This window comes from Sinocyclocheilus anshuiensis, unplaced genomic scaffold, assembly GCF_001515605.1.
Source record: "Sinocyclocheilus anshuiensis isolate Anshui unplaced genomic scaffold, SAMN03320099.WGS_v1.1 scaffold199, whole genome shotgun sequence".
NCBI classification, from domain to species: Eukaryota; Metazoa; Chordata; class Actinopteri; order Cypriniformes; family Cyprinidae; genus Sinocyclocheilus; species Sinocyclocheilus anshuiensis.
The window spans coordinates 550,558-622,646 of record NW_015552582.1 but is presented as its reverse complement, the minus strand read 5'-3'; the positions used below and the strand labels follow the sequence as shown (position 1 = coordinate 622,646).

The 72,089-nt window shown below is 36.6% G+C and overlaps 5 protein-coding genes and 1 pseudogene across 5 annotated transcripts; 3 read left to right on the top strand and 3 right to left on the bottom strand.

The window, feature by feature from the left end:
• The first annotated feature begins 4,444 nt into the window (after positions 1 to 4,444).
• On the top strand, positions 4,445 to 7,742 carry ociad1 (OCIA domain containing 1). Its single transcript, XM_016456277.1, has 8 exons — positions 4,445 to 4,704; positions 4,870 to 4,954; positions 5,156 to 5,209; positions 6,158 to 6,205; positions 6,317 to 6,449; positions 6,642 to 6,871; positions 7,029 to 7,184; positions 7,598 to 7,742. Exons 1-8 carry the CDS (start codon positions 4,645 to 4,647, stop codon positions 7,639 to 7,641), a joined length of 810 nt encoding a protein of 269 aa, XP_016311763.1. The 5' UTR covers positions 4,445 to 4,644; the 3' UTR covers positions 7,642 to 7,742.
• A 154-nt stretch (positions 7,743 to 7,896) lies between these two features.
• LOC107665404 (OCIA domain-containing protein 2-like) lies at positions 7,897 to 12,654 on the bottom strand. The gene is made up of 7 exons (XM_016456278.1): positions 12,475 to 12,654; positions 11,874 to 11,967; positions 10,712 to 10,765; positions 9,780 to 9,827; positions 9,523 to 9,667; positions 9,348 to 9,433; positions 7,897 to 8,837 (listed from the first exon to the last, which is right to left on the bottom strand). The coding sequence occupies exons 1-6, from the start codon at positions 12,562 to 12,564 to the stop codon at positions 9,349 to 9,351; spliced, it is 516 nt and encodes a 171-aa protein (XP_016311764.1). The 5' UTR covers positions 12,565 to 12,654; the 3' UTR covers positions 7,897 to 8,837; position 9,348.
• Positions 12,655 to 20,357: 7,703 nt separating this feature from the next.
• On the top strand, positions 20,358 to 29,966 carry LOC107665393 (DCN1-like protein 4; annotated as a pseudogene).
• Positions 29,967 to 39,282: 9,316 nt separating this feature from the next.
• On the bottom strand, positions 39,283 to 43,172 carry LOC107665290 (leucine-rich repeat-containing protein 66-like; the record flags this gene model as incomplete). The annotated part of the gene is made up of 4 exons (XM_016456120.1): positions 43,006 to 43,172; positions 42,082 to 42,510; positions 39,766 to 39,935; positions 39,283 to 39,495 (listed from the first exon to the last, which is right to left on the bottom strand). Coding segments are annotated over exons 1-4 (978 nt in total), but the record flags the coding sequence as incomplete, so codon positions are not given.
• Positions 43,173 to 43,511: 339 nt separating this feature from the next.
• Positions 43,512 to 48,254, bottom strand: LOC107665396 (beta-sarcoglycan-like). Its single transcript, XM_016456270.1, has 6 exons — positions 47,994 to 48,254; positions 46,551 to 46,760; positions 46,004 to 46,189; positions 45,712 to 45,903; positions 45,354 to 45,485; positions 43,512 to 45,037 (listed from the first exon to the last, which is right to left on the bottom strand). Exons 1-6 carry the CDS (start codon positions 48,006 to 48,008, stop codon positions 44,831 to 44,833), a joined length of 942 nt encoding a protein of 313 aa, XP_016311756.1. The 5' UTR covers positions 48,009 to 48,254; the 3' UTR covers positions 43,512 to 44,830.
• Positions 48,255 to 49,531: 1,277 nt separating this feature from the next.
• On the top strand, positions 49,532 to 53,618 carry LOC107665289 (mitochondria-eating protein-like). Its single transcript, XM_016456119.1, has 7 exons — positions 49,532 to 49,953; positions 51,215 to 51,320; positions 51,473 to 51,588; positions 51,778 to 51,896; positions 53,092 to 53,187; positions 53,292 to 53,420; positions 53,504 to 53,618. Exons 1-7 carry the CDS (start codon positions 49,867 to 49,869, stop codon positions 53,616 to 53,618), a joined length of 768 nt encoding a protein of 255 aa, XP_016311605.1. The 5' UTR covers positions 49,532 to 49,866.
• The last annotated feature ends 18,471 nt before the right edge of the window (positions 53,619 to 72,089 follow it).

The window sequence follows — 72,089 nt, the reverse complement described above, 5'->3', positions numbered from 1 at the left end:
ACACTTTTTATATTATAAAAAAGCCATTATAATGCTTGGAAGAGCCAGGACATTTTTAAATATAACTCCGACTGTATTTGTCTGAAAGAAGAAAGTCATATACACCTAGGATGCCATGAGGGTGAGTAAATCATGGGGTAATTTTCATTTTTGGGTGAACTATCCCTTTATAAATATATTAAACAAAAAGAGGGTGTTCAAGAGGGTGTAAAAACACTGCATCCTCAGGCACATTTAGATTAAAATTAGGACGGAGAAGAGAACCAATTCATTCCTTTTCTCTCCCTCCTAAATGACAAAATGATCCCACAGGATTACGACTATATTGCACTGTAAATCTCATTTATGCGGGACTAATTAACAAGGAGCATTAGTTCTAGCAAAGAAGCAATTACTGAGAACACATCTTAAACAAGGTAATTTACTAGGTTATCAATGCAAATAGCACAGTATACTGTCACTAAGATGCTTGCAAAAAAAAATGAAGAGTAAAGAGTTCCTGAAATATTCAAGCAGTTCAATGTGTGGTAAAGGGGACAATCATATGATGTTAAGGAAGGCAATATATCAGTTATATCAGATCTGTGCTTTTGGTCTTGTAGGGTTGCTCAATACTGATAAGAAAAACAACCACTCACTGCTCTAAATTTCTTTCTTAATTTCTGACTGTTTATTTATGTATATTACTCCTCTTATGGTCACCAAGGCTGCATTTGTTCGATCAAAAATATAGTAAAAACAGCAATATTGTGAAATATTATTGCAATCATATATAATCGTAAATAAATATTTTCTACTTTAATATATTTTAAAATGCTATTTATTCCTCTTGTGGCAAAGCTCAATTTTCAGCAGCCATTACTCCAGCGTTCGGTGTCACATGATCCTTCAGAAATCATTGTAACATGCTGATTTGCTGCTTGAGAAACATTTCTTATTATTATCAATGCTGAAAACAGTTGTTTAATATTTTTGTGGAAACTGTGATCCATTTTTTTTCAGGATTCTTTGATAAACTGAAAACATAAAAGAACAGCACTTATTTGAAATTGAAATTTTTTGTAACAATATAAAAATATTCACTGTTACTTTTGAACAATTTAATGCATCCTTCCTGAAATTTCTTTCAAATAAATCTTGCTGACCCAAACTTTTAAATGGTAACGTATTATTATAGTAATTATAATCACATAATTTGACAGCTACAAACATTATTTTAATTTGTTACCATTTATACTATTAGCTTTTTCCATTCTATAGCATTTTAGTAGTTGAGGTATCCAAACTGGCATCAAAAATCATGACATTTCACTACTACTGTTATTGACAATGTAATAAATGTAAAACAAGTTTTTTTTTAACGTCTATTTTCACTTGAAGCATGCAGAGATTTCAGATTAAAATATCATGCTTCTATATCTATACATCAAGATTTAGGAGCATTAATTGAAAGAAGAAGATCCAAGAATTTAACTCCAATGCAACAATCCCATGCATCTGTCTCTCACCAAACCCCACTACTGTTTACAAGAGACATAATGCTGTCATGAAACTCAGAGCAGCATGCTCACCGGTAAGCAGGAAGAGTTCACACTCTTCTCAGAGCTCAGATCAGGAGTGTGAACTCTACTCTGCTCACTGCTGAACAAGCTGCTCTGTCACCAAATGCTGAGAGGCTGGCTGGGACACTAGAGTTGTTAACATCATTTATGACTCATGCACATGTTTGCATAGGACAAGCAATAAACATCAATGAGCCTTTCAAGTGACAGATTTTATTAGACGAATAAGATAAAGGAGAAAGAGGTGGTCTGGATTGAAACAAAACCATGTTTTTAGATAAATACCTTCATCATGAAAAGCTCCAGAGTTTTAGTACAATTTCGCACTTTTCCACTAAAGAAATGAAAGAGAAAGCAAATTAAAAGATTGTTTTACGTAATCTGGTGGTTTCAATCAAGATAAGAGTTGTTAATGAACTTGGTGGGTTTTAAACTCAGCCTAGCAGCATCCTGTTACTAATAATATTATGACTGATATTTCCGCCAAACTACAGTTTTGTAGCAGTCTCTCCCTTCAGTCCAGCTTTCATACGTTACCCAAAAGCAATTTCTCCCCTTTTTCTGATTGGTTAAACGCAGTGTTGTCTCGTGTTAGCTCACAAAACTCCATAAAAAGTCCCATGTGCATTAAGATTTTAGTTTCATATGCTCTGCTTAACTCATGTCCCTCAGCAATGATGTACAAAAACGCTGTCTAGGTAGACAGCTCACTAGATTTTGTGATACAGCCACTGACTGCACTCATCTTCGCTTCAAATGCAGGTCAACATAACATAACTTGTCTATGTCTACCAACTGATAATATCCTGCGAAGGAAAGTACACCTGATAAGACAACCGATGAGCTTAAAAAGTGAGAGCTGGCTCTCTCGGTGTTACATTACAAGTCTGGTATTTGAGGTTAGTCAAACAGAATTCGGCCCTTCTTACCTTTTTTTAGAGCAGCTGCGCTTTTCCTCGTCAAATAACGTTAGCCTGCTCGCGCTAGCGCTGAAAACCTGATGGTTCTTCTCTCCAAAAGATGACAAGAACGACTCGAGCTTTACAAAAACTACATTTCACATCCGTTGACCTCTAACGTTCGATCTTATAGCTAATCTTCTCGGTCTTTTTTCGCAAAACACCTAAAAACTCGACGAATGACAACGTACCCACCTCCCTGCCCAACAGATTGGAGCAGCGCTGGCTAACGGCTTTGACAATCCGCTCTTCTGATAGGGGAGTCGCGGTGTCAAGAGTGCGGAGCTAAGCCCCGCCCTGCGCTCGCTGCGATAAATGCACTGTATTCACACTCCAAACAAATGGGCCATTCTATTGGCTGATTGAGCCATCAATCAACACACACTTTTACTGGATTGGCTGAAAGGACATGATTCCGTGCAGACTCAGAGCCTCTGATTCCGTGATAATTCCTTCGGTTTTATATCAGACCCCTTTAACTGTTCGTTGTATATGAGGTTTAGTTTTTCGTTGTGAGGTCGGTCGATAGATGAGGCAATTAAATGGCTATTGACAAAACACTAAAAGTTATTAATGCTCATATTGACACTATGATTTCTCTGAACTTCTCCAAATCATTTCTAGTCTAGTTGCTTTCTCAGTTCAGAGAACTGATTCACACAATTAGCATTTATTCTAGGTATAAGACAAGCTTAGAAATGTTATTAAGTGCTGTATGGGTTAATGCATAAAGTACCCTTTAAATACATTTACATGTACGTTTGCCTGAACGCTTTAAAATTGAGACTTTCTTCTGTTTTTTCCTCTCTTTTATTCATAAGAATAATAAGCATGTATGAACTGATGTTTTATTTTGTTATCATTTACTTTGTATGCGTTACAAATTAAACCTCATGAAATCGTACGTTTACGTTTTATGACTTGTTCTTCTTTTTTTGTGGCTATAAAATGTTTCATTTATTTAATGTGTACGGAAATTACAATTGGTATATTTTGTATTTTCCGTGTTGAATTTACAAAAACAAAAACTCCATCAAATGATCATTGAGCAAAAAAAATAAAAATACTTATAAGCAGTGATGCGCATAAAAAATGCGATATGTAAATATGTTAAGGTCGCTCATTTGCGTACCGACATTGTTGACAGCTGTTAATGTACAATCACTGTTTTAGATCGACTAACTGTCAAACTGAAAACATTAATCTAGGCTGCCGGTTTCAGAGCAAAATGCAAAACTGACATTTCAGAGCTGCGGCAGACGGAGACACTGAAGAGGGACTTCAGGAGCCTGATCGAGACGGTGCGCCGCACATCGCCCGCGACGACGATCATCGTGTCAGGACCGCTTCCCACGTATCGACGAGGACATGAAAGGTTCAGTAGGCTTTTTGCTTTAAATGAATGGTTATTGTCATGGTGTAAAGAACAGAAACTGCTCTTAGTTGCTTTGACACAATCTGTATTGTTAAAAGCGCTATATAAATAAAGGTGACTTGACTTGACTTGACTTGACGCGCTTCACTCGGCAGCGCATATGCCCAGTATACATATGCCGGCAACCCGCCAAAATAAAAGCTTGCTGATTTTAGGTTTGAAAATGATGAAAATTCATTAAAAAAAGGTTAATATTAGCATTGTATTTTTAAGTGTACTATAAAACAACAGTATTTTTTATTTAATACTCAATTTATTTTTTTTAATATAATAGTATAATCACACTGATTATTTTGTTTATTATTTTATTAAAATACAAAATAAATAAATGCAATACTACTATTATCCCTATTAATAATTATTTTATTTTTATAGTTATATTTAATGAGTCACACTATGTGCTGTGTGAGTACCAAACCAAATCTCCAGGTGCACTCATGAGAACCAGACTGAAAAACTTTTGTGCACCCCAGTTTAAAAGACACATTTCCACATATTGAGACTTTTCATTGGTGCTTCCGACTTAACTCCTGCACTTCCGGGTTAGTGTTGTTTGCTAATAAGAGTCGACTGGAGGTCGTGTAATGAAGTGTGTCCCTGGACTTGTTGACCAGTAATCCGCGTAATCCCATGGCTACTGCAAAAACATTATTGTTTGTGTAATCGCGCTGTGCTTCTTGAATTAGTCATGTCGCAAGCTTCGTCTGGATTCACTCCGGCTGCTCAAGTCCCACATGGACCTAGTAAGGTAGGCAGTAAATTCACCTGACAGTGTTTATAAACCACATACTGCTCTGTCTCATGCAGAAGTGCTTCAAAAGCAAAGTGTGTGCGGTTTTCTGTTTGCAGGATAAATAGTTCGCTGATAGGGAACTTTCAGAAACTTTCCTCACGTATAGTTTTGTCTTCTCAGGGTCCTTTTAATGCCTCGTATATTCCCAATGAAGAAGAGAGGCGTGTCTTCAGAGAGTGCAATTCAGAAAGCTTGTGGTACAGATGTGAGTAACGTTAGTGCTCTACATTTATAATGAAACCTGTCATGATTTATTGGCACTTGGCTGTCATTCTGCCCTACATCGTTTCTCCCCAAATGTACTTTGCAAGGTACAGTCTCAAGATGCTTTGTCTTTGCTTGATTCTGATGAGAAAGTACTTGTGAAAGAGACTTCTGAACATGTTTGCTCTCTTGTTTTTTGCAGCCTTGCCTTTTTCTGCCATTGCAATCGCAGCCACTCAGGTAATGGTATCAAGAGGTACGTTCACGTCCTGTATTTTAAGTTTTTACTCATGTTTCCCATTGTCATGGGAAAACCTAGAATTATCAGGGAATTTTAAGAACTGGAAACGTCATTAAAAAGAATAAAATCTTAAGTATTTAGTGAACACATCTTTTCTAGATATACGCAGAGCTCTGGAAAGGAAAATTACTTTAGAAATCAATACCCAGCAATTACAAATGACTATAAAAGTTATAGAGAAGTCATGGAAAAGGGGTAGTTCAACCAAAAATGAAAATTCGGTCACACTTTACTTTAAGGTCCAAATCTCACTATTAACAAACCATTAACTACAACTTTTGCATCAATAAACTCCCAATTTTCTGCTTTTTAGTAGTTAGTAAGGTAATTAGGGATGTAGAATATAGTCATGCAGAATATGTGCTTTATAAGTACTAATAAACAGCCAATATGTTAATAATAGGCATGCTAATAAGCAGGTAGTTAATAGTGAGAATTGGTCCCTATCCTAAAGTGTTACCGAAAATTCTCAATAATTTTTGTTGATCCAAACCCATATGACTTTCATTCATCTCTGAAAGATATTTTTAATGAAACCTGAGAGATTTCTGTCCCTCCATTGAAAGTCCATTCCACCAAAATTGTAATGCTTCAGAATGTTCATGAAGAGATTGTAAAAAGAAATCTACATGAATAGAGTGGTGTAATCTAAGTATTCTAAGGAGACGCAATCATTTTGTATGATGAACAGATATAATTTAGGCTTTTGTTCACATATAAACATTTATCAGTGCACATACATAGAGCACATCAAATATGGTAAACCGAAACTCAACTGTACATGCTCTGAGTTCTGAATATGAACAAGTTTTATGGGTTTGGATTCTGGAGGTTGAACATAAAGGGAGAATAAATTCATTTTTCAAACATGCTAAATCTTATGTTGTTATTGTTTATCCCTAGGAATCCTTACTCCATCGCCCCGATTTGGCTCTCTTCCCAAAGTTGCATGTAAGTATCAAGAACAACTGACAGCTCTAATTTTATAGAAGACAGCTAAAACCAAGGATATATGGTGAGGGCTATTCAAAGTACCTTGGAATGTTTGTGATTTTTATGCAGTTGCTGGCATGCTTGGATACATTAGTGGGAAAATGTCTTACATGAGGGTCTGTGAAGAAAAGTTTAGGAAACTGGAGAACTCCCCACTAGGAGAGGCACTACGACAGGGACGTCTGCATCACATGCCTTCAGGGTAAGAACAAGTGCAAACAGAATTTATTTTAAATATATTTGAATTTCTATATTTTGTTTTATAGTTATAAACATAAAATTGCTATTTGTATGTGTTTTTTGTTTTTATTTGTTTCTTTTCACATAAATATACATTAATATATTCACTTTGACAAGTATCTTACACATAGTGATTAAATAATTATTTTTTAAGGCTAAACCAGTCAGAGTTTGAGGATCCAAACCTATCAGAATCTCAACAGTCTGGTTCTGAGTCTGCGTCCCAACATTCGACAGAAGGCAGTTCTATGCCTGAGAGCTACAGCAGTTACACCAGTGACTATACCTACAGCAGACCCTCCCAATCATACGACCCCACTCCTTTTAGTTCTGGATTCAGTGATTCTGGTCCCGTTAACATCAGGGATGATATTTCTTCTCTAGGTACTGCCACCCTAGCACACAACAACATGTATAATTGTATAGACGTATATAAATAAATATAAATTTGATTACAGTTGGTGAAGAGAAAGGACATTTGTCATTGAATAAGGATTTGTCATCTGATTGGTAGATGTTTAACCAGTAGTTTGTCCCAAAGCTCCACTCTACCCAGATGAGGACGTGCCCAAAAAGAAGCCAGTGTTGTATGAGGAACTGCGTAGCAAGAATAGAGAGAACTACGAGGTCACTCTCACACAGAAAGCTGAAACACTGCTGAAACCACAAACAGTGGTGCCAGTAGCTAAAAAGGAAGGTGAGCTTTATTAACTGATTTCCCTCAAATTTTAATAGGTCTATATATGTAATGATTTGTGAGATTTGTAATGATTATAAAAGCCAATAAATTTAGATGTTGTTTATCTTGTTGAATATTTAACATATAAATTACAAAGTATCCATGAATCAGTTCAGAAACAGTACTGTGTTGGGTTGCCAACTGTTGTCCAATGTAACATCAAGGTCCTGAAGCAAGTCCAGTTTTGAACCACTGATGTAGATGATGGCAAATATACACTAGTTGATAGTTGACACTTCAACTGACATGAGTGTTGAAGCTTGACTTAATTTTGCATTTGTATGAATATTGGTCTAGTTAATAAGTATTCTATAATTTCAATGTCCTTTTATGTTTTAATCTGTAAACCAGTTTCTTCCTTCCCCCTCCAGTTAAAAAGAACAAGTATGGAGATTCTTTGGAAGAGTACGATTGACCTGAAGAATCCGCTGTTTCAGGAGCTCAAGATCTGAACGCAGTGACTTCTGTAGAGATGTCATGACTCATTCTGCCAGATTAGACCAAAAGCTGCGATTAAATGCTGAATGTACTTTAAGGAGTAAAACTCCTTTTTTGAATGCAAATGAGTGCAATTATTTTTATTTTTTTTTATTGCACATTTGTGGTTTGAAAATAAATGTTTCTTCTCTTCACTTCTTGCATTAAGTAGATGTAAGATAAATAATTTTAACAAACTATCAGTGTTTTTATTGATTAGGAAATTCTGGTCAGATGTGCTTGAGATTTGTTAATAAATAAATAAAATGATATAATAAACAATAGATGTGATACTGTTTCACATAAACCCAGAAAATGGGAATGTAATAAATAGCATCAAGGGTGAGTTTCCACTGACAATCTAGTGCATCACATTGTTAAAGCTGTGCACAAGTGACAATTATGACAGTGTTAAGACTAGATGTGTTTAGACTTGGACCCATGATTATAATAATGGCATCATTCACTGATGTTACAGTTATTACAGTCCTCTGAGCTGGAGATAAGAGATTAAGATATGCTTGCTCTTTAAATTCTTTTAATGAAAATTCACATTTAAATGTTCCAACATTTCATATAAAGCCTGTGATATCTGTAATTCGTTCACTGCATATTGATTCTTGTTTGTAAAGGTTTTTTTTTTTAAAGTGTCAGATTTGCATGACTTCGTTCTGCAGTACAATATTATGATTCTACTCTGATAAAAGGCAGCTGCTTACTGTAATAAAATTGAACAGAAACCTCCACTCCCTTCTCTACATTATAAACAAAAGAAAAGCTGAGCAAATATCATTGGAATGTAACATTATAAGAACTTAAAAAGAGCACCATACTAATTCTTATGAGGTTGATTCATTTGTACCAGATTTGACTACAGCAGCATACACTGCTTAGTTACATTGTTCCCTCTAATCAACCTCATGTATAAACTACTTGTAAAAAAAAGTTTGTCTAATTTGTCTCGTAGTGTCTTGGCGCCCCCTGCAGGTTAGTAAGGCTTAAGGTTTCAAATTTTAGCTGCTTTGTTTTGCATTATTTTCAAAAGAGCTAAATATTACTGTTGTAATTATTATTATTTTTTTCTTTTAAAAATTACATGGGGTAATGAGTGATGTCCTGCGGATTCCAACGACTCTGCAACAGAAAAATTAATAGATTTAACTTTAGCATTGATTACATTGTATTGTGTTCTCTTAAAGGGGTCATATGATGCGATTTCAAGTTTTCCTTTCTCTTTGGAGTGTTACAAGCTGTTCGTGAATAGATAAGATCCCTAAAATTGCAAAGACTTAAGTCTCAAACCCAAAGAGATATTCTTTATAAAAGTTGGGACTTGTCCACGCCCTCCAAAAACGCCTCGTTTAAACACGCCCCCAAAACAATAATGTACAGTATGTGGAAAATAATGTGTTTTTTTAACCTTGAACCGCATAAACACATTTCATTACACCAAATAATGTTCTTTTTTAGCAACATCATATGACCCCTTTAAACAACACCAGGTAAGGGGTGTTTGGTGGGCATGTGGTTTAGAATGTAAATGAATAGCGGCTGGTGGGTGTGGTTTAGTGTGAAGGTGTTGACTGAGTTGGATCTTTTGTGTGTAGGTATATGGGTGTGTTTGGGTGTGTTGTGTTTCTTCACCTTAGCTCTGAGTGGGTGCATCAGGCGCTGTTGCTGTGGCTTGTGCTTCTTCTTGCTTGCACTTTTCACACACATGGATGCAGTGTCTGTATAAAGGAAAACATGAACAGATATTTCAAACAACAAAATTACTTCAAAAAGCTCATGACACATGACTAATCCTCATGATACTTACTTATGTCCAGGTTTAGAGCCACCAGGTCCAAATCCAGGAGGACTAAACCCTTTGGCGAACTCTGGTCCCAGTTTACTGTTGAACTTCTCTCTGCAGGTCCCAGCATAGGAAGCTTTGCCTACTGCGTAACCCACAATACCCGCCACTGCAGAAGAAAAAATGGATAGATGGGTTTGTATTCCAACTGTATATTGCCAAATGATACAAAACATGCATACTAATATGAGGTGGGAAATTATTATTCAATAGAGACTTACAAAGTAGTTTAGGGAAATACCCAAATCGCTTGGACTGTTTCCAGACACCTGTTAAAAAAATTGCAAACTGGATTATACGTTTTCATTACAGTCCAACAAAAAAAGAAGCCTTTCACACAGAACTCTGCTTTTCCATGGTTTTTCTATGTAAACATGTGCTAAACAGTTTTTGCACTCATGTCTTTTGGCTCAAGCAAGTATTGATAACAGTGTTTCATTCAGAACGCATAATTTACGATAGACTGTTTTAACAGTGTTATTTTAGTAGTCTACAATTAAAAAAATAGTTTTTATTAATATCTTGAAATTGTTTTATTTTATAATTTTTTTTAAGTTTTAGTAATTTTGTTTATTTTTGTCTTTAAATGTGACCCTGGACCACAAAACCAGTCATAAGGACTGAAAATCTGGAATCTGAAGGTGCAGAAAAATCTAAATATTGAGAAAATTGCCTTTAAAGTTGTCCAAATTAAGTTCTTAGCAATGCATATTACTAATCAAAAATTAAGTTTGAATATATTTACAGTAGAAAATTTACAAAATATCTTCATGGAACATGATCTTTACTTAATATCCTAATGATTTTTGGCATAAAAGAAAAATCGATAATTTTGACCCATACAATGTATTTTTGGCTATTGCTACAAATATACCCCATCGACTTAAGACTGGTTTTGTGGTCCAGGGTCACATATGTGTTTGTGTAGTTTTCATTTTCATTTCAGTTTTTGTTATTTTAGTACATCAAGGTAAACTAAATAATGAAAAATGCTGCCTTGGCAACTAGCTGAAATAAGTTTATTTTTCATATATATATATTATTTCATCTACATTTAAACAAAACTGCCCAAACTACCCCTGAACTCATGGCTCAAACCCAACAGCTTTGTGTAATGAATGCATGTTTACATTATTTGTAGGCTGAATCTTACCGCTGTAAATGAGGCCACCAGACACAGCCATGCTGCCGGCAGAGAGTGGAAGAGCTGTGGAGACATTAACAGGTCTGTCTGAGGTTAAAAAGCAACAAATCTAGATCTAAGCATTCAACATCTGAATACCAAATGGTTCCTCCTTCCTTTGGTAAATTCAGATCCAGAAGTCACCACTCAATGTAAACACGTAAATTCTCAATCGGAGATGCAAGACAAGAAGCAATCCGAGGACACTTCAGTGTTTCCAATATGACTTACTGGGGCTCTAGAAATGATTCGGAGGAAGAAATTATTCCTGCTATACTCCAGAGGGGCTGATCAGATGAAATGTTGCTTGTATAAGTGCATTGATGATGGATATTTTACATCTTATTTTACCTTCCAATTATAAATATTTGGTTACAATGGACAACTGGGTCACAGATCACTGTCAGTGCTAAACAGCTGGAAGACTTAACATGAGACTTATGTTTCCCCCAACAAAAACAGTGTTAGGGTAAAACCAAATTCCAGCCATGTCAAAATATAAACACTGGATAATAAAGGCAGCACTGCTTTGCTCCATTAGCCCTTTTTTTTGGAAAAACGTTCTGGAAAAACATGCACACACCTGTCAAGTCCTTTTTACAAAAGCAAACAACCTGTGAAGATCATTCAGAGGGGAACCTCTCAATGTTTTGTCCTAAATACACATTTTTTAAATATAATGCAACCCGTTCCCTTTACTTGCAATTTAATAGACTTAATTAGCCTAAACACGACATTTTGAAGTAAAAAGACTGAAATAGTATTTTCTTGGAAAATGTACTCTTTGTAATCTTTGTAATACATATCGAACAAATGGTTTAACTGAACAGAACAAAAACATCATGGTCTATCTCCATTAAAGGGATAGTTAACCCAAAAATGAAAAATATGTCATTATTTATTCACCCTTTTTTTCTTCTGTGGAACAATATGTAATGTAAGTCTATATGTAAGTCAACCAAAACAGTTTGGCTACCAAAATTCTTAAAAATATCTTCTTTTGTGTTCAGCAGAAGAAAGAAAGTCATACAGTTTTGGAATGACATGAGGGTGAAAAAATTATTATGGCATTTTCATTTTTGGGTTAACTAAGGGATAGTAAATGTGCACAAGTGTGTCTATGTATCTTTACCTCGATACCAGAAGCTCTCGTACTGACACTCCTTCCATATCTTCTTTATATCTTCTCTAGGAAAGTGTGGATCAGCTATGGGGCACTGGAATTGCTGTAACAGCAAAAAGGTCAGAGAAAAGGAAAATCCTCTCTTAATGGAGATGCTTGGATTACAGGAAGCCCCCATTCATCAAGCTATTTGCCTATGTTAAACAATCATCCCGTGGTACTTTGAAACCTGGTGGCTGGTTTCAAAGAATATTCTGTACTTTTGAGCACATTTCTAAATGTGTCTAAAAACTTTATTTACAGCTTTCTGGCTCTGTGTTAACCTGGTGACCATACAGCAAATGCAGGCCTGATATCACAGGAAGTGAGGTGAACATCTGTTACTATCAGTCTACATGCTAACAACCACATGAACATTGGTCTGAACAAACATTCAAATACTAAACGTGAATTTTAGCTACTTATATTGAGCTTTGACACAAAGAACACTGCTCTCAATGAAGGCCTACATTAATGTTAAAGATCTTTTTATTCATTATCATAAGCAGCTACATGAATATTTAGCTGCAGTCTTTCTGAAAGATAAACAAACCTCTCAACACTCTCTTACCTTCCACCCAGACTGACCAGGTTTTCTGTCCACCACTCCTTCTCCTCCTGCACTCTGATTTCCTTCTGTACTCATGTCTTTTTCATTCATGTGCTCCTCTCTTTTCTATTTGTCTGCTATGCTTCTTCTCCTACTACATAGTCACTCTTTTTGTGGTTTTGTTTTTTTTGACCTCATAGAGCTCCTCCTCTCTGTCAATAGCTGTGTCATGCACCTCCCATTGGGGGACTTGCTGTAATGTCCTGTAGTTTCAACCCAAATCCTATGTCATGGTTGCCTTGCAAATTACACACACGTGAACACTGTGCTATGCTATTTGAATTTATATAACAATCACTGGATTTAGTGTTTTATGAATTGTGTTCATATGAATAGGTTTGAAAAAATATGTAGACGTAATGATTTGAACCCTTCACCCATTTCTGTTCTTTATTAGCACTAGCAGTCACTTCAAAGTGCTGCTAAGACATAATACTTCATCATGCTTAAAAGACATTTAAAATAATCTGTCGAAGCATGAAGATAAACACTGAAAAGAAAAACTGGTGTAGGATTTACTTTGAAACAATTTTTCACACAGAAATCGGTAGTAAATTTCACAAATAATTACAAACAAACAACTAACATTGTATTAAGCATTACATTTTTAAGTAGAAATATTTTCCTGAAAGACACATTCCAATAATCTTTTAATTTACAACTTTGAAAAAACATTTTTAATAATGTATCTTCTACATCTTCAAATGATGTGATATGATTTAACCTTCAATTGCTTGTGTTTCACCAATGTCAAAATTTCCTTTCAGTGTCATCTGTGTGTAAAGTGTGCCGATTTCCTGTTTTGACACGTACTCTTGTCAGGGAGCTCACCTCTGTCCAACATTCACTGCCTGCTCTGATAAATCTTTATCAGACAATATTAGCCTAGTTAGACACACCCTTGGCCACATTAATACTGCTTTAAAGCACTGTATCTCCCGTTTTCATAAATGTGGACGAATAGGTTATAGGTTATAAACACTGCTTCAAGAGAATCTTTTAAACTTTAGCAGTTGAGGGCCTGACCAATCCAAGAAAGCCTTTTTGAAGACATTTGTTATTTTCAGGTCATAAAGCAGCAGGAAGATAAGAAAGAGGAAACATTAATAGACTTCCAGATAAACATTAATAGCCTTCCAGATAAATAAGGGTGCATCAACTCAGATTTGCAATAGCTTACATGGCTTGGCAATTTTATATCTAAATGCTGTACTTGAATCTACAAAGCACAGAGAGAGAAATGACGTTCATTCTGAGGTCAAATATGGAGACACACGTTGTGTCTATGATAAAACTACATACAGGTGCATCTCAATAAATTAGAATGTCGTGGAAGTCACTTATCAAAAGTTGCTAAAAGCTGCCAAATAAATAAAAAAAAATAGCTAAATTTGTTGCTAGGTGCTTTTGGAAGAAAAAGTTGCTAGGGTAGTCTGAAAAGCTGCTAAATTTAGCGACAAAATTGCTAAGTTGGCAACACTGTCCATGCCACGCCGAATTGAGGCAGTAATTAAAGCAAAAGGAGCCCCTACCAAATATTGAGTACATGTACAGTAAATGAACATACTTTCCAGAAGACCAACAATTCACTAAAAATGTTTTTTTTATTGGTCTTATGAAGTATTCTAATTTATTGAGATGCACATGTATTCTAAATTGTGAAAACCGTTTACATGTCAATTTCAATAGACATGAATATTCAAAGTCACAGTTTTCTTATGTTTATACTAACACAGAATGCTTCTATTCACATGTGCTTTATTAAATACACATGACAGTGAATCCATCTTTGTTAAAAAATAAACAAATACTGGCAAACAGTTACGTTGGTCCATGGCAAGTAAAGCAATGTGTCTTTTTAAAATGAACATTTTAAACGTATATTGCGTTTCTTGTCTGCTTCATTCAAAATTACAGAAAAGCGAAATAACAAAAAGAGTTAGAAACCACTTTAGATATACCACAATTGATTTTAGAATCATTCCTATCTCTTAACATCTTTTAAAGTTGTTGATTCTTCCCACAAACATTTTTAATGTGTGAAAGATTTTTGAAAAGAAACAAAACTGCGATTAATCTGTAAACATACATCACAGCGAGTTACAGGCACCTGACTGCTGAGAAAAACTAAATACGACATACGAAACCAACGTTGCAAAGGTACTTACTTATAAAAATATATTTCTTTCATTAACAGAGAAAATAACGCACTTTGAAAAATAGCACAAAAAAAAAAAGAAAAAAGATTGTGTTTCTCTCCACGGAAGTATTTAAAAAAGAAAAGAAAAATAGATATGATTTATAAAGAAACATGACTGTTATAATTAAAGGAGTAGTTCACTTCCGGAATGAAAAGTCTGTCTTCATTTACTCACCCTCCACTGCACGAGTAAATCTGATCAGTGCACATCTGAACACTTGATACGCACCATTGACCTCCATAGTATTTTTTCTGTGGAGGTCAGTGGTGCCCATCAACTGTTCGGATACTTTCATTTTTCAAAATATCTTCTTTTGTGTTCAACAGAAGAAAGAAACTCAAACTGAACGCATCAAAACAAGTGACTATTGTATCCATGTGATTCATCTGAGACTGTGTATTTGCAGTAAACAGCATATTACAATCGCCTTACAAGAAAATTAGTAACATTTATCCAAGTTAAACTATTTCGTACATAAAGTATTATTAATGTTTATTGTATTTCTTTCTTCTACAGATTACACAGCACCGTAAAAGCAAGGCATCAAAATATTAATTTATACTCATTGTGTTCCTCCCCACGGAAATCTTTAGTAAAAGGCGAAAGATTTATACGATTTGAGAAGAAATATGCGTGTATTGATTAAAAAGCGCTCCGGGTTCAGTAAGAGAGTAGTGGAGACACAAACATCAATGACGGTGACCACATAGCGACCATTACAAATAACACCAACTAAATGAATACATTATAATAAACTGTTTTTTTTTTAAGATGCATATAAGCACATAAAGCATTAAATATGATAATAATAATTTAAAGTTAAGCGTGCAATGCATCTTGGGAGTTCAAACTGCGCGTCTGTGTTAGCCACGTGACTGTCTTTAAACGCCCCTCCCACTGACTTCTATTTATGATACTGTTCTGTGCTGTGGCCCCTCGACACTTTTTTTTTCTTATGGTCACTCCCATACCGTCTATGGTCACTCCCCGTTTTTGTTTTCTGTGGTTCACAAGATCGGAACTTTAAAACAAATTGCCCTTATACAGCTGAATTATTAAAAAACACATGATCATCGCCATTATATAAACTGTAGCTATTCTACACAACTATAAATGATCTCACTCGGCTTTTTTTTTTTCATTTTCATAGAGCTATAATAACGACACAAACTAATAAAATGACTAATAAAATAACTTGCGCCCCCTGCTTTACGTGTATATGAATTCACGTGGTATTTACATATAGGGATATTTCACATAGGCCTATTCCTCTATTTTCCGATAAATGCGAGATACTTGAACTGGGGTTAGTGGCCTTATCATTTTAATAATAAAAAAGTATGTACGAGCTTTATTTAAACAAAGAGAATGTATGAGGTAAGAGAAACAAGCAATCAACAGATTGTTGGTATGAATCTTTTAACCTCACTTTATAAATATAATAAACCTGTATATAACTAATCAACCTGCCTGCACTACATCCTCACAGTGTTCTGCTTCCCATCTCACTGCTAAGACTTCCATCAACAAGACAGAGCACGGTTTGAATGATTAACCCCTAATTACGGATTCCCCCATAAGTAGTCGAAACATAAAACTGGGAAACAATTTTTTTTTACCTCGTCTCCTCTACTAGTACAGGGCTTTTAAACATTTCAGTAACCAGCTAATCAAGGAATAGTTTCCACCTGCTTCACTGGATGCTGGTCAATTGTTCGCTTGAAAGTGTAGCAATAGTGGATAGCTCGAGTCCTTTCTGTTTCTTTCATCAGCCGAGGGAACTTTGACAAAACGTAAATACTGACATGTCATTTTATTATAGATTTAACTATTATATATATATCACAAAACCATAGTTTGTTGGGTTCTTTGCTGGCATAGAGCTTAGTCAAGGTAGCACCATATTTCATCTCTGACAGGAATGAACACGAGGCTGGAAATGCTGCTCGAGGATGGAAGCACAGTCAGAGGGTTCAGTGGATTGTACCAGGCTATTGCTTAACAACATACGGATTGCTCGGCTGACGAAACATCTTTCCAATAGATTTTCAATAGGTATAAATAGTCTAAATAAAATAATAAATAATAATAAAACGGTTAATAAAACAGTTTTTGAAAGTTGTGAAAATTGCATGTGATCTAAAAACCTTTACACTGCACACTGCAAAGTCTCACAGCCTTGCTATCATCCACGTACAATTTTATATGGCGTCTGTGGTTCAATGAAGAGCCTTTTAACATCCATGGAAACGACTGCACACTGCACACTGCACAAAAGATTCTTTATAGTGGAAAAGGTTTTTCATATTATTAAAATGTTCTTCACACTAAAAAAGTTTATTTTCTGCTTACAGAAAGGTTTTCTTTGTAAGAGTGTAAGGGCACAATGAGCCATCTGTGCTAGGGGGCGCCAAGAGACCTGAGAGAAATGAGAGATCCCTGAACTGGGGTTAGTGGTCTTATATAATAATAATAATAATAATAATAATAATAATAATAACGTAAGAGCTTTAACCCTTTAACGTTCACCCCTTAAATGAGTTAATGAAAAAAATATTTAACTTAAAATTCTTATTAGTAGACATCTAATAAATAGCCGCAAGCATCTTTTTTTTTAATTTATGTTTTATATAAAACTCTACCGTACGGTTGAGCTGTCAGTCCATGGTAAATCTTGATTTAAATTCAGAGAACTATTTCTATTAGTTATTTTCCAATAATAAACATTCCTTTAACTTTATTAGTATCTTGGATACATTTCATAACATTCAGGGTCCACAAAGATAAAAAATTATATTTAAGCCTCTCTGATGTCCTTTACAGACATATCAACAATACGGTCACGCATAATTTTGGATAATTAGCCTATGGTAAATAAACATTTTTGCATATATTTTGCTATATTTCTGTTCTTTACCCTCTACCCTATTCACAACAACATTATGGTTTCATCCCTACTCCCTTGATTGCTTGTTTGAACCTATTATCTGATGACTGACCTGCACCGTTCTCTCTTCTATGTGACTGACTGAAGTTTGTGAACTGCTGCTGTCACCTGAAAACTGGAAATCCCCAAACCCCCCCTGGCAACAGCAGACACAGAGATGGGGCAGTACAGCTGTGGAAAGATTGCTCTCTCATCTCTTCCTTTCGATAGATTTATTCCCTGTCAAATTAAGCTCAGCCGTACGGTAGAAATATCAGTTAAAGGGTTAAAATACTGTATATAATTCCAAATAAATAGATACAAAATCGCACAAATCAAACCTGCTCATTCACGCAAATCCTATCTGGCGACACCTAGTGGTCATATAGGCCTACTACGCTGCTGCACTGAATCACGAATAAACCCAACTGACCCAACAAAATCCAAGTAGATATAACTGCAGACCGGAGATCTCCAAATGGGGGCGGGAACTCCAAAACGGGGTGGGAGCTCCAAAATAAGGCGTGGCTTCCTCCCATTGACAGACAGGCACATTACACGCATGCGCAATTTTTCCTTAGTTTTAATAGATTATTAACTCAATAAACAATACCACTGTATGAAAATAACTTACACACTTAAATTTGAACGGTTATTTCGGAACAAAAAAAATTCTCACCGTTGTCTCTGTACAAGCGACCATCTTGCCAACAACATCTCGTTTTGACATCTCGCGTGGTTCTGTGTGATTTGGACAACTTCAAGTTACGCCTCCTTGTTCAAGTTACGCCCCCTTCAAGTTACGCCCCTATCTTGCAGTCCGCAGACAGACACACTTGAATTTTTCCCCCAATCCACTTCAGTGCAAACTCCGCCCCACAGCTGATTCTAAAGATTTTATTGGTTGTGTCAATTAAAGTGTTGATTTCCTACACTATGCTACAAAAAATGCTAACATCTAAACCTACCCCACACCTGACCCTAACCTTAACCAGTGAAATTGACTGCATGGTGGGATTGGCGCTGAACAGCGTGGTAAAGACAGTTGCAGTTCAGGAGATAAACAGTTAATAAGATTATACGATATGAGATTGTTCCGTAACTCCCCAACTGGACCTCACCGGACAAAGACCATGTAACACTAAGCACATGGTACGTTTTACTAAAATACACTGCATATAGCATACACAAATGGAGATGCTAGGCAGAATGATTCACCATTTGCCATATAGTATTGCCAATAAATACATTGAAAGTGAATGGTGACTGAAGTTGCCAGTATGCCCAACATCTTCTTTTTTTGGTCAACAGATAAATACTGATTCTAAGCAACATTAGGGTCAGGAAGTGATGATGATATTTGGGTGTGAACAACCTTTTAATCACAATGACTAACATAATTGTGGTTCCTGGTTCCTTCAATTTACTTTAGCAACTTTTCATTGAAATGTTTGGATGACAGTAGCAGTGTTGCCAACTAATTTTAATGGGAAGTTGCTAAAGGAAGGTCGATTTGTTGCTAAAAGTTGCTAAATGTGCCATTGTCATTGTGCGATGATGTCATCACGACGCAAAATTGTGTCACTGCATCAAATCTCAGCAAAAAAATATAATTTATGTATGTTAATTTCGATTTGTTCGTAAAATAATATAAATGCATAATATAATAATATTAAAATATAAATAACTGTATTTTTAAATACAACATTAAATTATTGAACACTTACACATTTTTTAACAATTGCAATTTAAGTTTTTTTTGTATTAGCTAGTAAAAAAATGTTATTAGCACATTCTGAACAATTAGTTTTAAGCAGGGTATTAGTAGTTTGTTAGTATGCTACACTCTAAGAAAAGCCTGTAAAAATAGTCTACTATGTTAATATGAAGGAATTTTCCATATTGATTTTTCACAGGTTTTTTTACCTACATTTTAAATTCCGCATTGTATTTAGTGTTTTTGGGTTACAGGGTTACAACGGATAATGGATAATGGATAAAGTCCTGGAAAATTACTACCTTTTCATTTCTACAATTTTCCATTCCAACTGATCAACAATCACAGGTACAAGCTACTAAAAAGGTGTATCATAATAGGTGTGTTTAACTTAATTCACGTGATGTGTGCACTGCTAGGCATCTTTGGTTTCCTCTTTTTGTCTAATTTAGATGGAAAATGTGTGCCTTTTTATCGTTTGAGTCACTTATCAAAAGTTGCTAAAAGTTGCCAAAAAATAAAAATAAAAAATAGCTACATTTGTTGCTAGGTGCTTTTGGAAGAAAAAGTTGCTAGGGTAATCTGAAAAGTTGCTAAATCTAGCAACAAAGTTGCTAAATTGGCAACACTGGACAGTAGCGCAGAAACAAGGAAAAGCAACCTCGTTCTGTAATGTTTTTCACTGAATTCTCTCACCATTGTTTTGTTAACCCAAGTGGGTTCTGTGTTTGTGAACAGCTGAGCCAATAGCGTATCATCGTGGGCTGGCTTTCTGCTATGCACGAGGAAACTATCGTAACTGATGGGTGGAGACATACTTTTCAGCCAATCATGTGCGTCGAGGGCAGGGGCTATGGAAGCGTTTTAACCAATCACGTTGGTTTAGAGGCGGGATGTACACAGTGTATTTGCGCAGTGTATTTGACACTGCTCTCGACCAATCAGTGACACGAATGGGCGTGGTGACTGAAAATTTCGTCCATCTAAAAAATGTGTGGGCATGTATAATATTGACATGTCCCGCCCACTGGCCGGTCTGCAGACTCGCACAAATACAGTTGTGTGTTTCATAAAAATGCCCTCAGATGCGTCAAGTAAGTACAATGGTGCGTTTTCACTGCTATTCGTATTCTGTCGACCTGTGATGGCAATTGCGAACTTGCTGCACCCTGACAAGTCGCCGTGACTTCTTTTAAGATGTGTGATTCGCTGTATTGACGCATTTTGTGAGTGAACTAGCCGTTACCCGAGCATACAAATCATCAGATTGACTCCGAGCTTGCTAGCTGCTCTCTTTGTGTTTTTACTCCGGTGTCTTGGGCGCTTGCAAGCGACAACGACCTTGCAAGGAATAACGCTGCATTTTAGGCTTCTTTGCTCGAGTATATACAGCAATCCGAGCAAGGTATCTGATCCTATTTACACAATACACTTGTTCACTAATTACCTTTAATACCCAAATAACCTTAAGGGATCCATCTCATCACAACTCGAGCGAGCGATGCAAAGCAACCGAAGAGCAAGTGAAAGATTCTTGCTTTAGAGCTAAACGGGTCCGTTTTTTTTCGAGAAAACTGCGGAAAAATGACGGGGTGAAAATTGTGACGCAGTTTTGTAAAAAAATAGTGCTTGCAAACACGTCGAGTATGATCTGGCGCATTACTGTACGTCCCTCTGAAAGATCAACTGCATATCGTTGTGAAAAAATATATTTGATCAAAGATAGAAAATCTTTTTTTGCAGCATTTGGGTCGCATTCATCAGTTGGGGGAGAGTACCGATTGAAATTATGATTTGAGGAATTATGGGAAATGTAGTTTATTCAGCTGAACCATTTCATTGGCAAACGCAGGCGTTGATTGTCGTTAGACTACATTCCCCAGAAGTCCACAGACGCTTCAAATACTTTGTAAAGTTGCAAGTTTTTTCTGCCACATAGTTCACATATGAGCGCATACGTGTATGCGCTCATATGTGAACTATGTGGCAGAAAATCTTATTTTCAACTGCAGTCAGTATAGAGATGTGAATGTTTGAAATGTGTTCGTGTGAATGCGAGTAATACTGTTTCTTACATGTTTGGGGTATTTCATATCCACTGACATTCCTGACAACTGCGTCACACGTTCACAAATAGTCTCGTTTTATGTCGAGTTTGCTTTAATTATTCCCTGGATTAGACTCTGTTTAAACTGGATGTCTTTCATCAACTCTGAATTTAATGTTGTCTCGGGGGCTTGTCTACTCGCTCATCGCTTGTATAGAAAGGCCTGCACTGATACGTAATATTTTAGATCCGAATAGCGTGAAGGTGGAAGTTTAAAATGTTTGCAAACTGAATCATACAATATTCAAAGGATAAAACGTGTTGGTGCATGAAAACTAGGTTAGTATTACGCATTTTTAGAGAAATTAATTACTGACGTAGTCAGAAACAGTCTAATAAATACCAAATAATTTATTATTAATATTATTTGAAAACAAACAAATAAACAAAACATACAAAAAAGTTAAATGTCATAGAAGAAAAGTTACATTAAATATAACCAGTAAGCATTTAGTAGGGACATTGGTGCCTGATCCACCTTCGTCATGTTATTAATTTAATTAAAACAAATGATAATAAGAACCATACACTTCAATTAGGGCTTCTTTATGCTTTACAATATATTATTTTTTCCATTGCACTGCATGAGGACAGTTCTTAGACACTGAGGTCTAGTGGACCTTTAAAAAGATGCCATTGACCTTTAACAATGCACATCTATTCATATCTGAATATCGTTTTTTTGATATTCAGGCTATATTATCTTGAAGAATATGCTGAATGAAAAACTGCGGATCTAAAAGTAAATTAAAGACTGAAAGGGAATCGGCATTACTGACTTTCTTTGAAAACAATTCAATTTCATCACGTTATCACATACAATGAATCAATGCATCTTTTGAAGTGTTAGGTTACAAGTTTCTGGAATATTGCTGTGTACTTTTTGTGCAACTGGAGTTAAGTATACACTTGCAAGCCTGTTTCAATCTGTATTTGGGTCTCTGTGTATATACCTTCTCAAATGTATCTAATCCCAAATCTTGCGTTCATAATTTTTTCTAGATACAGAAGATTCGCTATGACCTGATATTTACATGCTAGAGAAATATGACCTCCAGAGTGGCATTTACTTTCTTGATGAAACCATACTTGATAATATAAAGATTATGGATGACAGTGTTGGTAGGTGGCTATCTTCATAATGAAGACGCATAGAGCAGTTAAATGCATACTGTATGCATTAGACTATTAGAAACACTTCAGCATCTCACATGGCCTCTCATATTTCTGTCGCTCTACAGGCTGACTGGAGCAGATGCTTCTTTCCCATATCCTCAATTATTTCAACATGTAGACTGAAGACACTGTATGAACATATATATATACACACCACAACAAGCAAACACACAAACCTATGTACAGTCCAGATGCGTACATAACTGCCAGGAGTAACAGATGTTTATTTTTGTATGTCCCTCACAGATTTCCAGCTGAACTCTCATTTGTCCACACTGGCCAGTATCCACAAGATCTACCACACCCTGCACAGGCTGGTAAATATGGACTCCGTCTGCATGCACTTAAATATTCATCAGCTTTATTGCCAGATTTAACATTAACGCCTTTAAATAATTTAACCAAGAGTATTTTTACTGGTGGGATTTATGCACATTTTCATGTATAGTTCATCACTAGATGATTGATTCTTTTGTTTCAGTGTGATTCTGGCAGGCAGGCCAATAAACCAACCTGGAATCAACAAAGCATTCAGTTTTATTCGAAACATGTTTGCTTTAAGGTCCCTACCAAAATACAGGAACCAATGTATCAAGACTGATTTCTGTGTTGTTTATTATGTGAACCTATTAGAAAACGCATGGATCAAACTCTCTGAAATACCAGATTTGTTCTTTGCTAAAGTTGAATCCTGCGAATAAAGACTTATGATTACGATTTGAAAGCAATTGGACATTTGTTTGATTTGTCAACCTTCAAACTCTCTTCAAACATGACTTTTAAAAGAGAAAACCTTTTAAGAGGCATTAGAATAGATCATTTATAACCATGACTAGGTGGGTTATGCAGGTTTTTAGACAAATCTGTCCTGTATTTGTTAAAATAGCGTAATCCGTGATGTAAAATACTTTTGACGATAAAAACCCTCTAAACAAACAGGCAAGGGATAGCAGATGAGTAGAAGAACTACAGTATATAGATATAGATATATAATATGTATAATTGCATGCAAAATTTTGCAGATGTGATGACCGCTGACATTGTAGTGTGAATATTATTAGATCAGGCCATAAATCCTCTGTTCCTTTGTTGTTCTTATATTGAGATTAATGCAAAAGCTGACGGTGCTGTACTGGCTAGTGTTGCCTGTCTTGGTAGATTAGCATTGTGGGATAGCAGTGTTTGGCTATATGTGAGGTTAGGACACTCAAAGGCATTATTACATACTACAGATTAACCTTTGATCAAGTCATTTACTTAACTACCTTCATAACCCTAATTCACACAGAGTTTTGTTCTACATTAACTTATTTCCAGAACTTTCCTCCACGAGAAGAGCACAGGCAGCATCTGTAAAGGTTACAGGAATATAAGATGATCAGCCACCTACATCACACACATACACATGCTTACTTTATTCTTTTTATGGTGCGGTGCTAATAGCTGCTACTCTGCTGCAGAATGTTGTTTGAGTAAGAGAGAGAAAGAGTGATTGTGGGTGTTAAATGCTGTTTCTTTTTCACCATAGAACCTGACAAGACGTCGGCCCAGGGACTCACGGTACAGGTAGTGACCTCACCTTGCATGCTTCTCCATCCCTTCATAACCTTATCAACTATTATCAAACATAATTTTCTTTTTTACTGCTGATTTTAAATGTTAGTTAGAACTTAAAGCGTACTTGATGCTGGAAACGTGCATCATGATGTATATTTTTTTCTTCTACACAACCATTTAAAACCATTTAAAGGATTTTAATGCTTTTATTAAGCAAGGATGCTTTAAATTGATCATAATTAACAGTAAAGACATGTATAATGTTACAAAAGATGTCTGTAAGAAAAAAATGATGTTCTTTTGAACATTCTATTCATCAAACTGTCCTGAAAAAATGTATCACAGTTTCCCTCTTATTCGTGAACATCTTACTGGTCGCAAACTTTTAAGAAGCTTGTGTATTTTTACTATAATCCTTATATTATTTCATTATAGAAGTAACATTCCTCCAGGTTTTAATATTAAAGCTTGATAAGAGCTCTTTTGAGTTTGCAGGCTATCTTAAAGTGGACATAACACACAGTTTCGGCCAATCTCATGTTAATCTTGAGTACCTATATAGTGGTATTGCATCCTTCATATTTTTGAAGAGTCTTTAGTCTTTGTCAGATTTATAAAAGAAAGATACAGCTTTACGATTTTCTCCAAAAACAGCTGAGCTCCTGGAGGAATGCCGTGGGCGGAGCTAAATAGTCACACTTGCACACTTACGCGCTGATTGCCAACAAAAACTTTGGCCATGTTTTGCATGAGAATCTAAATCTTTAACAGTGTAAATAACTCAGAATGCATGAAATAGCATAAGTAAATGAGGACATATCCCTGGTTTGAGGGAGGGAATGACTGAAAAAGGACACAAAAAAAATAATCATCGTCTTTGTGTTGTGTCTGTCTTTCTTTTCCAGCCTGTTGCTCCAGAGCCATGCCCCCCAGGAAAAAGAGGAGACCCACTGCTGGAGATGACCTGTCTGCTAAGAAGAGCCGGCAGGATAAGTATGCTCAAAACATTCACCTTTCCATTCATTCATTCATCCATATCTCCTGCCTTTCATCTCTGTCCATTCCATCTGTCCGTTGACCTTCCTCTAATTCACTCACACATACACACTCATCCATCTAGCTAACTTTTTGATTAACAAATAAACTAGGTGTCTGTTAAATCATATCAATGAAGAAATTCTGTATTTATGCACAGAAGGAACTGAATGTTCTTTATAATATATTAAAGCAGCACTATGTAACTTTTTCTGTGTTCAGAATTTGCAAACTGTATATAATGAGCGAGTACATCATGAATTCATCTTCCAAACCGCGTTTTTGTCTTATTCCGAATCACTACGGTACACTTATAATAAGTACTTATATTTGGACTATTGTAGCCTGGTCGGGTCATCACCGCTGCGGAGTAACAGTTCTGCGTGAATCGCCATAGACATAAATTTAGAGAAGTAGCTCCGGTTGGAATGTTCTTCCGCGGGATGTGTGCAGTTCTCTTTATTAACCGCTAGAGCGCCAAAAGTTACATAGTGCTGCTTTAATGCCAATAGAAAGTTGCAATTATCATATCTGTTAATTGCACCATCAGATCTCTTTGTGTAGGTGGATTTTTGCCCTCAGAGCATGTCTCTTCTTGTTTGTATCAGATGTAGCATGTTCGTGCTTAAATGTGTATACAAATGTGTGTTAATGTGTATTTAAATAGCCTCCGCTCAGTCCTTGTCTATTCATTTCAGTGTTTACAGAAAACAGGAGACATTGCAAATCCAGGAAGCCGAAGCTTTTTCTAGCAAGAGATGTCTAGAATGGTTCTATGAATATGCAGGTATGTGGGCAAAATTGTAAGTCATATTGAGTTTGTCATAATACTATGAACTATTGCAAATGTATATCTTTTTGATTTAATTGGTAAGGTCCTAAAAAGAGTATAATCACATCAGAATCTGGTAAGCTGATATAATTTGACTTGATAATGTCTAGAAGGCAGTGAATAATGTCACCTAATTTTAGGCTAGATTTTTTTTGGTTTCAGAATTGCTTGTGGCTTCAGACACTTTCCAAATGAAGTTAAGATGCAAATAGAATGACTATAAGTATATACTTACTAACATGTATTTGGAATCTTAAGTCACACTTAAATGTCTGAATTTCATTGCATACAAAATAAAATAAAGTCAGATCCTATTAAGTTCAAAGTGCCCTGGCACATTAACATATGAACATGTTCCACAAAGTTTGACAACTAGAAAGTGTCCAAGACTTTTTTGTTTTTATTTTAAATGGAATACCTATTGCTTCATATTTTGAAACCCAAGTTAACAAACTTGCATTTTTGTGAAATGTTTTGATTGAATTTTGTTTGTTCTGTATTTCTTTAAAATAAATGCCATGTTTTTAATGTAATGCAAAGACATTTATAAATTTTAAATTGTGGCTTAAGTGTCTAAATACTTTTTGGGGCCACTGTATATAATAGTAAATTATTTTTGAATGTCTCGTGTAAATAGGTTGTGATGATGTTTTTGGACCGGACGGGATGGAGAAATTCTGTGAAGACATTGGCGTGGAGCCAGAGAATGTAAGAAAACTAAACTGATCTAATATGATTTCATAGTTTACTCTAAAAATATCTTGCCAGTAGCTTTAGATTTTAATGTATGTTTGTACGCAGGTAGTGATGCTGGTATTGGCCTGGAAGCTTGATGCCCAGAGTATGGGCTACTTCACTTTACAGGAGTGGCTCAAGGGAATGGGCTCATTGCAGTATGTCTGGCCAAACATGAACCTTAAATGCATCTACTACCATGCTACTACACGTATTCTCATCCCAATCTTCACTTTTACTCCATACACAGATGTGACTCTACTGAAAAACTCAGGAACTCTCTAGACTACCTGAGGTCTGTCCTCAATGATGCCACCAGTTTCAAGCTCATTTACCGATATGCCTTCGACTTTGCCAGGGTAAGTGTGTATATGCATTAGGACAGATGATTGATGAACATTAATCATCATCCACTTTAGAAGCTCTGGTCTTCTTTTAATACTTCAACACTATATTTGGTTTTGCCAGTGGCTGTGCATCTGGAACCTTTCTGTGTTTTTTTTTTTCTTCCCTGCATGCATGCTGGACACATCACAGTCCTTCAGTTACAGCAGACGGGCTTGAGACTGCTGAGAGATGGTGCTATTTTGGGTTGTTTCACCTCTTTGTCTGCTCAGCAGAAATATCTCTTGTCCAGATAGTTGCTTTTTTTTTTCACTCCCTTGGTATGAATTGTAAAGCGACTGGAGCTTTGCAGAGTGAAGCTCTTACTGGAGCCATTCGATAGGGCCAATAAAGAGGAGCAGTACAAGTAAATAGCTTGTGGCAACCTTGAATGGATAACATTACATTAATCCTGTCTAGATCAAACAGAATTGTTCATGTCTGGACTCATCTTGTACATTACCAAAGTGTTTTTTTCCCAAGGCTAGCAGCTTTTTTCAATTGTTTTAAAGGAGAGCGCCGAACGCGATTTTGAGTAGCTTGTCAGTGAACTACGGCTCTTGTGTAGTAAATGGTGCTCCATCTGAAAGCACGTGATGGAGATCTACTATTGATTACAGAACCAGCTTTACTGACAAGATGCGCATGACAATCGCATTCGATTAATCGTGCAGCACTAGCGGCCATATTGAGTATTGCATTTTTCACTTTGAATGGGCATGACGCCTCTGCTTGGAGAGCCAAATATTTTCTGAGGTGGTACTTGGCATAAAAAGTTTCAGAACCTCTGGCGTAGAGTATAAGCAGTACACCAATTTCTGAAGCGGATACAACCTGGTTTTAAGTACCTTGGCAATAATGGGTCATTTACAGATTTTTACTTCTCCACCATAATTGCCAACTAAGTATTTTTATTGTGATGTGTGAACTTGTATTGAAACTCTTTAAACTTTGTTTCCACCCCTTTGCAGGAGAAGGATCAGAGGAGTTTAGACTTGAATACTGCCAAGTGCATGCTGGGACTTCTGCTTGGGAAGACCTGGCCATTGTTTCCAGTGTTTAACCAGTTTCTAGAAGTAAATATTTGAAACTTTACAGGCTATCAGTGTCACTTCAATTATTTTACATGACCAGTCAAATGTTTGAACACACCTTCACATTCATTATTACTACTCATTATTACTAAAGGGAATTTTCATTCAAAAATGAAAATTCTGTCATAATTTACTCATTCCAAAACTGTATGACCTTTTTAATTCTGTGAAACATAAAAGAAGATATCTTGAAGAATGTTGGGAACCAAAGCATTTTGGTTACCAATGATTTCCTTTGTATGGACAAAAAGCATTTATTTTATGTTCACCAAAAAGAAAGTCATACAGTTTTAGAACAACACAAGAAGCAACAACAGAAAAGTAAAACTAATAAAAATCTTCTTGTATATTTGACATTCAGCCAAATTCATGCATCATGGAATGCTTTTTAAACAGTAATTTTACAGCTATCATTTTGTGTTTGTCTGAAGAATCAAATTCACCATACATTTTAAATCAAAAGTTTTAGGAAGCAAATTTAGTGAGTACAGATATTTGACTGGTAGTTTTACAGATATTTGCACATCGGTACATATTGTCTTATATTTTATGTCTGTGAAATTTTTGAGTTATTCCTCTCTTTTTTTCCCCCACAGCAATCTAAGTATAAGGTTATAAATAAAGATCAATGGTGCAATGTTCTAGAATTCAGTAGGACTATCAATCTTGATCTCAGTAACTATGATGAGGACGGGGCCTGTGAGTACAAACACCCACAATTTAACATACCTGTATAGTTATAATTATTACACCCCAATTTAGACATCCATCATTACTTTGTACAATGCAGCTGGAAGTACATCAGATTTGTTTTTTGACTCATTTTTCTCAGGGCCAGTGCTGTTGGATGAGTTTGTGGAGTGGTATAAAGACAGAGAGATGTCGTAGCGACAGCTTCCCCACACCTACCACCATCACCAACTAGAAACTAATCGCCAACAATCACAATGACAATGACGAATGAAATGGCTTTGAAACAAACATCTAGACAACAAAGTACAATTCAAAACTGAAGTGTTTGGGACAGATGATGGTGGCCCCTGGCGATGAGGGCTTGAGTGTGTGAGTGTTTGCATAGAATGTAATTATTAATGCACATGTTTGTATGTTGCCCTTTTAGCCGGGGCCACTGCTGGTTGTGTGTTGGAGAAACAGCACCTCACCGACTCCACCTAATGCCCCCAAAGCCCACAATGCATTGTGGGTAAGCACACGGCCAGTGTTGGTGCCGCCTTCCCACCCCACTGTGATGTTTCATATTGCTGTGAATGTTTCGATAGGCTCTTATAAGGAGGATGAATTTGGATTCTCCACAAGGCAGGGTAGGTACAAACTCCCATACTGTCTGAAGTTTAGGTAATTGGGCATGGAAGGAAAGGAAAAAGGAAGAACCTGCTTGGCTTTTTACTGAAGGTCAGTGATTATTACTAAGACTTTATGGGTCAAAAATCGAAATAGCTTACAGTGTCGCTCTGCTGATGTGGTCCAAACACTGTTTACTATGGTTTTTATGTTAAAGGACGATGACAGTCAGAGCATGTTACCATAGATGCATAGCGACCTTTACCATAAGTTTTATTTTTACCAGCCTCACTGCACTTGGTTGCCATTTAATAAAGCGCACCACATGCAAGAGTAGGGCTGTGCAAATAATCGAATGTGATTTTCATGCGCATCTCGTCAGTAAAGCCGGTTCTGTGATTAGTAGTAAATCTCCAGCACGTGCTTTCAGATGGATCGGCATTTACTACACAGAGCCATAGTTCACTGACAAGCTACGCAATATCACGTTCAAAATCGCAGGTGATTATTTGCACAGCCCTATGCAAGAGTGTCATAGACATTCTGCTTTAAGTACTTCCTGTGGTGTTGCATCAGTATCCTTCTCACCACTTACATTCTTGATATTGATTATGAGATCATCAAGAATAGATTTGCTGTTTACAACATGAAGAACAGTGGGTTATATGTATCTCGAGCATAGTGCCCAGCATGACCATTGTGCAATCACACTGGCAATGGCAAGATATGGCCATCTTATAAAAGAGTGTGAGCAGGTTAAAGTGACTGTGGAATGCATTCATTATATGATTTGATTCCTTAGCAGTGTAACTATATTGTGTATGCCATAGTTAAAATGACAGGACATGGATCTACGTGATGGAAAAGAGAGAGGATGAGAGAAAGCTGTTAAAGTGCACTTTTGATTTCTGTGATGAATTGCCACAAAAATATAAAAACAGGTATCCTGCCCTAAACACTGACACTCCTTTGGCCACATCCTCTTACACAGATCTTGTGGTCAAATGTGATCACCTTAACCCATAGTGACCAATGCCTAGCAACTATTTAACGTTCTAGTTATGTTTGTAAAACTGTTGAGTTTTGTCTATGGCTGTGGCGTGAAGCCAACTTGTCATCTGAACAAGAAAAAAAAATGCATGCATGCATTCTGCAATTAGAGCCGTCTTCGTGAATGAATGAGGTTTTTTCTTTTTGTACTTTTTTTGCTCTTGTTTCTTTTTTTTGTACAGGTATTTGTAGAAGTGGACTTTTTTTGTGCTTAATCTGGGTATCCGCGGTCATGCAGTCTTAACGCTTTATGAAAAACATGATTGTGTGATGGTATTTAGAGCTTAAACACACTTGTAACCTCATCTGTTGAGATGTTCTTCTCTGCATTGCCTTCTCCATCATCTCCACCAAGTGCTAAACTACCCTGTACATGAGTGACTGCAGCATTTCAGTATATCTGCAATTTCATGCAAACTTATAAATTTTTTATTATGTTCATCTTATAAGGAATTACAATACAGAGACAAAAATCATTATTAACTTTATTAAAGCTTATTTTGGGTAACATTTTTTTTTTCCAAGACATTTTTGATTGTTTTTTTTCTAATTTTTTTGAAAGATGAAGGTTGCTTACCATAAATTATTTATCAAGTTATTCACACAGCATCTAAGAAGCCAACAGTCTATGTATGCTGTGCATGCTGGCCAGAATCCATTTAAAAAATGTCTACAGACATGTGTCATAATCCCATTCATCTGCACCCGTTTGTGCCTGAGGGAAATAGTGGTTTAAAATGAATTATTTTAACAGATAGACAAGTTCCCTGTGTTATGACTGTTGCTTTTGTTGAGGGAGTATGTAATGCAGAGGGCTGAGCATTCTCATCTGACTGTATATATGTATGGATGTGTGTCTATGTGTTTGTTTTCACTGTAACTTCTCTACATTCAATATATATATAAAGGGGTTTATTAACTAAATGTGGAGTAATTTCATCTGTTTTAGATGTCATGTTTTAAAGAAGGGAAGACTTGGACTAGCAACTATTCTGGAGTCATGCTGAGACTCTTTCCCCTTTTGCTGGAAAGCTAGTATTCAACAGAAACCATCAAGATTTAGAGAAAGGGACTGAAAAACAGTGATTCGACAGCTTTGGAAGAAAGTTTATAGCCCCATTAATGGATATAATGTGTTGTCATTGAGTGCAGTTAATAGCCTCTGGATTATTTTAGTACTGCACATCATGACTGATAAAATCAACTCTGTGTTGATCAATGTTTCTAATCTCAGACGATAAACATTCTTATGTACATTCATACATTGTTTCAATGCAAAAAAGAACAGAACTTCTATTTATGAAATACTAAAAAGTAGTTTAGGTTATGTTCATAATTATATTACAGTATTTACAATACTCCGTAAAAAGCAAATCCTCAACCTCAAAAGCTGTGATTTTGAAAGTATCAGCTCAGATTTGTACAACATTGTTTGTCTGGTGAGTCCAAATGAACTCTTTAGCTAAATTAAAAATTCCCTATACTTTGGAGTTGAGTTTACTGGTGACTTGGAACCGAGTGTTGATGTACTCGGAGTTTTAAGGCCGCGTAAAACTGGGGCTTCGTCTCCTTCTGTGCGTCTGGAAGTTAATGTGTTCCTTGTAGATGCACTGCTGTAAGTTTGTTCTGTTTGGAATGGTGTCACTCCTCCATAATCTGCCGATGATCTGTCCTGCTTGTCACCTTCTTGTTGCATGGGGGATAGGGATGCAATGTTGAACTCATCCATTTCCCTTCTCCTTTGCTGCAATAATCGTCTGTGTTCTTGCCTTTGATGGACTTCAGAATTTTCTCTGAGATACTCTCTGGCATCCTCTTGTTCTAGGGGAGGTGGGGATGTCTGTGGAACTGCTGGTGGCTCATCTTGTGCTGGTACATCCACAACCTCATGTCCTACATATTGTTCGTCACTGGACGAGGAACTTGACTTTCTTAACTTTGACTTTAGGCCAGTCAGCTCCACTGAACTGTCCATAAGCTCTCCTTTAATAATGTCCTTGTAAGTAGATTCTGATTCGGCCTTTATTATTAATGCAGACCTTTTTTTCATTGAGGCAGGAGGTGACACCTCAGATGATAAACTGGACCATGTGGTTTCTAGCACTGCATTTGTTGTTGGTGTTAAATCTCTTTTTATTAATCTGGTTAATTTGGTTGAAGATGGTGGTTCACTCTTTGTGAATGCAATGTACCTCCTTACATTTGGGATTTTATCAAGAGAGACACCAGTTTCTTGAGGGAAATTTGTGTCTGTTTTTCTAATGATATTATAATTAGTAGCATATGGTTTAACATATTTTGATGAAGTGCTCAATATCTTTGTTTCTTGATCTACCCCAGATATTCCAACTCTGTCATCTAAGACAGCAGTTGGTGCCCGAGCAGGATATTGACTTCCAGTAGGTGTGAATTGAATGTATCTCTTAACTCTTGGTACTCTGTCAAGATTTTCAGATGAAGTGATCTGTGCCATTGATTCTGTTTTGTTTCCATTAGTAGCTGGTTGTACATAATCTTCAACTGAAGTGCTGGATCCCCTTAATTCTGTTGCTGTCACCTTTATGGATTTAACAACACTTGAAGACTGATGTTTTGACTCTGCTGAGGAATAAGGTTCATATTGTCTGAATTCAATGTACCTCTTTACTTTTGGGATTTTGTCAAGAGATTCACCTGTTTCTCCAATGATATTGCCATCATTAGTCGATGGTTTATCATCATCTTCAGATGAAGAGCTTGGTCTCTTAGTTTCTTTGGCTATCACAGATAGGTTGACTCTTCCAGCTGAGAGAGCAGTTGTTGTCTGAGCTGGAGAATAACTTTCAGGATGTGTGAAATTAATGTATCGCTTAACTTTTGGTATTTTATCAAGAGGTGCTCCAATATGTCCACCAAAATTGCCTTCCTTAGCAGTTAGTGTGAGATCTTCCTCAGATGAAGTGCTTGATCTCCTTGTGTCTTGAACTACCCCCAATATTCCAAGTCTTTGAGCTGAGACAGTAGATGTTGACTGAGCAGAGGATTGACTTTCAGGATGTGTGAATTGAATATATCTTTTAACTCTTGGCACTCTATTAAGAGACACTCCTGTTTGCCCAGAGCCATTGTCTTCCTGAACATCATCCTCAGATGAAGTGCTCTCCCTAGTGTCTGGTTGTTTCAGTTCGGTTTCTGTCACCTTCATGGATTTTTCTGTGGTTAAAGGAAGAAATGGTGACCGATTCAAGGAATATGGTTCAGATTGTGTGAACTTAATGTACCTCTTTACTTTTGGGATTTTGGCAAGATATTCATCTGTTTCTTCAGTGATATTCTCTTTTTTAGTAGTCGGTTTAACATCTTCCTCAGATGAAGTGCTCCATCTCCTTGTTTCTTTAGCTACCATAGATACATTGACTCTTTCAGATGAGAGACCAGTTGTTGTCTGAGCTGGAGATTGAATTTCAGGATGTGTGAATTTAATGTATCTCCTAAGTCGTGGGACTCTATCAAGAGATGTTCCTGTTTGTCCAAAGACATTGTCTACTTCGGCAGTTTTTTTGACATCCTCAGAAGAAGTGCTCGATCTCTTTGATTCAGATTTAGTTTTCACCTCAGTTGTGACTTGCAGTGTATCTGAAGTGGTGGGTGACACAACTGGAAGGTGAGATATAGGCTGTTTAAATTGAATATATCTCTTTACTTTTGGTACTCTATCAAGAGAGACACCTATCTCTCCAAATAATTCAGTTTCCACCTTCCCTGGTTTAACTACTCCAGAGATTGAAGGTGAAGATGTTGACCGAATGTGTTGTGGATGAAGTTCAGTTTCCTTAAACTTAAGATATTGCTTTACCTTTGGCAAACCATCAAAAGATGCATCTGTTTTAGCAAAGAAATTATCACTGTCATTCTGAGATCTGACATCATCTTTAGAGGTGCTGGTGAGCATAGACGTTACTGCCTTAGTTGTGGCCTCAATTGTAGTTGAAGGACTGGATACTGATAGTGTTGGGGAAGAAGGTTCAAACTGTTTAAATGTGATGAATCTTTTTACTTTTGATACTCCATCAGAAGATACACCTATTTTCCTGAAGAAATTATCTTCCTCGGTTGTCAGTTGATCATCATCTGATGATGAGCTATATCTCGTTTCCTGTATAGCATCTTTCATAGTTAAGAAGGGTAATGCTGGCAGAGTTGGTGAATGAGGTTCAGACTGCTTGAAGTGAATGTATCTTTTCACTTTTGTAATATTTTCAGGAGATACCTTTATTTGCGTTAAATAACCCTGGTCTCCAGAGGATGTGTCAATTGTACCTTCAGATTTAATTTCCCTATCAATTGTGCTTTTTGTAGAGAATGAAACTGATGGCAGAGCTGGAGAATGATGTTTGGACTGTGTAAATTGAATATATCGCTTAACCTTTGATACTGCATCAAGATCTATTTGCCCCCCAAAATTGTTTTCTGTAGCATCAGATTTGTCATCCAACTTGACAGATGTGCTGGAACTTGTCTCCACTACTGCCACAGGCCTCTTGGTTGAAATAGGTGAAGATGTTAGAGCTGGAGAGTAAGGTTTTGGCTGATTGAATTGAATGTATCTTTTAACATTATGCATTGTATCGAGAGATACACCTATCTTCCCGAAGAAATTGTTTTCATTGGTTGTAAGTTTGGTATCATCTTCAGATGATGTACTTGATCTTCTTGCTTCGGGTTGTGCCACTAGTTCAGGTGATATACTTTGTTTGTTCAAGGGTAGTGTTGTCGAACAAGGTTCAGTGCTTGAGAATTTAATATATCTTTTTACTTTTGGAATTCCGTCATAAGATGTATCCACTTGTACAACAAACTTTTTATCTTCAGTGGTTTGTTTGACATCATCCTCAGATGAGAAACTGGATCTCCTGGACTCAGTTGTCATTATAAATTCAGACGTGACTACCCCAGTGGTTGGTGGAGGAGATGGTAATTGGACTTGAGGATTGGAATCAGAGTGTGAAAACTGAAGGTATCTCTTCACCTTTGGTAAATGATCAAGGGATAGACCTTTTCTAAAGAGACTGTCTTCATTAGTGGTCACCTTAGTTACCTTTTGCTGCCTATTAATAGAGACACCTCCAGTTCTTCCAAAATCTGAACCCGTTGGTGACTTAGTTTGAATTTGTGATTGAAGATTCCACTCATCTGTTTCATTTTCGTGTCTGTTGAACAGTCGTGCACTTAATGCTCTTAATCTCATTAGACCTTTAGAATGTTTCTTGTCAAATACATCTGTGCTGCTGGAGGAGTTATCAAAGTCAATGTTGAGGACTTTGTCTGTGTTTTTATCTGGTGTGATGGATCCTCTGTTTATCCCAGGTGCTATTGTAATCTCTAATTTTGATGGGTACTCCAAAAATTGATCATCTTCTTCACTGGAAGATGATCTATCAGTATCATAGCCTCTATTCAGTCTGTTTATACTTGACCTATAGACAGGATGGACATGGTATAGTGGCAGGCTATCATGACTTCCATAATATGATTGATCATGTTGTTTTTTGCTTTTAGTCTTTTTTCCTGATAAACCTTTCCTGGTAGAGGTAGGTGATGATGGCAGAGATGAGGAATGGTGTTTATACTGCTTAAAATACACATATTTCTTCACATTTTGAATTGAATCTTTAGGTGTGCTTTGCTGCAAAGATTTTATTGCTTCCTCAGTTGTGGTCTCAATTTTAGTTGAAGGTCTGGGTACTGACAGAGTTGGGGAGGAAGATTCAAGCTGTTTAAATGAAATGTATCTTTTTACTTTTGAAACTCCATAAGAAGATACATCTAAATTGTCACATTTAGTTGTCCGCTGAGCATCATCATCTGAAGATGAGCTATAACTTTTTGCTTCTAGCTTATCATCCTTTTTGGTGAAGGAGGGTGATGATGGCAGAGTTGGGTTATGAGGTTCAGGCTGTTTGAAGTGAATGTATCTCTTCACTTTCTGAATTCTATCAGGAGAAACCTCTATTTGTGTTAAGCATCTGTTGTCTCCAGAGAATGTGTCAATGTTAGCTTCATATTTCACCTCCATATCTGATAAGGTGTTGTTCTTCTTTGTTGAGGAAGTAGAAAATGATGGCAGAGTTGGAGGTCCAGAATGAGGTTTGAACTGTTTAAATTCAACATATCTTTTAACCTTTGGCACTGTCTCAAGACCCACATCTACACATATCCCAAACTTGTCTGATATGTTCACATCTTCACTCTTTCTCAGGGAGTCATAAATATGCATACTCTCATCAACACTGTCTCCATGAGTAAATGTCATATGTATGTCTGAAGGCTCCAGAGTCTCTTGTCTTATAAGAATGCCAGCACTAGGCATTCTTTCATTTAAAGTGACATCTTCAAGAGTGCCAAATCTATTTAAAGTGACCAGGTTTGCATAGTTTCCTGTGTCTGATTCATCCATTAACTCTGGGTTTACAACATAATTGTTTGGTCCACCTACACTTTCACTTGAATTAGAGGAGCTTTCTATGTCAGAGAGCTCGAACTGCTTTACATCATCAACAGGAAGTTCTTTACCAAAAGGTTTGTCAAAAACAAGAACCTCTGAATCGAGGTTTATTTTTTCTGAAGGTGATTCTACTTTGCTTTGCCTCCATGTGTCATCATCCTTCAGTGGGTGTCCTAAAGCAGAGCTGGAGAGATCCCAGATACTTGACCTTTCAGAGCCATCAGTGAAAGAAAAGCTTTCTCCACTGTCATTCCACAACCTTGGGTCTAAATTATCAACATTCTGTTCTGTCAGTCTGGTTGACCATTCTGAAAACGGCTCGGTACTAAATCCTGGAATTCTACCCATTGTGTTTTCGTTTGCCGGTATAGTGACAGCAGGAGGGTCAACACTTTCTTCATTTTCTCTTGAGAAGTTACCTTCCTGACTTGACTGAGATGATGCTGAAGAACTGCCCCTTCTCTGTAACTGGGTGATATAATTTGCATCTGGAATTGACTCAAATTCCATGGATTTTGCCATGTCTTCGGTTGAGCAGGGTGGCAGTTTCTTACCATTTATGACTAAAGCATACACTTCCCCTTCCTGTAGTGAGCTGCTACTACTGCTGTCTGCTCTTCCTCTGTGATCCTCCATCTCAAGGGCCTGCTGCTTCCCACCAGTTATTGAGGATTCATTTCTTTCAATACTCTCATGAAGAGCCTCAACTTCTGTGTTACTCTCAGAGGAGCCATCTGCTTGATCATTCTCTACAGTAACGTAGTATGGCACTTGATCTTCCACTTCAGTGATTCCACCAAATGTAACCGTTGAACCCACTCTCACTTCTTGTTCTTGGTCTTCTACATCACAGTACCCTTCATTCACATATGGCTGGGGCCCAGTGGAGGAGGTTGTTGTTGGTGGTGGTGTAGATTGTCTTTTGGATTGTATTCTTCTCCATAATTTTTCTAAGAGTGGTCTCAAAAGAACACCAAGGATAAAGGCTACAATAAATGTAATGATGACAGAGAGGCAGACGGCAAGGACAAATTCTGACTGGCTCCTTTCCTGTACAACAGGATCATTGCTTGGTGTGTTTGTATTTTCTTGCTCATCCAAGATGGTTGCTGCTTCCCTACGTGGTCTTGAGCCACTGCCTTTTTTATAGACATGTAGATCAAATACTGATATGTGCTCCCCTTGAAGACCTGAAATGCATATATAAAGTCCTGCATGCTGCTCTGTGATGTCCTTAATTAGAAGTTTTGGTTGGTTATCTGTGACTTGGCCATGTGGAGTCCACCAATGAACCTGCATGATATCTAGAATAAAAATAACAGGGAATTCTATCACTAAATGTGCATTATGTTAGGAGTTACATATATAACTGCAAAAAAGAAAGTTATGAATAAAAATTTTGAATAATATGTCTTGTTTCAGTATATTATGGCGCTTTTCCACTGTGTGGTACGACTCGGCTTGGCACGGCTCAGTACGGCACAGCTCGGTTTGCGTTTCCACTGCAGTTTAGTATCGCTTTAGAGTGGGCGGGATTATTCACATGTCGTTATAGTTGCGCCGCCCCTACTGCCGCGACTCCTGAAAACCTTTTTCATTCCGCGTCGCCCCATCAAGCTCTCGCTGGTCTGCTATCAATGAGAGGATCGTCTGTACTTCCTCAACAGACCACGAAACAGCCATTTTTTGGTTGTTAAAAAAAGGTGCGCTCGTTCAAAACAGTTGCATTCGATCCTTCACTGGCTGTGCTGATTTAAATCTAGTGGTTCTGTTGTGTTTGTGTCGCAAGTTCAGTGACGCAGGTAGTGACGATTCTCTCCGGCCAATCAGTGATCAGCAGAGTTTACATGTCATGTTTTGGTAATGGTACGGTTCACTTGGAACCTCAACCGAGGTGGTACTAAAAAAAGTACCAGGTACTGTACCCAGTGGAAAACCCCCCAAAAGTGAACCGTACCGTGCCGTACCATGCAGTGGAAAAGCGCCATTAGACTGTGGTTTTATAACTTCTGATACAGACAAGTAAGCAGAAGTAGCACCTTGACTGTCATTGCTGCAAGGAATTGATATTTGCATCCCCTCGTCCACAATCATGTTATAATAGCGACCAGATGTGCTGTATTTATGTGTTGGACAAGTAAGCTCCGAATCCTTCAGGTGAAGCAGATCTTTTCCACCATGATGTGGTGGAGAGGCACATACCACTTGCCAGGAACTATCACCCATTTCAGAATCAAAACTAATCCATCTTCTCAAGGTCTGCAAGTTGCAGTCACACTTCCATCTGTTGAAGGAGACATCGACCAAGGTGTTGAGTTTTCGCAGGGACTGGTAGGCAGGAACAGGAATGGTGACCAGCATGTTATAGCTCAGATCAAGGACCTGGATGGAATTAGTGAGTCAATCAAAATGTTTTCCTCATTTTAACGCACGCTGGGCTAGATAAGTTGGTTTATGCAATAACTACAGATTCTGTCAAAAGACAGTTAATAGAAAAAAAAAAAACCTAATTGTTATATGCCACTAGGGGGAGCACAGTCCTAAATATGTAAAATTGTTCTTAACATTATTTCCCTTTAGGATAAGAGAACAATATTATGTGACTGGTATTAACTTGATACTCAAATAAGCTGAATAGTTATGAGATGTTACCTGCAGCTGTTTAAGGTCTATAAAAGCATGTGGGTGAATGCTTATGATGCTGTTATGCTGGAGATGTAGCTCTTTCAAATCAATGCAGTTGTCCAGGTCGGTAAGACCTATCTTAGATATCTGGTTATAAGACAGCTGAAGAAACTGCAGAGACTTCATACAGCCTAGCCCTGAAAGCAAAATGTATATTCATAATATAAAAAGGTAAACATAATGCAATGAATAACAACAAACTTTCTAGTTAAATATCAATGCATTCTTTGAGTCACTGACAGGCGTTGCATTTTTATAATCAGATAGCAAAGTCAGACATTTTGCAGTTGTTTTGACTTATAATAGTCAAATATTGTTGTAATAGTTAAAATCCATAGCAATATAATGCAAAGAAAAAACTGGATGGCAGAACAGTGACTCTATAGCTCATGGATGTCCTATACAAGTCAAGTGGCTGCGCCCAGATTTAAATCTCAGCTCTACCTGTTACAGCCTGCCTTAGCCCCATAAAACACAAGCACCTGTTTGTGCCAATATCTGTGGCTGTAACAAAACCTAGCATAGTAGGGCAGTTATGGAGTGCCACATGAATCACCACTTGTTCAGATCAGGGAGGTTCTTGCAGCAACACTGCTTGAATATCTTCAGGACTTTACTGTCAAGTTGTTGGTAATAGTATTCTCACTATTAACGAATAATATTTGCAACTTAGTGGCTAATATTTATGGCTTACAATAATTTAAATGAATGCAAACCAGTACATCACAAAGGTTCTTGAACACATCTAGAATTGAGTTGATTCAGAGTGGAAGGCTTGCAAAGGTTCTGGTATGTCTGTCAGAGAAGAGATGGAGAACTCTCTTGGCTATTTTAAGAACCATGTTGACTGCTGAGCCGAAACGGGGGTCTGCTGGACAGGGGTTTATCAGAGAGAAGCATTGAGGCTGTGCTCTAAATCACAAAGAGCTGAAAAACATTGAGGCGCCACCATCTAATTCAGTGCTTACAGGCTGGCCGGATTGGGATCTGCTAAGGCTAAGAGCACAATTTAAAATCTGATTCTTGACCTTTGTTAACAAGTCCCTTTGGATTTCAAAGAAAAAAAAAAAGTTTCAAGGCAGACACAGAAACATTGAAACCCTGCCAAAATTTTCTATCAACACTGACAATCACATCCTGGAACAGGATTTCAGAATTAAATTAAAGAATTAGCCATCCCATTAGAATAGCACTGAATATGAAATTGAAGAGACAATATTCAAAATCTAAAAGAGAATGATAAGTGCTTGAATTGGCTTTCTGTTCCCCAACTTACTATGAACATTCTACAAAACCTCCAGTTAAGCTTCTCTAAATATTTCAACAAAATGCTTTTTGGTGTCTATTTTAATGGTGTTTCTATTACAATCCAAACTGACAAGAAAGATTTTTTAAAAATTGTATTACAGCAGGTTGGCTATGGCACATTATAGATGTGTCCCAAATGATGTACTATACAATATGTACACTATTTATGTTGATTATTTTGTCATCTAATAGCATTTGCATTTAATAGCCCCTATCAGGAAAACTATGACAGCTGAGTGCATGAAGTGTTCAACACACTTTGTTTTTGTTTTTTGGTTAATTAAGTGCGTCATCCGGGTATTTGAAGTGCACTTTTCCTTTTGGAATTTTGAGTGTGAACACACTACACTACAAAATGTCATAGAATAGTGCATAAATACACAAATAAATATAAGACACCTTTGAACACACTAGAACTCAATGTTAGCGTTTATGTGAAGGATGGTCAAAATACAAGGCCATAATGAAATTCACTCTCTGGAAGGAATGCCAGCACCCAACCCTTGTGACAGATCACAGGTGATTTCTTTTCACCTCATGCTGAGGGAGGATCCTGTGACTGGTTTAAATGGAATTTAACAGGAAGAATGTGCAATCGCAACAGAGCAAAGTTCCACTGATTATACAGTCATTCACCACAGGGTGGAGAATGTGTGTGGGTTTTATGAATTTTACAGATTTTACATAATAAAATTAGATTAAAAAGATTCTATAAAAAAAAAAAGTTTTTAGTCTATCTATCTATCTGTCTGTCTGTATATCTATCTATCTATCTATTAATTAATAATAAGGGTGTGAATGTCACCATTATAGAAATGTGACAGAAATAAAGTTGCCCCGATTTCCTTTTTAATTTGAATATGTTTTTCAGGAGAAAGGAAGGACAGAGATACAATTTTTTACAGTAAGAGTGTTGAATAAATTACTAATGCTGTAAAGTAAAGTGTATCACATACATACTCTTGCGGCACATACCCTTTGGTAGATGTTTTAGATGGTTTCTTTCAGCAGACAGCAACTGAAGGTCAGGTGCCCAGGAGGTGCATTCCTGTTCTCCACTTGACAGGGTCCTAGTGCCTGACCGGTCCTTCAAAATCAGAGACAGGCTCTCCAGAGCATTACTTCCTACACAAAGGTGCAGAAGCCCTTTAAATTGTACATGACCAAAGCTGAGAGGAGCCAGAGAACGCAGGGCATTATTGGATATGTTCAAGGAAACCGCAGTTGCTGGGATGCGTGTGGGAATCTCAGTCAGACCCAAAGAAGAGCAGTTCAGGAGAGGACCGTGCTGGCATAGGCAGGGGACAGGACAGGCAGAGGTGGGGAAAGAATGTGTCCCCCAGAGGTGGAGGAGCAACAGTGCCACACCAAGCACTGAGCTGGATGCTAACATTATTGTCAGCCCTGAATGATATAAACAACAAACAACAGATTGGAGAAGTGAAAAATTAATGACAGAATATGGCATACTTACGGAGCCCCGCACATGACATGCAAGAAAAAATAAATAAATTCTGCACACGATTTACTAATTCGTCCCTCGATGTACAAAACGTGCGCACAATTTACTAATTCGTTCTCTCGATTTATAAATCCTGTGCACGATTTAGCCTATTTTTTTCCTGTATGCCATGTGAGGGGCTCCGTACTTACTCGCATTTGTATGGTACAATACAGATAGAAAACACGTGCATTTTTTTATTATTAATTTTTTTTTACTGCTGTTAGAATGAACGCGGAGAAAGTTTCCCTCATGAAATCCATCGCTGCACCACAAAACCAATAAAATCAATCATATGCACACACACATATATACAGTTGAAGAGTCTAAATGATTAAACATCAGTCCTTTACTTGCCTAAGCTCAAGGGAAAAATTGTATATTTGTTTAAAACTAACCTTTTAGGGTAGCAGTTCTCCACTCGGCTCTGGCACACTTCTGTCTGTAGTTCTGGACAATTACCAACAAAACACTGAGACCAACTGAGAAATTCTTTGACTTTAACTCCAACTTCCCTAAGATCAAAGTCTGAATAGCATTATGGCACCAGACACACACACACATACACACACACAGAACAATATTTCTACAATCACTCACTTGCCTGAGTTAATGTCTTACTCAGGTTTGTTCCCTTCCAAGCATTTTAAGGATAAAAAATAAATAAAAATAAATAAATCATATTTAATGTTGAATAAATAAGAATTAAGTTTTTACATACGTATGCAGTGATATATTAGTGAATTGCCACTTGATCATTGACCAAAATTAATAATTGACAAGTAAATTAATATCTTAACTCAGTTGCCAGATGATATAGTTAGCAACTCTAATATCTGTTATTGTTGAGATTGATCATGTTTATGCATCTAATAGTCCCAACAATCATAATACAGTTTTTTTCAATCAAAACTGCATTTGCATTTATTAACAAAAACACTGCAATATGAAAGCATTTATTTTCCTCTTCATTCAGAATATTTGTGACTTCCCTTCTGACAATGTTGAAAAGGCCTAAAACCATAGGAGATCTAAAAACATAGATGATCAGATGGTTTCAGGTTAACAGAGTAATCCATTATAGGGTTGAAAAGAAAGTCCCATCTGACAGTCTCAGAACAGAAGATTTTTAGTTTGGACATCACAATAATACTGTGTTCAGAAACAACAATAAATACCACACATATACCCAGACAAACCAGGCCAAGAAGGTTATATTGCACAAAATATCACACAGGTAACTCAATTATATATCATAGAAGTTTCCTTTTTTTATCTTATCAAAAGATATCATGAGAAGGTGATTGGGCAATATAATACAGGCCTTGAAAATATGTTCCAGAAGTGATACATCGCCATCCACTGTTTCAGGATCAGACTTACAGTGTTGCTTATTTAAAATGTGGCTTTAAAGCCACTTGACTGTGCTGATTCTGCATCAGTGAAGACTATTACAAATGAAATGAAAAGCAAAAGGCTCAAATCACGACCAAGTAAACATTTGTGATACAAAAACCAACCCTGAAAAAATCTTAATGACATCTGAGCTGTTTAATAAAATTGGCCACTTTAAATCACCTCTTAAAAGTCTTCTAAAGCCCCACTGGCCATGTAGAACAATGCAGAAGGTTTATGACACATACTATTTTAACACTTGTATCAGTCAAACAACACCCCTCTATTTATGTGCTAATATGATAGTTATTAATGACAGGAGGGGATAGTAAAAGAGCGTAATAATACTGCTCAGAAAATCACTGGACTCAATTACTCTGCTACGATACAATATATAAAGCACATGCAGTGAAGACTGAAAGTAGGCAGCTTAAAGGCTGTAAAACACTGAGGTGAGCCAATGAAAATGCACAGGGAGCTCTCGGCCATAAAAGAAAACGGTACTGTTTGTGCTGGGTTGGATTTATGGTTATAAGGGAGCCATCATCATCATAGAGGTATGTGTGTGTGTGTGTGTGTGTGTTCTTAGACCTCTAATAAAGCTGAGTGGGAGTGTAGAAGAAACTGTCCTATTGGGTGGGAGTGTTAGGCCGGATAGTGTGTTTTTTGTGTATTGGGTATGTATACACTAATAATTATTGTCCAGTTTTTAGGAAAAAAAAAAAATATTACCATCTTTGTAACTTTTGGCAGTTCACACTAAATGTTCATAAGAAGGCATTAATAAGCATGTGTATGTGTTTTCCAGTGGTTTTCCTTTCTCTTTCATTAGTGTCCTGCTCCACAAGGATTGTCGGATGTTTGGCAGCCCATGTTGGAGTATTTGACCTGCACTCTGAATAGTGTGCCGTCTGCACACATGCAAAGTTTATACCTCTCCAGCCCCTCATTGAAGTACAGGTCTCCCCCTAAAGAGGAGTTTGGTATACGTGAAGGACTGAACATCACTGAGCCATTTAGAATAATGCTGTTTTCCTGCACAGAAAATAGAAAAAAAATCATTCATACACTCGTAATTATATGTTTACATTTATATATACACTACCATTCAAAAGTTTGGGGTCAGCAAGCAGTGCAACTGTTTTCAGCATTGATAGTAATTAGAAATTATTCTTGCACTACATTCTAGCACTAAATCAGCATATAAAAATGATTTCTGAAGGATCATGTGACACTGAAGACTGGCGTAATGACTGATATCTTAACGGATGATGATCTTATTATAGTATTTATTTATTTTTTGGCAACTAAAAAAATGAAGAAAAACGTTTTAACTCTTTTAACTACTTACCGCTTTTAGCTCAATGTCCCCACCCATGCTAAACTCCACGGTTTTGCCCATGATGTAAACTCCCTCGTTGCCACGGATAATGGCCTTACCATCTCCTTTGATAGTGAGGTCAGATGATGCATTGCTTGTTATCTGCAAAGGATGGCACTGAGTCACTATACAAACACAACTCGTGTGTGACTAATCAAAAGACCTAGATTAAGACGATCATAAATCTCATACCAAAATACTTTTCATATGATTTGTTCTGACGTATAAGTGATGTATGCCATGTGATTAGGCACTACTATTTCAATTTGTACTCAGTTATTCAGGTTTCATAAGTCCATGAGTCAGGACTATGAGTACTTTTGCTTACTCTCTCAGTAGAGGCTTTCTTCACGTTGAGAACCTTGACCTCTTTGGGCAGGTGGAACTCATGGTTGTCAAAGTCAGTGCTGAAGAAAGTCGTTTGAGTGCGGGGGTCAGTAAAGGAGATTCCTAAATCGCTGACAATAGACGTCTTATCTTCCTTTACGCTCAGCTTGGTGTTGCCCTGCTGGAACACCACCTGTAACTCACACAGAGAACACCTAAATCAATACACTTTCTCATGTCAACACTCAGAGCATAGACTTGTTGAAAGAAAGTCAGATACTATGCTGACTGACTGGGTTATTGTTGCCAGTAATGACAAGGTCCTGGTCCTTCCTGCCGCCCACTGTGCTCTTGTGTAGTGGGTGGACCACGCCCATATCGGCCTTCTGTTTGAAGCGTAGCAGTCCACTCTCGTGAAACTCCATACTTTCACAACCTCCAGGACCTATCCGTATCACTGTCCATATCACCAGCGTTATCTATAAAACACAGATAATGTATAACTGTCTCTGTATTCAGTGAGCAGTAGAGATGTAACTCAAGTGATCTGAAAATGTCTAATTATTACCTTTATTTATCTTATTTATTATTATCAATCTTGAAAACAGTTGTGCTGCTTAATATTTTTGTGGAAAACCTGATATATATTTTTTTTCAGAATTTTCTGATGAATTGAAAGTTCAATAAACAACATTTATTTTAAATATAAATCATTTGTGATATTATGTTTTTGTTTTCACTTTTGATCAATTTAATGCATCCAAAATTATTTGATGCTAATCTTTGAGTATATCCTATCATATTAATATCACAGACACAACAAAGAACCGATAAACTCACAATGAGGTTGATGAGCGCAAGCAGAAAAAGTAGGATGATAATGCCAATGGCAATGATGCCCTTGCGACCCCTCAGTCCTGTTTTGTGGAGTCTCTCCTCCTCAATCGGAATATATCCAGCCTTAAAATTACTGTTGTGCTCTTTATTAACTGATCTACGCTCAATAGCCTTCTCCCTCATGGACTTCTTCACCGGCACATTTGGGAATTCCTGTGGATATAAGGAAAAAAGAGGGTACATTAGATGGTACAATTATTGTCTGTTTTACTAGACACTCCATTACTGCCACCAGTGGTTTACCATACAAGAACCCCTTCAAATATAGCATTACTCAGCTTTACTTAAACGATTTGCAATTAAGATATTTTCTAGGCTGCAGTGCTGAGTTTGGGTGTAAAATATCAGTTATGCCAGTATGTATTATTATGGTAGCCCAAAAGTACTTAAGCCACACTTTGAATTTGTATTTTTCCAATTACTTTCAACCAACTGTTTTCAAGGTTAATTTTTAGTAGATACATGAACTCAGTTATCCTCAAGTTCACAGAGGTGTAACGGCATAATAACCAACGGTGTAGATCATTTTAACATGTTCACTAATAATTGACAACCACAAAATGTCAAATACTTTTACATTTTATTTTAAACAACACATTTCTTTTATATAATAACATTTTATCATTTTTTATAATTGAATTTCTAACAAATCTATTTGTGATTATTATGCTTAAAATAAATATCATTAAAGTTTGATATTTCATTACATTTTAATATTTTATATTTAATTACGTAACTCAGTGTTAGTGTTAAGCAGGTCTTAAATGCTGTAATACTTTTGGGACCAATAATACTTTATATCCTCAGTACTTAATAATCTTATCTTTTGGAGTATTTAGTATATTTTGGATAGAGCACTAGATAGTGACAAACGATGTTCAAATTCAAGAGAGTTATAGGGTACAAAGGAGTCTACAAAAAATAACATATCTCAGCATATCACAACAATTTCTCACTTTTTTTCACCAAATGCATCTTCTTTTAGAATTAATGAATAATAAACACATTAATGCTATTACAGTGTGACGGCTAAAAAAGAAAGCAGTGTTGCTGTCTTCAGGAATGCAGTAGATATGTCTGTATGCGGCTAAAAATAAATGACACGCAGCTCTTTCTTCAGTAATAAACACGAGCGAATGGTTTTATTTTAGAGCTCAAAAGTATCACTATTCAGTATAACAGCAAACTGTAACCCTGCAATAATGAGTCAATTTTTCCATTAACGGTAGAACATAAATCGCGCAGATGATCGTTATTAATTCACATACATCGCCATAGACATCGTTTCAATTTTAAAGTTATTATACATCGCTCGTTTTAACGCTCAAAATCGCTTGAAAAGCAATGCAAAAGAGAAAAGATTTACAATTCACATTGAAAACAGACCTGCTCGGACGCCATGTTGGGCCTCCTCCTCTCTCTCCCTCTCCAGAGCACTGTTAGCACTGTTAGTCTGCCAGCTTCACACACACAGCCGGAGGAGAAACCACTGCGAGAAAACCGTTATCACACGATACTCACAAACAGCCAAACCTTCACATGGATTATACACTTCAAACATGTCTATACTGAAAAATTAAATTTTCCATAAATACAGGCCGATGTTGAAGAAGGAACGACTTGGTTTTAAGGGAGCAGGACTAATATGTAAGATGGTTTGTCCCTCCTCTATAAAGAGCCGGTTGTGAATCGCACAGACTCGCCGTATAAAGAAAGTACAAATAAAGTACTCTGTAGAGGACATTATATTTTAGTGAATTTCTCTGAGACCCTGCTATAGTTTTAAGTAGGCTAATGTTTTGTAACATTGTAACATATGGGGTTTCAAATCGAAATATGACTTTTTGTTATGAAACGGCATAATTTTCATACATGTCTTCTGTCGAGGACACCAGGACAAACATCATGTTAATCAAGCATTTTGGGGAGACACAACAAGTCAATAGGGAAATAAATTATAGATCAATATTCCTATGGAATATGAGATATTCTTATGAAAATGTTGCCCAAGTTATTACTCCCATTATTACACTTCTTTTTTCATTATGGTTTGCCCCAAGAACACGTTAATATGCAAATTAGATGTAATGTATAGATACATTGTATAGAATGGCAATACCTATTTATGGACATTTTACATATTCCATAAAGTACAGTAGTATCAAATCATTCTGTTGTTTTATAAAATAGTTGAGAATCATCTTTGTACAAAGTTAGGCTAAAAATAGCCTGAAACCTAAAAACTGATTGGTGAATGAAAAAATAAAACATTGTTTTTGCCTATACATGCCTTTTCACATCTATTTTTTTGTAAAACAGCTTAGTCCTGGCGTCCTTTACAAATATAGAATAAAATATGGATAAAATCAATTTTTTTCTCCATTTGTTTCTTATGCTCCAACCAATGTAATGACATAAAAAAAAACAACATAAAAATTCACAAAACATTTTTTTCTGGTTCTCAGGAGGCTATTACCAGTTTAACATGAATTACCTTATACATTTCAGAGAAGTCTTTTACAGCAAAATATATTTTTTAAATGAGTAAAAAGTAAGCATTATTGATAGAAAAAGTTACATTTCCCTGCGTAAACACTTGTTTTATTTATTTATTTATTTATAAAGTGATCAGTTATGTGTACATGGTGTTTTATGTTGCAGTTATGCCATTTATTTAACGTTTATTGCATTATTTGTGTTACCACTTTGTTATACTAGGTCACAGTTGCTGGATAACTCATTTAAGTCATGCAGTAACTACAATGCATTACTCAGAATTGTTTATTTTCATTTAATTTGTGATCAGAGCAGTGACTTGTAACTTTGTCACGTGATATAAAGTTAAATGACGGGAAATCAGTTAAGGCATTACACCTGTTCTTCCAGAGAATGTAAATAAAGATCTTCCTAAACTTGACATCTGACACTCACTTAACAGCGTGAGATTTCATCACTGAGAGCCGAGCTTCACCTTCAGACGGAGACACTGAGTAACATAATAAGAGGCCGTGTTAAACAAAGAGCTCGCATGGTTCAGGCTGTTCACGTTGTGCTTATACAGCTATATTTCCTCAAATTGAGAAGTCTAGCAAACCGTTGCTACAACTAAAAGCGCGTCCATGGTTTCGCTGAAAGTCAAGGGTGTGAATGGTGGGCTTTTACTAGCAGTATAAATACAAAGCGCGTAACGTTACCCGCGCTGCTGGATGAACTGCACTGGGACGTCCTGAAGCAGGATTACAGCAGCAGATCTGCAGCGATGGCTGACACTTTACGAAGACTGGTGAACTCATCTCCGTACGGCGTTTTGCAGGACAAACTGGAAGCTTGGTACAAAGACTATCATGTAAGTCATCAATAATTGAAGCTGCACTTAGTCTGTGATCAACCACAATAGTAGTTTACTATAGTTACAGACTTTACAGTATGTTTAGTCAGTTATGTGTATTATATCAAGTGCACAAATTCCGGATTCTAGATTGTGATAGTATTTGAGATTTTGTCTGGGGACTGTTTTCACCACATGTAGGCCTATTTTAACTATTTAGATGCATCTGTTTTGTGGCTGGAGTTTGCACAACTCAATATGCACAAAAACAGTTGTTAAATAGTCATAACATAGGCTACTGGAGTAATTGCAAAGCAACCTGAATTAATATGCACAAGACAAGAGTGTCCTGCATTGTGCTTCGATCTAACAGACCTGAGTTGGATGGAATATTTGCTTTTTTTGCATTGATTTTGCGGCAGAGTTTGGTTTCTATGGACGCTCGTTGTCAGGACAACTCAATTTCCGGGCACTTCTGATAGGCTGAGAGCAAACGTGCGTGCTTCCGTCACGCTTGTGTTTTATGAATGGAGGGAGTCTCTTCTCGTGTGCTGAAAATGACACTAATCTTCTCAAATCATTAGTAATCACGAATTCTAGCCTAACAGATATAGGTCAGTGGCGCGCAGTTTATTTTAGTTATCATTAATTCTTTCACAAACATAATTTATTCATATCAAGAAATTAAAGTTAAATAAAATGCTTTGAGAAGAGAGTAATTCGTTTTTTATATGCTAAGCATGTTTTCAGTTTTCAGTAATTGGATATGTGGGGTTTAGAGTAAAAATGTCTAGCTGGTGTTTCTTTAAAAGGCTGAAATTCCGTAAAAAGAGAAGAGAGAGAAATGTAGGCTAGTAGATTGACATTCTCTTTTACTATTTCTTTAAAATATTAAGTTAAAAAATACATTTAGGTTAAAAGTTAAAACATATCACATATTTTAACTTAATAACTTTGGATTCTTGATATTTGTAAAAAAAAAACACACTTGAAAAATATATTTCAAAACCATGAATACAAAGTTTGCATAGAAAGAATTTGGAATATCAGAATGAGTTGTAGTCTACTTATTTTTCACTATAAGCAAAACATTATTGCAATGCCAAAAAATAAAAGGCATTGTTTTTGTGCTACCTAATCGGGAAGTATGATATTCTATTCAGCCCATTGTTGTAGTTTGGGGGCTTTCCCACAATTACTGCTTTACCTTTTGCTGTTACATACTACCTTGCTATGCCTCATCTCATCTTATAACATCCTTTGATCATTTTTCTCACAGGTGTGCTCTTGTGACCAAAACCTGAATAGGTGCTGTGAGCTGGTGGAGCTCACCTCTAAAATTCAGGGTCAATTGTTCACCATACTCAACCTTACAGCACAAGAGGGTAACAAATGGATCTGCACCTCTCTTTACTTTCAGTATTTAAATACAGTATTTAGTGTCTCATTCACCTCTAGCATGTCACATGTTCATTCCCTCTAGGTGACTGTTTAACAATAATGTTCAAGCAGATTCTCTGTCCTCTGTCTTCCTCAGGGGGACATTATTCAGGGGTTGACACACTGAAATCTCGCCTTTTACCATGGCTTGGCTCTTGCTTCACCATTGGAGCTAAGTCTGTCTCCACGGATACCAGCCTTAGCCTCATTCAGGTCAGTTGGATATCCAGAATCCTCTGCTGCTGTCCTTACCATTTGTTCCACATGTTAGCAACCACCAGTGTGTGCTTTGTGTATAATGGTTGTCAGGAGTGAAATAACTATTTTGAGTAGCCATATACCTGCATGTATGTGTGTGTATCTCTGTGTTGGCACTTGTATACTTTTGTGTGTGCTGATCAGGAATCTATGGAGAAAGGTCGGAAGATTCGGGAACTATCCTCAGCTCATGAGAGTGACATGCAGAAAATAGAAGACCAGCTGTGTTCTACACGTATGGAGTTGGACACAGTTAAACAGGAGTCAGTATCAATTCTAGTAACAAGTCTAAATAAGATCATTGGTCTTAGGAGTGTCAGTTTAGGGATAGATCACAAAAAATTATATTCTGTACAAATTTCTTTAAAAACTTCTGTTCATTTATTACCAACATCCTAATCAGGGTGTGATTTGTTAAAAATCAGAGAGGGATGGGGGGATATTTGAATGAAAATGTCATTACTAGCTACGTTTACATGCACCCAAATAGTCCATTAGTAATGGACTGAAAGCCTTCATGTAAACACCTCAAACAATCTGATTGAGCTCGATTCGAATGAAATTTCAGATTCAAAAATACCCTGCACACGTGCAGTGCCATGATGCATATGTTTAGAGCGCTTTGATCTCTGTTCACATGCATTTTACATCTTTCTAACGTGCATATTTTATTATGTCTTACAAACTGGTCAATTTTGAGGAGACTGAATATTTACCAATATATTTGCAAATAAAAAAGCTCTTCTGACATATTTTTTCAGATTTCTTTAGCTATGTCATCAAGGTTAAAACAACAGTTATACTCATCTCCAGTGAAAAAAATGATTGTCATTTGAATGGTAAAAGACTACAAATGCTATAGTAAAAACTATTAATTGGTTAACGGTATGTTCCTCTACTATATAGGGTGAAAAACTGCACTGGACATTTCATGAGAAAAATAATGTATAATTTACAGTGAAAAAAATGTAAATTGACATTCCCAGAATTCCCCGCGCTACATTTCACATTTGATGTTTCTTCTTAGTTTTTTCTTATCAGTTGTGTTCATTAGGGTTATATTAATATTATATCAGTTAATAAAATATGGTATTTAAATGTAAATTAAATCTGTAAAACCTAAACTGTTGCTACCACAGCTGCCAGTTTTTTTACTGTAAATTTTACGGATTTTTTTTTTTTTTTTACAGTATAGCTGTGGCTTTCTCTAGTTCTGAATACAGTGACTGAGGCACTGCACATGCACTCAAGTTTTGTTCAGAATACATCAATGCTCGTGCAAACAAAAGTGTGAATTGGATTGCAAAGTTTAGGGTTCATATAAACAGAACCCTAACCCCCTGACAAACTGCACCCTTATCCTAATACACAATACATCGTAATCAGTAAGAATCAGTGTTACATTTTATACTCCATAAAAATAAATCAGAGTCAGCTGTATTGTTTATTTGATTCCAGGCTTGCTGACACCCAGATAGAACTGGACTCCACAAAGAATAAATCTGCAACCACCCTGTTGGCCACAGAAGATGAAATACTACATCTAAAGGCAGAGTGAGTCAGAGATCGTGAACTCTTTGTGAATTAAACCATTTGTGTACTAGAAAGTAAAATGTATGAGAATTTAATATAAATTATTTTGTGTGTATTTGTGTAAGGTTGCGAATTGCTCAAGATCAGGTTGATCTATATAAGAGAAAGCTGGATGTACTTGATGACTATGAGAAGCAGGTCAGAATCCTAAGAGATGAGTTTCTCACCTCTGAAAAAACTGTTCTGCAGGAGAGGTACGTTTGACATGAAAACACTTCGTTGCTCAGTGCAAATGAGACTTACGTAAGCCTAACTTACTCTCTTTACTCATTTCCAGATCGGTCAGGAGCCGTTCACCTAGTCCTCTTCCCCGCCGGAGTCGCTCCAAAGCGCTATTTACAAGAGAAAAAGCTCCACACTATCATTTTCTAAGTGGACTGCACTTGACTTGACTTGACTGCACTTGAGTGGACTGCTCTTGATATGATTGGCTAGTTAAACCTTAATTGTGTTACAGGGATGTGCAGAGAGTTCATCAGGGGCAGGGGCTCAAATGTAAAATAGGGGCAATGTAAAAAAAAAAAATATATATATATATAGGTCAACAGTTTGGATACTTTACTATTTTATTTTTTGCAAAAAGTCACTTATGGTCGTCAAGCCTGCATTTATTTTATCAAAATTTTAATATAATTTAAAATATATTTTATTTCTGTGATGCAAAGCTGAATTGTCAGCATCATTATTTCAGTCTTCAGTGTCACATGATCCTTCAGAAATCATTCTAAAATGCTGATTTATTTGTGCTGCTTAATATTTTTTATAACCTGTGATACTTTTTCAGATTCTTTGATTTTTTTATGAAAAAAAAATAAAAAAAAAAAAAAAAAAAAAGAGAGAACAGCATTTATTTAAAATATAACTTTTATAACAATATAGGCCTACACTACTGTTCAAAAGCTAGAGGTCAGTATTTTTTTATACGTATACATATACGTTTTTATTTAGCAAGGATTTATTAAATTGAAAAAAAAGTGATAGTAAAGATTTATACTGTTAGAAAACATCTCTATTTTGATTTGTATTTATTTATCAATGAACCCCAAAAAAGTATCTCAGGTTCCCAAAAAAAAAACAAAAACCCAACATTGATAATAAATCAGCATATTAGAATGATTTCTGAAGGATCATGTGACTCTGAAGACTGGAGTAATGATGCTGGAAATTCAGCTTTGCCATCACAGGAATAAAATACATTTTAAACTATATTAAAATAGAAAAACATTCTTTTAAATTGTAATATTTCTCAATATTAGTTTTTCTGTATTTTTGATTAAATAAATGCAGGCTTGATAAGCATAAGAGACTTTCATAATGCTGCATAATTATCAAATTGATAATATAATAAAGACCTTTCACGTCCCCATTTCGCCAGCCTACACTTCACATAATAGGCCTGTAAGTGGCCATTGCACATTACACTACCGTTTGAAAGTTTGATTTTTTTAAATGAATACTTTTATCCTGCAAGGATGCATTTAACTGGGGGCAGTTGTGACCTAATGGTTAGAGTCGGACTTGTGACCCGAAGGTTGCGGGTTCGAGTCTCAGGTCCGGCAGGTATTGTCGGTGGGGGGAGTGAATAACCAGTGCTCTCTTCCTTTCTCAATACCACGACTGAGGTGAGAGACCCTTGAGCAAGGCACCAAACCCCCAACTGTTCCCCAGGCGCCGCAGCAATATGGCTGCCCACTGCTCTGTGTGTGTGTTTACAGTGTGTGTGTGTTCACTACTGTGTGCACTTGGATGGGTTAAATGCAGAGCACAAATTCTGAGTATGGGTCACCATACTTGGCCACATGTCACTTCACTTAATTGATTCGATCAAAACTGACATTTATAATGTTACAAAAGACTTTTGTTTCAACTTTCTATTCTGAAAAAAACATGTATCACCATTTGCACAAAAATATTAAGTAGCATAACTGTTTTCAACATCAATAATAAGAAATATTTCTTGAGCACCAAGTCATAGATGCAGCCTTGGTGAACATAAGAGACTCAAAAACATAAAAAAAATACCAACGCCAAACGGTGGTGTATGTGCTTGTTAAGGAGCTCTGTTTGTCTGTGATAACTGGACAAGTCCTTTAAGGTGCTATTCTTTCTATTTTTTTAGTATGCAGTGTTTTCTTATATTTATGTGATTTTTATCTCTACAGTAGGAATTAGGTTCAAACAGAAAATCTGTTGTCTTCTAGGTCACACCTGCACACCAGCACTTTTGTAATTCAGATTCCTTGGAGAATATTAATTGGCACTTTTCAGATCTGTATTTCTGTCATGTCAGTTTCATTATTTACTAATGTCGGTGCTGTTTTTTTTTTTTTTTACTTCAGTACAAAAAAATCAGACTGGAGTGTTTTCAGTGTAAGCTTAAACTGTTCAAAACCTCAATCTCACAGTATAATTTTAAGGTGCTCAGTCTGTTCTCCTAATTTATCCTAATTATGTTTATATTTATGTTCGGTATCAAGGAAAGTACTTTGTTATCTCTAATCATTTATTAAATTTGTCTAAACATACAGATGTGTGTGAGTGTGAATCACCAGTAACAGACCTAAAACTTATGGTTTTAAACTGTTTAAGGGGGAAAAAAATGACTCAACAGTGGTCATATCATTAATGTATGTATATTACTGCTTCATTTTCCTTGAGTCATAATAGAATATATAAAGGAAGTCAAAGTTACATAAAAGATGGGTTACACTGACGTCATTATAATGTGAGCACAAATGTGACCCTGGAGCACAAAACCAGTCTTAAGTCGCTGGGGTATATTTGTAGCAATAGCCAAAAATACATTGTATGGGTCAAAATGATAGATTTTTCTTTTATGCCAAAAATCATTAAGATATTAAGTAAAGATCATTACTTAATTTTCAACTTAATTTTTGATTAGTAATATGAATTGCTAAGAACTTCATTTGGACAACTTTAAAGGCGATTTTCTCAATATTTTGATGTTTTTTTTGCACCCTCAGATTCCAGATTTTCAAGTTGTATCTCAGCCAAATATTGTCCTATTCTAACAATCCATACATCAATGGAAAGCTTATTTATTCAGCTTTCAGATGATGCATAAATCTCAATTTCGAAAAATGGACCCTTATGACTGGTTTTGTGGTCCAGGGTCATTATTCTGTTTGTACCCACTTCCACTTGTCACCACTAGACGTCACTCTCATCCTACTAAACTGAGGAGGATACAGATACATTAAAGTGCATCTAGCCATTATTCCATGGATATTTAGGTATATGTTTTTATCTAATATTTTTATTAGGAAAAAAAAACATATTTTACATGAGGGTTGCCACATGGGGGCTACCATGTTGAGATCATGTGACCAGCCAACTATTACTCACTTTATCTCTGTAACTCTCTGTTATTGGACAATTTTTTTCAGAGAATAAATGAATCATGGCTGACTACTCATTTCTATAATGACACTGGTAATACTGGTGTAACTTCAAGATGCACAGCACAACATAAACAAAACATTACTGACTGTTCCTTTGAAGTATGTATTTTCAACTGTAATAAAAATAGAGAAAGAAAAAATGGGAAAATACAGGACATTTTCAAGAGTGGAGCCATGAAATCTAGGTAGGCCATGTACGTGATTACAGGAGAGTGGATTCACTGAGACACTCTCAACCACACAGCATCCACACACGCGCCAGCTAGACACATGCTGCTTAGGACATTGCTACTGACTTGCAAATAAAAGCAGCATTATATAGTTGCTATGGCACTGGATAACCTCCTGCTGTTATAGGATGAGACAGGATGAAAGGATGGCGAGTAATGTAATTGTAGAATGACTGCAAGGCCAAGTCACCAACAACTTATAAAGCAGGGTCCAGTAAAACAGGCTGGCGCAGCATGAACTCATACTCAATGACTACTTATCATTTTCCTGAAATAATCAGATGCTGTATTTTGCTACGTGTCCTAGAAATACCCCAACCAGCAGTTATTTTGAGCGCAGTTGCTGCCAGACCTGGACTGTCCTCTGTAGCAGACTGAGATCTGAGACCTCCAGCAGTCCAAGGATAAAGAAGTCTAAAGCCTGCATGCATAAAGAGCAGTATATGCTAAAATCTCCTCATCATTCAAAGTTTCATTGGTTTGGATAAACACTGGAAGATTTTTAATACAAAAATAGCAACTGCAACTACAGGAACTGGTCATAAATTCACAGTTTACATACATTTTTGTAAACTGCACTGTGAATATATACAGTATACATAGCCTATATGGACAAAAAATGTGTGAGGAAACATAAGTAACCAAACATCACATACCTTTTCTTAATTGAAGACTATCATAAGCTGTTTCTTATGTTAACTGCAGCTCATTGCCTTTTTATTGTAGTGAAGATGCATTGGTTTGAATAATACTCTAAAAGCTACATGAGCTACAGTAAACTCAGGTTGAGCCACTAGGTGGTGATTTTGTGTTAAGTTTGAGAAACTCATCAGCTCATTGCATGAACCAGAAGTGTCAAAAGTTTACAGAATGAGACTGAAATAGTCATAGAATTGTGATAAATAATAGATAGCGTGTTCTTTTAAAAAAATAGAACGATAGAGAAAAGGGTGGAGAGGGAATGAAAGTTTGAGGGTTTTCCTTGAGTCTCCAAGTTCAAGGCCCATCAGTCAGTTAGAGATGAATGTGTATGAGAGTGTGTAATTGAATTAGAGTCTCATCCTCAAACTGACTGAGAAATACAGAGCAGGAGACTTCAAGAAAGATAAATAGTATACATCTTTTAAATAATATATAATAGTCACACCACAAAATTGCATTAGGTGTATCTTTTTGCACACTAACAGATTGTTGTAGATGATTGCAGTGTTGTGTTTTAGAATGCTGGACAGTTTTCATTGCTTGCTTGCTTGCCTGAGTTCATTAAGTCCGGATGGTGATGCCAGCAACAGTGTGGAGTCATTGTTCACAACTGCTAATTAACACGAGGAAATTACCACATGCTAATGAGCAGAACTGTTTGGTCAAGCTTATTAAAGCTCGGCAGCATCTCTTGGGCTTTTGCCTGGAGAGAGACTTAAAGAAAGAGAATGGAGAATAACCTCCAGGAGAATCACTTTTTAGATTCAAATGACGATTGCATAGACCATGCAGTGCATGTTTAAATAGCATATTAGCATTCTTCTGAAGTAACATATATACGGTGTATACCACATTTTTTTTAAATCATGTATTATTTGATCAGACTGCCAAAAGGTATCTTTTATAATAATAATAATAATAAATTATACAAATAATAAATTATTAATAATAATAAATATAGGTGTAGTTCAGTGAGACAGAGTTCATATCATCCTCTCACATCTGGCTTTTGTTGATGCATTTAAGTATTTATGTCTGCAGGCATGTGTAGATCCATTAGTCTTACAGATTCATTATATTCAGTGTTTGCATACTGCTGTAAAAACAATTTCATGCCTATTAACTAGGATCTTGCATTGTAACACCAGCAGAGATTGATTTTATGTTATGTTGTTTAACTTGGCAGGTTTTCCGTAAGCCGTGTACTGGATCATGCATTTGGCTAAATACTTTAGCTATACAAGAAGTTTGGAAATATGAATGTTTCTGCAGAAACGAGCCAAAGAGATGTGGGGAAGTGTGGCTGTTAGATGCTCCAAACCACAGTTTATTTTGGAATGGTTTGAAAATGTTGAGCATTTCTTAAAGTTACATGTTGCAATGAACAGACATTCCTCCTCTCTTAGGTGAAGGCTGTTCAGGTGATCACACTCACCCATGTGCCAGCCTGAAATGACCCCTTTTATCTTCTGTTTGTGTTCCTGCCTTTTCCCTGGAGGTCCATAGAAATATCCCTCCAGGGCGCACGTTTGGGATCTCTATGATGAAAACAGCAGCCCAGAGTGTTCCTACACCCAAACATGCAACTGGTCTGCCGAGTTGGACCGGGGCGAAATGCTTTGACGGGTCAATTGGAAAAGCTATTGGTGTGGGTCAGGGGAATCTGGGCTGATCAGGCCCGGACGGTCCGTTACATATCCAGTGGAATGTTTATCCAGTTGTGCTGTGGTTTGAGGGGCAGGAGAACGTAACCGCAGAGACCTCCTGCTTGTTCACTGGAGGTAAGCTCAGCAGGGGCCTGTAACTCGCTGTACTCTCCTGAAACTGTGTTGAAGGAAGGGGGTAAAGTATAAAGTGAGTTTAAAGATGTCCTCCCACTACCCTGCATATATCAGCTCAACCGGGCATCCATCAACAGATCTCCTTTCATCCGCTCTTATACCAAAGCCCTTCCTTAAGGATGAAAGCACTGCAACAGCCTTTAATCAAATGTCCAAATACTAGAGGTCGACTAATTCCAATAAATCATTTGAGATTACAAAGACAATACTTAGAGACACATAAAGGCTACAGTAGTCTGAAATAAATGAAATTTGTCCAGTTTATTATGTAAACCAAAATGCCAATAATAACCAGAATAAATAAAGATAACTAGATCAGCTTGAATGACATCCAGTCTGATTTCTTTGATCAGTTTAACCGGCCCTATAACGAAATACAGAAATAATATATACTCCTTCAGTTCTCTACAACATATTACAATTTACAATATAAATACTATAATGTAAAAATAGGCAAATAAAAATAACTAGTTCTAAGAACTAATTCATTACCTGCAGCAGATCAGCACTTATCATTAATGGTAATCCAGTATTATATTAAAACTGACCTTCTTTCATGAGCATGAGCATGAGCAACTCAACAATCAATAATTATAGTTATTATATATATATAATTATATATATAATTATAGTTAGGGTCGTCACATGTGGTTGCCGCAGGCCCACCGGCCGCTCCTTCGTCGAATCCGCCGGCTTTTTAGCAACATCATATGACCCCTTTAAAGCATTTTTTGAACTCGGTCAATGTTTAATTCACCCAAAATATTTCTGCGAACTACCTGACTCCCTCCATTTTCTACTTTATCGCACACACTTTCAGTCTCTCTGTGAAGGGACATTTGATGTGTCCCAGTGGTGTTTTGTGAGCTGTGTTGAGTGAGTTGGATTTTGGCTGGCCATGAGCTCTTTCTTTCCAAATGGGAGTCTGAAAACTGGGCTGGACCCTACAGCCCAGTGTTAAAACATTTGTATATCACTACACACACAGACAGGGTTACAGGTGACTGTACCAAACAATATAAATCACAAGTGATATAAAAATCATGAAGGGAAGATAGAAAAGAGGAGGGGATAGTCAGAATGATACAGGACAAAAACAGAAAAGAAAAAACAGTGAAAAGTGACGACTAAAAGAGTAATGGTGATTTCATGTTGGTAATCAGAAATAACATAAAGGGGAAATAACATAATAAATATATACAATTATATACAAATTTATATAAAAAATATATAACAACAACAATGCCCAGCTGATATAATTTTGCTGTTTTATAAAGTTTTGAGATGTGAGTGAGATGAGTTTGGCATCCTTCACGTCAAACTGTGATAGGCTAATAAAGGCTAATAAACGGAAAAAAAGAAATGAATGTCTACCACGTTTGTACAACAAATATGCTAATTATTTCAGAAAAACTGAAAGGCGGCAGTGACAATCCCATGTATATCCCACGTTGAGCAGCTCTAGGCTTGTTTTTAAAAGTTGAACTTCTTTTAAACTGACATGCTATTTAAAAAAATGTTGCCTATCCGTGAAATATTTTAAATGCAGTGACACGCCAAATATGTCCTTCTAGCGAATAGAAAAATGATTAAAAAGCAGCTCTGTTGAAAAAGAAAAAAATGTGTTCTGTTATTGAATTTTTTTTTTTTTTTTTTACTTGAGTGGTTTTGCCTTTATTTATACAGGACTTTATGGAGAGCAGACAGGGGGCCAAGTTAGAGAGAGAAAGGGGGGACAGGATTGGAAATGTCAACCAGAAACAACTCAAATTTGAGTCGCTCACAGTGCTGCCCATGAAGCTATCAGCTCTGAATAATTATTATTATTTTTTTTTTACATTTTTTCCTCTACATAAACCTGCACTAGTCTTTAATCACAGTGCTGTGTTTAACTGCTTTGTCGTGCCCTCATGCACCGGCACTGCACTGAGATCCTTTGTTTCAGTGTTGTGTCGCACGTTTTTCAACTCAAGAACGCATTCTGTGTGAATGGCCCCTATACCCACCCACATACAATCACTTTCTATTCTTTCAAACTCACAAACAGGCACAAACCCATGTATAATGTAATGGGCTCTGGCCCATGTAATAGTATAGAGAGAGATGTTTATGAGACACTTTTGAGTGTTACCTATGTCTTGACATACTATTCCTGACTGAGGTAATGCGTAGCTGAATCACAAATACGTATTCCCACAAACACATCGAAGAAAGTCCCTCAAGCTCCTTAGGCCCGTTAAATCCATCTGCTGCAGTTCTACTGAGTGACCACTGAACTACAGTTTATGACTAACAGGAAAATTGACAACCATGAGGTCAGGAGGTTATATCAAACATCAGCCAAGATAGCTTACATTATTAATGCAAGACAAGTTGTCCCAGTGAACAATGCCCAATTAGCCGTGACATTACAACTGTCCAGTCCAGCGATGTCATGGTCCAACAACCCCTCCACTGAGACATTATCTTATTTCCTCTCAATAAAGGTCGATATCCTTCATAAAATATTAAATCTTAGGTCACACTCTGGTCCTCATGGTCAAACTTTCTCAGTCATGTTTTGTAGTTATTTCACATCTGCTAGATTTCACAAGGTTTTATAGTGTTAATTTAGCCACCTTTTTTCTTCTGAAAATGCCCAGTTGCTCATGAGCTGAATGCTTTGAGGCTGCTGGACTTTTTATTAACTTGAAAAGGGGCTGTAACAAAAAAAGAGATCTGTCAGTGGGCCGTGACTTTTATAGGAATGTTTCTTCTTTCCATTTGTCATACCTCAAAGTGCCCAGTTCTTAACTCAACAGAAGTGGATACGGTGAGAATCGACCTGGCTTCAACTGTGGAGACAATTGAAAAAAGGAAAAGGTAAAAAGTTCCTGGACAAGAGCTGTGAAATCACTGAAATAAATATTTTGAATTAAAATTGCATTGTAAAATTGCACAGTACAGCAAGAGAAGGGGGCCATGTTTTTGACAAGACTATTTTTACACGTCGTTAAAAAGGTCAAAATGGTGAAATAGTAATGTTTCACAGAAGACGAACAAGAAAATATGTCCAGAACACCACATGAGGCCTCAGACAGGGCATGCTTCAATGGGAAAGCTACATGTGTAGTGTTTTAGACCAGAGGTTTTTAGGTCCCTAGGGGGTTGCAAGAAATCAGTAGGGGGCCCACAGAAAATCTGAAAGGAAAAAAAGATTATACAATTTGTGTGTGTGTGTGCGTGTTGCCAATGTCAATATAAGATGTGCTTTTTAAGTGTGTTTAAGTGTTTAAAATAATATTATTTTTTTATCTATTTATTTTGTGATGAATTTGTTTCAGTTTTCATTCTGCTTTTTATAGACTGGGCGGAATTATGGTTGCATATATTAATTTGATTAATTGTGGCTATTTAATTAAATTAACAGACATAGATTTTAACAGTAAGAAAGGCAAGCAAGCAGTTTTAAACAACAGTGTTAATCTCTCCTTTCTAATTTGCTATAATTACTAATATATTATCAGCATAACAATTTGAGTTGAATACAATTTTTAAAAATCCTGAAATTCTGTCATTATTTACTCACCAGCCACTTGTTCCAAACCTGTATGAGTTTCTTTCTTCTGTTGAGCACAAAAGAAGATATTTTGAAGAATGTTGGTAACCAAACAGTTGATGGTAGCCATTGACTTGGATAGTATGGAAAAAAATACTATGGAAGTCAATGTCTACAGTCAACGGTTACCAGCATTCTTTTTTTGTTAACTTTTGTTAAAAGTTAATATCCAGGTTTAAATGAAAACAAAGAGGTTTCAGTGTGGTCTCAGATTTTTGGATGTCATTATGGATTTGTTTCATGTAATTGTTGGTAGCTCTAAATGATTTCATGTTGACTACTGTCAGCTTATTGGAATATGAGCAGTGCACGTCGAGGTAGGTAACCCAACTAGAGCCACTGACCAAACACAACTTGTTGCACATGATAGCAGTTTAGCACTGGCCCCTCACCGCTGCCTTTATAAGAAACATATGGAGAATTATGATGATGGGAAAAACAGAGGTGCTTTAGTGAGCCATGCTGCAGTGGGGACTGGGGAGGGTGAGTGGGATCCACCAGGTGTGAGTCTCTCTACTTTACAGCGCTCAGGAGACTTTTTAGCGAACAGGGCCATGCTGATTTGATCCTTGCACGGAAAGCAGAGGACAAAGCTCTGTTAGTGCACTCCAAATCCCTCTCTAATACCAATTACATTTCTGAAAAATATGGTTCACACTCTGAGAATGATGATAAAAAGGAAAGAGAAGAGGTTTTTATGGTTACTGATTATGGGTACAGATTAAGCGGATGTGGCGAATGTGGTCACTGAGGAGGGGGGGCAGACATCACACTTACACTCATAAGGCCGCAGTTAGAGCCACTGACAGAGTTACAGCAACATGACTTTATGGGTCAGCTGCAATAGCACTAATTAAAAATTAAACACTTATATGCATACATCAGTAATTATACATTTAAATGCACAGAGAAAAGCAAAGGCTATATGCAAAAAAAAAAATGCTGTTCAGATTGAAATGCACCACAAGTGCACATTCAATGCAATTAAGCACTCAAAAATGAAATTTCTGTCTTCATTTAAAATCATGTCATTACAAACCAGTGTGACTTTCTTTCTCCTGTGGAACAAACAAGAAGATATTTGAAAAATGTTTTCTGTGATGTTGTGGACGCCATTGACTTTCAGTGTGTGTATAAAAACAACTGAAACATTCTTAATAATATCTTCATTTGCTTGTAATTTTTTTTTTTTAATAGTAAATGAAACAGAAGGCATTATTCAACCATTTCAAACAGTATATGAGACATTATCACACAAAAAAAGCATTTTTCAAGTTGATAGCAAGTTGAGAGCACTGCATTGTGGGATATGTTATTCCATGCATCTATTACTGCACATTTTGGCAAATATAGATCATCTAGGTATTTCATGCATTATGATTCTAAGACTTTTTTCCCAGAAACATTTTAATTTGCAGCATGTATACATTCTGCCCCCCCATCCCCCCAACACACTCAACTGTACAACTCATTCAACATTCACCATGCTATTTCACAGATTAAATAACACTTGTACATTTTATTGGAATTAAGCACATATAATTGAGCATATTAAACACTACACTACAAAAAAAAAAGGTCCTACAGTAACCACATGACTAATCAGCTATTATAAAACAGCACAAAAGAGTGACGGTTAGCAAGTGTATGAAAACTTTCTGTTTATTTCATGTTCTTGGTTGTACTTTGGTCTTCCACATGAAAGAATAAAGGATCTTAATGGTAATGCTCTTGCTCTAGTCACAGCAAACCACACACAACATGTATTACAGATGACAATTCTAGGCACTCAAAAGCTTTATGGCCTCACAATAAACAGCCCTATTAAATTTAGGGTACTAAGTTTCCATGTTGTGGCTGCTGATGCTAATTTTAGGGGTCGTGGTTTGTTTTTAAGTCCATTTTTACAAGCATTCGATTCAGATCTGTGAGAATGAGTCAAATTGTTTTGGTTTTGTTTGTTATAGGTTAGAGATTACGAGCTTTCATTTACACTGACCACAGCAAATAACCAGTAGGAGATGAAGAGAGTATGTGAGTCACACTGAAACAATGACCATGTTTATGTGTACACCATTTCCTAATTAAGATCCATAAGATTCTATGTCTGACGAAGGTCATGGGACCGAAACATTGTGAATCGTGAAATCTATTTTCTATACGTTTGCAAGTACTGATAGTGTGCGGGATTCATTCTTTTTTTGTTTTGATATTTGACTTGTTTTTGGTCGTTTGTCCTACACACTTATTGATCACCTGCAGGTGAGTAGGGCAATTGTTGATAAATTGATATAAACTACAATATTAGGTAACACTTTAGTATAGGGACCAATTCTCACTAGTAACTGGTTACTTATTAGCATGCATATTACTAGCATATTGTGCTTATAAAGCACATATTCTGCACATGTTTACATCCTTAATCCTACCTGATACCTAAACTTAATAAACTACCTTACTTACTATAAACAGTAATTAGGAGTTTATTGAGCCAGAAGTCGTAGCTAATAGTTAGTTAATAGTGAGAACTGGACCTTAAAAACATTGTGACCAAATATTGATTTAACCTGGTTATGGCCATGAGGTTAAAATCTCAATATGACCATATTCTGAATATGACCATAAAGAGTTCACGAGAAACAAAAGTAAGAGAAGACAGAAGTATTCCATAAATAATAATAATAATAAAAAAGTTAAATGAGAATATTGTCAAAAATGTTACTTAAACCAGTAACTGGAAGTGTTGACCTCTATGGCAGAGATGTAGTCCACAAGGAGTCTAATATCCAACTGAGAAAATATCCAACTGAGACATGCAGAATTCTGAATGCATGTCAGTCCTCTAAAGCAGTGTTTCAATGCATTTATTTGATATTTATTTACTAAATTGTTCATTTTGCAAATGCTGTAAGCATCTTTCAGTGCACTAAAGGTGTACACATTTCACCAAAATGTGAATTTCCATGGGAATTGAACCCCTGGCCTTAGCATTGCTAGCGCAGGCACAATCAGTAAAGAAAGCTCCTAACTCAGATGTTCCACTAGCAAATATGATTACACTAGTTTCATTGTTCTTTCTTTAAAACTCTTTCAGTTGCACTCACTCAATCAGACACTAACACATTCAGACGGTGAGTCTTCTGGAGCAGAATCAAACTAAAGGCATTTCCTTACAGCAGGACTGGGAGCCTTTATGTGTGAGGTTATATATGTCCCACAGTGGAGTGTGAGCAGGGCATTCGGGGGAACATTAGAGGGACGCTGGAGAAATGTTTCCACTCTGTGGGTTTGCACAGAACCACTGGTATTTGTATATTCATTGCACTGCAGCTCCAAACATCAACACTTGATGGCTGTGTAACTCCATGACAGGGTCTCCGTGAATCTGCTCAAGAACTGAAACAAACACACTCACACGCTGCTTGTGGAAACCTGCCATATAATATCTCACCAATAAATGTGATAAACTTCTCTCCTGTGTCATTTCTCTCTCTGTTGTCACTCTGTCTCCTGACACTTCTTTTGGAAACCTCAAACGTGAGGTTTTTGCTGGCTGATAAACATGCTTAACTTCCCAGAGGGCAAACAGATACGCATCAGGTTTTTATATTCAAGGTAATTCATGTATTTAACTATTGATAAATAGCAAGCGGAGGTATTAAAGCACATCTAGGACATTTCCTATGTCATTTACTGTTAAATACAATTACAGCTTCTGACTAAACATCAAACTGAGTCACCAGAGACCCCAGAAACAGCAGAGAGAGGTTTTACAGATTCACGGAGGGAATATGCTTTATTGTCAGCAGAACAAGCTGATGATTACTAATGCTGACAGAGTTTTAATAATTTAGCATGAGTGGCAGCCATGGCAACAGTCTGGAGGGGATACAGAATTAGGTCAAAACTAATTTCCTGTGCCTAGATTTAACATTGTCTTGGTCTGAAATTGGTTTTCTATGAAAAGATGTCATTATCGGATAGCAATCAGTTTAAAAATAAGTATACTTTACCATACTTTAAAAAAAGAGCACTTGTACAGAAATAATATACTTCAAATGAATACTTGAGTGTAAACTGAATGCTTTCATATTATGTACAATAAAAGGAAAATGTATTATAATAAATGTATATTAAATGCAATTAGCTGAACTTAGTTTTGAAATATGGTTAAGTAGCTACTGCCAAATGCACTGACAAACGTTTATATACTTTAATTTAATTATCTACTGAAATATGTATGCATTTAAATATATTTGCAATTACACATTCATAATGATTAAGCTGCAATAATTTAAAAATATATGAACTTTAAATGTAATATCAAATTACACACTTCAGTTACAATATAATAAATTATTTAACATCTGCTTTAGTATGTTATTTGATGTCAACACATCAAAAGATTATTAAAACAATGAGTTAAAATGTACTTTAAAGTCCTTTTAATTTGGCATTATTACAAAGTGCAGTTTTCAAAATGTACATAAGTGTGTTACGAAAAGCATACTCTGTTTAAGTAACATTACATTTACATTTACATTTAGTCTCAGTGTGTGTATAAAAACAACTGAAACATTCTTAATAATATCTTCATTTGCTTGTAACGACATGAGGGTGAATAAATGATGATAGTTTTTTTTTTTTTTCTCTTTAAAACCTCAGTGTTCTGTGACAACATTCACTACAGATACACAACAGAACAGATGTCATTCGATTGTTATGGTGTAAGATTACAGAATTGTGATACAATCTAAGGTAAGGATAATATCTTTTCTCTCTCTCTCTCTCTCTCACACACACACACACACTCACACACACACACCACACGCACACACACACACACACACATTCAGTCACACACACACACACACACACACGCACACAAACATACACACGCACACACACACACACACATTCAGTCACACACACACACACACGCACACACACACACACACACACACACACACACACACAAAACATCTGCAGTTAAACATAAAGAATAGGGTTATAAATCCTTGCTCTCCCCTGTGAAACAAGGACCATTTTCTGTTTGGCCCCTTCAAAACAACTCCAGTCCTCCCCAGTTGTAACCCCTGTTAAACTAATTCCAGAAGTCCAACTATTGCTTGGACATGAAACCTAAGGTGACCTTTAGCAAAACTCATCAACATGTCTGAGTTCCATTATATTTTAGAATGAATTTCTGACCTAAAATCAGTTTTCATACTGGTCACATAAAGCAACCTGATCCTAAATCAGTATTAGTTCATGTGTCTGGCCTCCAGCCAGACCAGATCACAGTCATAAATACAGACGTCTGCACTATATATCTACTGGAAGACTAAATATATAACTGTAGATGAACACTTTGGAAGCCGTGTGTTTGTAATGGAGGGTTGCTGTGACACCTTAATGAATATTTTGTGATGGTAAGTACAGTATTGAGCGTCCTTGCAACCTTAGTGTGGATTGTTTTTGGCTCACATAGTTTAGTGAAGCCACCGCTGCTGTAAAGTTAGCCTTCAGACTAACAGCCCACAAGAGTTCTAGTGCTGAGATTAGAAGCATTTTAAAGCATTTGGATGCTGTCAGATGAGGCAAAGATCACTGTAGGTTTGTCATGGTATCCAGCACTCCCAGGGGAACAGGAAGACTAATGTTTCTGTTAGCATGGCTTCCACTAAAGGTCCCCAGATTAGGAGATCACGGTCAATGGTCATGGTCAGTGCTCACAGGGTTTGTCTATATCAATGAGGCCTTTGACAGGGAACCTATTGCCATGTTGGAGAACTGTTTTTGAGATCAGATTGGTTGTGAGTTTGTGAAGGCCACAATAAAAAGTGTAAAGACTGTGTGTTGTTTAGAAACAGTTTCCATAGAGGTGGTTTCTGTGTGAAACCTGAGGAACACTTTGTTTGAGATCCAAAGAGCCAGGTGCATGGCCATAATACATATTATCATCATGTTTGTTATTATGTGTCAAGGTTTGTTTGTCTGTGTTCGGATAGTTTTCTACACCGATTGTCTGTCTTTCTGGAACTCTTGAGGCTTGAAAAGCATGATATGGAGTTTCAATCAGTCTTTGGATAGACTTAAAAGTAAAAAACAAGACAAAGTTCTTTAAAGTCTGATCAAATTCATTAAACTTTTCTGGTTAGCAGACTCTCAAAAAACAAAACATTGACAGATTGCATATGCAGACATAGACATGTTGCTGGTGTTTTCATAGCTGCAGAATCCATGTGTGTGCATGTCTCCAAGATGAATGGTCTGTTCAGAGCGTTCTGTGCTGGCTCCTCTGCATATGTGTTTTCATGTGTGTGAGATAATATCAGTGATGATTTTTAAGGTTTTAAAAACCGTTCTAAAGGGCAGGGGGAAAAAAAGAACACACAATTACAGCTGAAGCTAAAAAACAGGTATATTTTTGAATGAATTTCTCTATGTTATTGATGGTAAGATATTGCAGAATGAGATTTTATAAAAAAAAAAAACAGAACAAATATATTTTTGATTTATATAACATGCAAATTTAACTTTCTAGTCTTCTACTGTTTCATGTTTTTATGCTAATCAAAGCACAAGATAAATGTACACTAAGTGCAATGTAATGCAATCCAAACCTTTAGAGCCACTTAATGTGCAGTGATGACTTGAGAAACCACTTCAGAAATGGTGCTTGAGCCCTTGTCTGCGTAATCTAAATCAACGTGGATTTTAATTTGATGGTTTATTAATGCTCTTAAATACTGAATGGTTGACCTATTTCTGGGTGCTCTGTACTTGTCAATCACAGAAACACATACAGGCACTGACGCTCGGAGGTTCACGGTCAACTTTAAGGGCCTTGAAGTTTTGTGTAACTCAGTTGTTCTGCCAAAATAAAGTTATACACCCTATTCACCTGCACTGAACATTTTTATTCTGCTAAATAATAATAATTATGTATTAAATAAATATTAATTAATTAAATATAAATAACAATCTCTCTTTTTCTCTATATCTATGTTAATTAAAAAAAAAATATGGCCAGTAAAAAAGGTAATTTTGGACACTGCTTGCCATGCAAATCATGACAAGAACACAACATGATTCTGAACAGATGGATTATTGCATTCCGGTTACATGAACTCATTGTGTAAAGGGGGTCTTAAAGTTCATTTGACTGGATCTGATCCCAGATCAGATTCTGACCCTGTGCTTCAGTGCAACAGCAGGTACTGGGCCTGAACACAAACACACTGATGGGTGGGTCCTGTTTTCACTGGCCCGATGTAGGAAAGAACAGAACCAGTTCAGAACAACCCAAAACATCTGCAAGGCTTCAAGACCCAGTTGCTATGACAACCCAACAGCCCCAATTCTGGCACTGAAGCCGTTAAAACATTAAAATGCAACTTGCCTCTGTTGTCATTAAATATCAAGTATCAGAGATTGTTAATATCCAAGAAAGTATTCACACTGGAGTCTTTGTTCTTCGATAAAACACAAACACACACATACACAGTTAGAAATGCAATGCATGCAGTGACTGAATTCCTTGCTTATTAACTTTAGGGCTGATTTATGGGTCTCTGTATATTTCCTCAACCTACTTTGGGATCACGTCCACGTCCACGTCCACTAAAACTCTCATCTAGAGTCTGCTCCTCTGAAAATAACCATGCTAATGTCACTGTGTTATATTCAATTCAGAACTGAGAACTCAGAGGGAGAAAAACTGTTCTCAAAGCTGCACTTCATGTGTGTTTTTTTTTAGCTTAATGGGATAGTTAGATACCCAAAAAAGAAAATTCTGTCATTATTTTCTCACCATCATGATGTTCCAAACCCATTTTTTGTTATTTTTTTCTGTGCAGCATGGAAAAAATTTAGAGCAAGTAAATAATGACTAAAGTTTGTGGAGAACTATTCCTTTAATGAATTAAGCCTGTTAAAGGACTAGATTACTGTCAAACATCCGGTTCACTCCACAGTCACGTGAAGCGCATGACATCTAGGCCTAATGACAATGATAATGGAGATGACAATGTGACTCAAGTTCCCTGACTAAATCTTTTCCTCACTCCTCTCTAATGGCGCAAATTATTTCTTCAAATATTTTAAATACAGAATAATAATCTAGATGCAAATTTAAGATCAACATCATCCTGCATTATCAGCTGCATTGATGATCTAAAATCAAATGAGGGTGATAAAAACAGGATAATAAAACACACACACACACACCAGGCATCATTGGGAGAAAAAGCTTATACTTGAACATACAAGATAAGGCCACTCACTGCACAGTCTCACTGATGAAAAGGAGGAATCAAACAACATCATAAGATTTACTTGAACGCAGGGTCTACAGCCATTTTGCAACACTACAGGCTCAGATAAAAAGATATGAAACAGCTAAATTAGTTTTGCCAAAGCTGGGTTGTCATGGAGATATGCCATGGTGCTTTCCATGTCACTTGTTTATAAGTTGATCTAATAGTCAGATGTGATTCTTTCCACTATTATTTGGAAGATAAATTTTGATTATTGATTCAGGTTCTGAACGTTGTTTAGAACACTTATGGATAAAAACACACACACACACACACACACACACACACACACACACACACACACACAAACAAACAGCAAAAAAGGCGAATCTAGCTCTGCGTGTGAACGTTTGCCATGCACTTTATGATTGCTGCTGATTTTTTTTAATGTTAAGGACATATTTCTATAAAAGAGTAGGTTACAGAGAATTGTAGAAATATGCTCTAATCAAGCTCAAACATTTAAACATGAATAAGTTTAAAATTTAAACTAGTTAAAATGTTGCTATCCCATATGTCTATACTTTTATCAAACAGGACATCGTTGTGAGGCAAACCAACTATAGCACAAAACAAGACACAATTAATCAAATCCATTGCTAATACTGATGGTTGTGCTGTTGTTTTCCCACCAAAATGATGTCACATCCTGGAGGATGATGCCATTAAGGATATGGCTTTGGTTAGTTAAAGGGATATTACACATGACTAACAGGATGGAGAACAAAATTAAGGGCAGGGAAAACCAT

Bases quoted from the DNA above. Each gene is read 5' to 3' on its own strand.
- LOC107665404 (XM_016456278.1), bottom strand. From the start codon at position 12,564: ATGAATGAAAAAGACATGAGTACAGAAGGAAATCAGAGTGCAGGAGGA. The intron at 9,828-10,711 runs GTAAGATTCAGC...TTTTTTTAACAG, and splicing joins TGGTGGCCTCATTTACAGCG to GTGTCTGGAAACAGTCCAAG. The intron at 9,668-9,779 runs GTAAGTCTCTAT...TTTCTTCTGCAG, and splicing joins GTATTTCCCTAAACTACTTT to TGGCGGGTATTGTGGGTTAC.
- ociad1 (XM_016456277.1), top strand. From the start codon at position 4,645: ATGTCGCAAGCTTCGTCTGGATTCACTCCGGCTGCTCAAGTCCCACAT. The intron at 5,210-6,157 runs GTACGTTCACGT...GTTTATCCCTAG, and splicing joins TCAGGTAATGGTATCAAGAG to GAATCCTTACTCCATCGCCC. The intron at 6,206-6,316 runs GTAAGTATCAAG...ATTTTTATGCAG, and splicing joins CTCTCTTCCCAAAGTTGCAT to TTGCTGGCATGCTTGGATAC.
- LOC107665396 (XM_016456270.1), bottom strand. The intron at 46,190-46,550 runs GTGAGTTTATCG...TGTGTTTTATAG, and splicing joins TTGCGCTCATCAACCTCATT to ATAACGCTGGTGATATGGAC. The intron at 45,904-46,003 runs GTCAGTCAGCAT...TGTGAGTTACAG, and splicing joins TTACTGGCAACAATAACCCA to GTGGTGTTCCAGCAGGGCAA.
- LOC107665289 (XM_016456119.1), top strand. From the start codon at position 49,867: ATGGCTGACACTTTACGAAGACTGGTGAACTCATCTCCGTACGGCGTT. The intron at 49,954-51,214 runs GTAAGTCATCAA...TTTTTCTCACAG, and splicing joins CTTGGTACAAAGACTATCAT to GTGTGCTCTTGTGACCAAAA. The intron at 51,897-53,091 runs GTCAGTATCAAT...ATTTGATTCCAG, and splicing joins TTGGACACAGTTAAACAGGA to GCTTGCTGACACCCAGATAG.